This window comes from Oreochromis aureus, linkage group 13 (assembly GCF_013358895.1).
Source record: "Oreochromis aureus strain Israel breed Guangdong linkage group 13, ZZ_aureus, whole genome shotgun sequence".
Classification (NCBI taxonomy): Eukaryota; Metazoa; Chordata; class Actinopteri; order Cichliformes; family Cichlidae; genus Oreochromis; species Oreochromis aureus.
The window spans coordinates 20,206,958-20,279,046 of record NC_052954.1 but is presented as its reverse complement, the minus strand read 5'-3'; the positions used below and the strand labels follow the sequence as shown (position 1 = coordinate 20,279,046).

At 37.4% G+C, this 72,089-nt stretch overlaps 3 protein-coding genes across 4 annotated transcripts; all 3 read left to right on the top strand.

Annotated features, from left to right (window-relative positions):
• The first annotated feature begins 28,225 nt into the window (after positions 1–28,225).
• On the top strand, positions 28,226–30,795 carry LOC120443396. Its single transcript, XM_039622040.1, has 9 exons — positions 28,226–28,262; positions 28,432–28,731; positions 28,868–28,991; positions 29,117–29,211; positions 29,328–29,362; positions 29,512–29,568; positions 29,687–29,737; positions 30,264–30,332; positions 30,519–30,795. Exons 2-9 carry the CDS (start codon positions 28,524–28,526, stop codon positions 30,561–30,563), a joined length of 684 nt encoding a protein of 227 aa, XP_039477974.1. The 5' UTR covers positions 28,226–28,262; positions 28,432–28,523; the 3' UTR covers positions 30,564–30,795.
• An 11,688-nt stretch (positions 30,796–42,483) lies between these two features.
• LOC120443283 (polymeric immunoglobulin receptor-like) lies at positions 42,484–46,522 on the top strand. The gene is made up of 10 exons (XM_039621610.1): positions 42,484–42,532; positions 42,731–43,051; positions 43,224–43,520; positions 43,657–43,768; positions 43,894–43,988; positions 44,095–44,129; positions 44,263–44,319; positions 44,438–44,488; positions 46,074–46,142; positions 46,328–46,522. Exons 1-10 carry the CDS (start codon positions 42,487–42,489, stop codon positions 46,370–46,372), a joined length of 1,128 nt encoding a protein of 375 aa, XP_039477544.1. The 5' UTR covers positions 42,484–42,486; the 3' UTR covers positions 46,373–46,522.
• A 16,649-nt stretch (positions 46,523–63,171) lies between these two features.
• On the top strand, positions 63,172–66,755 carry LOC120443208 (polymeric immunoglobulin receptor-like). 2 transcript variants are annotated; one of them, XM_039621372.1, is made up of 11 exons: positions 63,172–63,226; positions 63,622–63,669; positions 63,872–64,189; positions 64,372–64,671; positions 64,804–64,915; positions 65,061–65,155; positions 65,281–65,315; positions 65,453–65,509; positions 65,664–65,720; positions 66,196–66,264; positions 66,391–66,755. In XM_039621372.1, the coding sequence occupies exons 2-11, from the start codon at positions 63,624–63,626 to the stop codon at positions 66,442–66,444; spliced, it is 1,143 nt and encodes a 380-aa protein (XP_039477306.1). In that variant the 5' UTR covers positions 63,172–63,226; positions 63,622–63,623; the 3' UTR covers positions 66,445–66,755. The 2 variants fall into 2 exon arrangements, with proteins under 2 accessions (XP_039477306.1, XP_039477307.1); XM_039621373.1 differs by having other exon boundaries at positions 63,216–63,235.
• Positions 66,756–72,089: the final 5,334 nt, after the last annotated feature.

Here is a 72,089-nt window from a genome sequence, read left to right as displayed (position 1 = left end):
ATGAGGTTTTCTGTTGCTTCTGATTTATATAATTACTTTGTAGCTAACATTTTTAAAAGTTTGGGTTTTTCACACTTTATTAGCACTGACCTGTTGTAGAAAATGTTGGAGCCACAAGGCTTCTGTGTAGGAAATATTTGGTATATCCTGCACTTGTGCCAATTGATGGCTATTCTTTGCATTTCTGTAGTAATGAATGCTTTTATTACACATGCCATGTGAGACGCTGCAGTTCATTTATCTCCTCTTTACACTACAGTAAGCTCATAAAGCCTTAAAGTAATTGAGGATTTTACTAGTTAATTTGTGTCACAGTAAATTGGATTGTGTGTGAAGAGGCTCCACAGTCTGAATCATCAAACAGTGATCTGATGAATTGTTTCCTTTCTCTAGACTGCTGATCTGATCGTCTCAAGTCTGGTAAGTAAAGGTTTGTCTGATGTGCAGTGCTGGGAAATGTTTCTCATTATATGAGATTCAGTTTAGTGCTGTGAGTCAGCACAGCTCTTGGCAATTATCAAATAATAGAAAAGTCTATGAAAATATTTCCAGACTTACAAATCTCTCTTATCATCATACTACATTTTTAATTAGGCCCTAATATCGGCCATGCTAAGTTTATTGTAGATTTAGCGGGTGTGTATTAAACATGCCCCATATTTGACTGAAATATGTAGAAACTGCTGTATAGGAGTCATCTGTCTCCAAATTTTCATTTTGCCAAAAGTCATACTGAGTAAATTATTTTTTACTTTTATGTTAACGGCTCCCCAGACATTATGATATAGTGTTGTACCAGGTAAGTACACACAGAATCGGGAATTTGAGACCTTTGGGCATTTAGGAACATGTGAGTTGAGTGCATGTGAAGTGTTTAAACCAGGTGGTCTGAAACTGTCTGCTCTGACTTCATTGTGTGGGTTTAGCTTGACCATATAATGTTTACAGTAAGTTACTGTAGCACCACATCTTGGTTTACAGACTCTGTTTGTTTTTATTGTGTTAATAGAATGCAAAATGTCCTTAGAAATGTTCCACCACCATATGTTAAACATTTTCATTCAGTTGAATCTAATAATGTACTGTACAACTCTTCAGGGTGTAATGATATATATGTTCTGTATTTTTCGGACTGTAAGGCGCACTAAATTCTAAGGCACATTAAGTCAAACAAAACAGATAAGTCAAACTTTATTCAACTCATTTACAATAACTCTCAAAATTGTTCAGTTGTAAGACATAAAATACAGAACAATTCACTCACTTTTCAGGATTTGTGTATTGATGAATGTGGATTGATCAGTTTGAAATCTGCTTCATAAGCATGGCTCTCAACAGGTGCCAGGCCCTTATATACACACACACACCATATTATGTTGAAGCACAGTACGAATTACTCTACGAGGGTGCTGACTATGGTAGCCATGCTCCAACAATACATCAAGTGGTGCTGCTTTGTAGCTTACCAAAGTCATACTAAAACATTTGACAGATGCCATGAGTGCCGTGTACCACATAGAATTGGTTTGAAATCAGTAAACACAACCATACATAAGGTGCACTGTCTATTTTTGAGAAAATTAAAGGCTTTTAAATGTGCCTTATAGTCTGAAAAATACAGTAAAGCCAGCTTTATTGGAAGTGTGTCTAATTCCACTTTCTTTCTGTCTTACAGGTGACCTGCTGCAGAAAACCCTCTCCCTCTATCATTAACAAGCAATTCAGTCTGTCCTATCACTCTCCTCTCCCTGCTCCATCTTTTTTGACAAGCCATTCTATCTTCTATCATTTCTCCGCCATGAGCTCTATCTAAGTTGACAAGCTTGAACCTGAGTTGAAACGCAATCCTGTGACTTGAAATCAAGTTTTACCAGAATCTAAGTTTTGGAATTGAAGTTACCAGAACTTCGTCAATCTGTTTTCAGAATTCTGAGAGATCTCCGCTCTCACTGCTCCATCTTTCCTGTCGTTAAACTCTCTCACATCCAGTCATTTTGCTGGAAATTACAAGTAAAAGTTGAATATACAGTAATAGAATTACAGTATAGTAGAACTCACTGTAGAAACTACTTACAGAGCCCTACATTTGTCATTTTAATTTTACATTACACTTTGGAATAAACACTGATAGTTTGGCTTACGGGTGCTGTTACTTTGATAAATTATATAAAATACACACCTTTTTCAAGGTTTATTTGTAATAAGATAATCTGGTTATTTTGTAATACATACATTCAGACTTATATTCACATAAACAATAAATTGGATCCAAATATATTTTTCAAGTCTGTTTCATTGGCTATAACATTTGACTACAAGTTTATACTATTATTATTTAAGGACAAACCCTTTTTGTCACTCAGTGTAAGTATTCGGTTACAGTTGTCATCTAGAGGCTGCCCTGAGAACCCAGACTTCCTGTTTCCTGACTGCTGCAGAACATCCAGCTGAAGAATCCCCATAGCCTGTCATCTGATCACCACACCATCACAGCTCCTTATATTTGCTTTAAATTTTAAATATCTGAAAGATTTACACAAAGTCTACTTAAAAGCTAAGAGTTTAATTATAGCCTGTTGATTGTTGAGATTTATTCTGCATATTACTTTACAGAAGTATAGACCAATTTGTTATCCAGTCTGGTTAAAAAAATAGAAGTAATAATATACAGTTTTTGAAAAAGGTACAATAAAACAGACCAAAGTGTTTTCAAAGAACTTTAAATAAGTTAAACTAAATATTGAGTTTGTATTTAAGTGAGCCTTTTACATCAATTCTGATAAAGCTCTGATTTAAGAGAAAGTTGAGGAATCAGTTTTTCAGTGTTTACAGGTTGAGTTTTGTTTACATTTGTGTATAAATACATATAAGGTCCAGTTTGTACTTGCACAAAATGCCAAGAAAAGGTCAAAGGTCGCAGTCCCAGAAGCTTAGATGGCAAAAGCAGAAAGAACAGGTAAATGTTTCTCAGAGCGGTGAGGAGGTAAAGGTGTCTGTTACAAGTATTCCCAGTCCAGAAGTGCAGAGCAGCGTTCAGACAGCCGCAGTGTCTTATGCAGATGTGGTAAAGAGAGGTGTTCCCTCAGCATGTGTGCCAGATGCTAAAGTACAGCAGGTAATCCAGACTGAACCCCAGGTAACTGTGCAAACGCAGCATGATGGAGAAGCTCCAGGACCGTCTCATGTACAGGTTACAAACAGTGAAAGTCGTCCACGAGTGAGTAGCATCTGTGCGTCCCGAAGCCAGGCTTCTGCTAAGTATGGAAAGTACAGGAATCAGCAATGCATGGCGAACAGTTTGGTTTTCCTGTCATTCTTACACGAGGATGAATTCATTACCAGAGCAGATCTAAACCGTGTGTTGGACAAAGGCCATGCCGTGTATTCAGATGCCAGAAAGAGGTTTGTGAACAGCGTGTTTCTAGCCTGTGATGAGCTTCCCACAGTGGTCACCAGCCGCAGACACGAGTATCAAGTGGACATGTCTCAGTTTGCTCATTATGGCACATTTGATGGTACAAATCATCTTCCGAGCCTTGAACAGGGACTACAGTGTTTGGCTTCAGCGGTTCGCTATGCTTTGCTAGTCATGGGAGGAACCGTCATTGCAGTTTGCAGGCTGACTTCAGGTGAATACGCATATTTTGACCCTCACCCACGTAAGTCTACAGGAATGCCATTGTCGCTAGCTGTAAGTGGTGGAACTGCAGTTATGTTAAAATTCACACGTCTTAACGACATGATTGACAGGATCAAACGCTTGTACCGAATGTTTAGCATCGCGCCATCCTGCACTTATGAGCTACAGCCTGTCGAGTTTCACAGTGAAAACCCTGCTGACCAAAGAGATGCTGATGAAAACAGACAAACAGCTACAACTGTTCCAGCACCAGCTTTAAATGAACCTGAATTTGAAACCCCAAAATCCACTGAGCAGACACAGAAAACTGTGACCGACACTTTAGCCACTGAAGTGATGTCATCCAGAGTGGATTATTCAAATGAGCCAGCTGCTGAGCTGAACAATCGTCCTTATGATTATTTAGAAATAGAAACCCCTGCATCTTCTGTAAGAGACACTCAGGTAACAAAAGAATCTGTTCCTCAGAATGATTTAAACACTGCCTCCTGTTTGACTGAGACAACAGAGGAACTCTCACATAAACTGTTGAAGCTTAATAAACAGCAAAGGAGAAAGATTAGGAGACGATTATTGGTCCAAGAAAATCTTCCACAGAGAAAGGAAAATCAGAAAAAGAAAGAAAGACAGACGTACACTTTTGATGAAAGCTTTAAGGCAAAGAAAAAAGATTCTAGTAGAAAGTCTCATGATTCTGATCACAGTAAGAAAAAAGAGTGTGTACAAAAATAATCTGTATAAACTCAATGCTACATATAGAGAGAAACAGAGAGAACATTTTAGAAAAATCTATAGAGATAGTGCTAAAATTAGAGAGAGAAAAAGAGAACGTGTCATAAGGATGTATAAAGAAGATTCGTTATTCGAGAGAAAAGCAGAAGGAGCGTATAACAAGAACATATAGAGAATCTCCCATTTTCCGAGAAAAGCAGAAGGAACGTATGAGAAAAACATATAAAGAATCTTATAGACAATCTCCTATGTTCAAAGAACAGCAGAAGGAACGTATAAGAAGAATATACAGAACTTGTGCTGGATTCAGAGAGAAACATAAAGCTTACATGAGGTCATATGTATATAATCTATATAAAGAAAGTGAAGAATTTAAACAGAAAAAACGATCTTACATGATTAAACGTTATGGAGAAGAGAGACAATTTCAGCAGAAACACAAGGACAATATGAGAGAACGAATGAGAGTAAAATATTGGAACGGTTTTTCTTTTAGACAGATGCATAATATCAGATGTGCAATGAACATAAAAAGAAAATATCGTCAGATGCATCGACCAGCTGAAAGTTTACAGTGTCAGTCAGATAACACTTTAATGAATGAGGCCATATCTCGTTTCAGATCAAACATTAAATCAGCACCATCTTATGTTTGTACTGTTTGTCTAAAAGCTTCTTTTCCTAATCAGGTGAAAATCTGCAAAAGAAACAATTACTCAAAACACGAAACTGTAGCTCAGCAGTGTCTAACTGGTAAATTTGTTCATATGTGTGATGAAGCATGTAATGATCACTGCAGCTTTCCTGATGAGAGAAAAAAGGAGTATATCTGTCACACGTGTCACAGTTCCTCAAAAGTGGACGCATGCCAAGGCTTGCTGCTGTCAATGGTTTAGAACTGCAGGATATTCCAGCTGAACTGTGTGATCTCAACATTCTGGAGAGACATCTGATTGCCAAATGCATACCATTTGCAAAGATTATTCCTCTTCCAAAGGGCAGACAAAGACTCATACGTGGTAATGTGGTGTGTGTACCATCTGAAGTCCAACAAACAGTTGATTCTTTACCTCGGCTCAGAAACCAATCACAGATAATGAGGATCAAGCTAAAAAGACGACTGTGCTACAAAGGCCATCAGCTGTTCCAGACTGTCACCTGGTCTAAACTGATCCAAGCCCTGCGTAAACTGAAACAAATTCATCCACAGTACACAGATATTGTTATCAGAGATGATGCATTGCTTTGTGATCCCACGTTGCCTGATGATGACAGCAGTGATGAAGCCAGCATGGGAAGTGATGATTATGATGAAGCAGATTTAATGGAAATTGACAACTATGAAAAAGATGCCCTTTTTGTGCGAAAGTGAGTCTGAAAGTGAACAAGCTATTAATATGCAATCCTGTGATGAACAACCAGAGGAACAAAATCTAGAGGAACCAGAAAGTGATTTGAACAATGGAGGTTTTGCTCTAGAAAGTTGTCTGCAGCCTGTAGACATTTCAGAAGAGATTCTCTGTTTCACTGATAACACATATTGTGTGGCTCCTGCAGAAAGAAACAATCCTGTTAGCTTCTTCAGAACTCCTCATTTGGAAGCCATGGCATTTCCTGTGCAGTTTCCTACTGGTCAGAATACACTGGATGAAAAGAGACGTCTTAAACTCACACCAAGTGCTTACTTCAAGTCAAGGCTTTTCAACATTGATGCAAGATTTGCTAAAGACACAAATTACCTGTTTTTCTCACAGTTTGTCACTGAAATACACTTGGCTAATTCCAGCATGACAATACAGTTAAGGAAAGGTAAAACTATGACGAAAGATGGACGCAAAATCACATCAGGAATGTTACAAAGTAAGACAGAAGTAGAAAAGCTGGTAAGAAATAAAGATGCAATCAGATTTATGCAGCCACTCAGAGGAACTCCAGCTTACTGGCAGAAAACTACCAGAGATTTATTCAGTATGGTCCGTCAAATAGGAACACCTCAGTTCTTTGTCACTTTCTCTGCTGCTGAGATGAGATGGCCTGAAGTGATTCAAGCAATAAAGAGACAGCAAGGTGAAGAGGTTGATTTTGAAGCCCTGGACTGGTCAGAAAAGTGTGAAATTCTAAGATCAAATCCAGTAACCACCATGCGAATGTTTGATAAACGTGTTGAGGCTTTGTTCAGAGATTTGCTTTTTTCTCCTGCACACCCCCTTGGTGAAATCATTGATTACTTTTACAGAGTTGAGTTCCAGCACAGAGGTAGTCCTCATATACACATGTTGCTGTGGATTAGAGAAAAGGTAGAAGTAGATGTGGATGATGACCAAACTGTCTGTGACTTTGTGGACAGATACATCTCAGCTCAACTCCTGATCCAGAAAAACAGCCTGAACTGCACAAAAAAGTCGCTGAACTACAAAAGCACAGCAAAAACCACACAAAGACATGCTTTAAGAGTGTGAACTCTGGTTGTAGATTTGGGTTTCCAAAACCACCATCCACAAGAACAATGATTGTGAGACAGGATGAGGATTCAGACACTGAAGCTGCAAAAGCAAAACTCAGACCTTTGATGAACCTGCTGAAGGAACCTGAAGCTGCTTCTCTCACCATAGAGCAGATTCTGTCACGATGCAACTTGACAATGAATGAGTATGAGCAATGCCTCCAAGACATAAACAAGAAAACAGCGCTGATTCTGAAACGTGACCCAAAGGACTGTTGGATCAACAATTACAACCCACACCTGCTTGAAGCCTGGAACTCTAATTTAGATGTCTCGTTAATATTGAATGCCTATTCATGTATAGAATATCTCTGTAAATATATAACGAAGAAAGAATCTGGCCTCTCTGAATACCTGAAGACAGTTATTGATAACTCTGATAAGAACACGGTCAATGAATGTGATGAAATGAGAGCTGTGATGCAGGCTTATTCAAAAAGAGAGAAATCAGTGCACAGGAGTGTGTGACTCGAGTCTGTGGCCTAAAAATGAAAAAATGTTCCCGCAGTGTTGTATTTGTACCAACAGATGATAACCCAGTAAAAATGAGTCGCCCGATGAGCTACCTGGAATCCACAACACATGACAGTTGTAATATTTGGATGACAAGTTTGAGTGATAAATACAAATGCAGACCTGAGACACCAGAATATGAGGAAATGTCACTGGCTGATTTTGCTGCCTTGTGCCGGTTGGTGAGTGGTCCAAATGAAGGAAAAGATGTGCTTCCTCTTCTAAATCAGCTTGGATTTGTACAAAGGCGAAAGAATGATAAACCAGCTATAATCAGGTATTACCACTGTTCACAGAAAAAGACCCTGAGCAATATTATGGACGACTGTTGAGACTTTACCTTCCACACAGATCAGAGCAGGAACTGAAACCACAAGGGTTCCAAACCTATCAGTCCTTCTACAACTCAGGTTTTGTACGACTTCCATGTTCAGACCACAGTGAGTCTGTGAAAAGGGTTGTGAAGAGAAATAAAGACAAGTATGAGAAGAACTCTGAGGATATTGAGAGTGCACTGGAAGAGTTTGAACAAAATAGGGATGTTGTGATTGATGAATGGTGTAATCTGGCTCCTGAATCTGAAGTTGTGAGGCTGCAATGTGATGAGAATCTTCCTGAGAGACATTCTGATGATGAGAACGAACAGGAGAATGTTCCCGACTACAGTCGTCAGTCTGATGCTGTAACAGAGATCAGAGCCGTCAGAGAACAACCTGCAGTAGATCCCGCTGTGGTACGTGTAATGTATCAGAATCTGAACCAGAAGCAGGCCTGCGTGTTCTATGCTATAAGAGACTGGTGTATTCAGCGAGTTTGTGGTTTGAACCCAGATCCATTTTTCTTCTATATCAACGGTGGTGCAGGAACTGGAAAGTCACATCTGATTAAATGTATTCACTCTGAAGCATCAAAGATCCTGAGCAGACTGCCTGCTAATGCAGAAGAAGCTGACATATCAAATCCAACTGTTTTACTGACGTCATTTACCGGGACAGCAGCTTTTTCTATCAATGGCTCTACGTTACATTCTCTACTGAAACTACCCAGGAGTCTGAAACCACCCATTCAAGGACTTGGTAACCAACTAGATGAAGTCAGATGTGAGCTTATAAATGCTGAAATTATTGTTGTTGATGAGATTTCAATGGTTTCAAAACCCTTTTGCTTATGTGGATGCAAGACTGAAACAAATCAAAGGCACTCAGAGACCTTTTGGTGGAATGTCAGTTTTAGCTGTTGGAGATTTTTACCAGCTGCCACCAGTGCGACAGTCTAAACCTCTCTGTGTTTATGATCCAGAACAGATTGACCTATGGCAGGAACATTTTCAGATGATCACTCTAACCGAGATCATGCGTCAGAAAGATGATGTGGCCTTTGCAGAGATGTTGAACAGGATTAGAATCAAAGAAAAGACAGATGAGCTTTCTCAGTGCGACAGAGATTTGTTGTCACAGGCTGTGACTGCACCAGAAGAATGTCCAATCGAGGTCTTACACATTTATGCCACCAACAAGAATGTGGAATCCCACAACACAGATACGCTCAAGAAGCTTCATTCAAACATTATAATCATCAATGCAGACGATTTCCAGAAGGATAAATGTACAGGCAGAATGGCACGAAGAGACAAACCATTTACAGGTGGGCGAAATGATTTACCCGACACCCTGAATGTTGCTGAAGGAGCTCGAGTGATGCTGACCAGAAACTTGGACACACTAAACGGTTTGGTCAATGGTGCTTTTGGTATACTGATAAAGGTGGTGAGATCTGAAAATGATGGACAAATAATTAAACTGGGGCTCAGAATGGACAACCAGCAGTCTGTAAGAAACAACCACAGTGCTAATGCAGCATCTGATGACCTGGTTTATATTGAGAGAGCAGAGGAGAGTCTGAAGTTTAAAGGAGCGGTACGCAGACAGTTTCCTGTAAAGCTCGCATTCGCCTGCACAATTCACAAAACTCAGGGTCTTACAACACAGACAGCTGTAGTTTCAATGAAGAACATTTTTGAACCAGGTATGGCTTATGTTGCTCTCAGCAGGGTGACGTCTCTCAGTGGACTCTATTTACAGGACTTGGATGAGAAAAAGATTTACGCCAATCCCGAGGTAACTGCAGCGCTCCAAACCATGAGACAAGCCAGCGTTGAGGAAATGATGCCTCTTCTTCAGGTCAGAGAAACAGCCAGCAGACCTGACACTCTTACACTGATCCATCACAATACGGAGGGTTTGCCATCTCACATCAGTGACATCAAGAGTCATCATGAAATGTGTTTAGCAGATGTTTTGTGTCTCACTGAGTCTCACCTCAAGGCTCCTTTGTTGCAGACAGTCTTCATTTGGACGGCTACACCATGTTCAAACGCAACAGACATGTGTCCTACACAAACTTTCCTCACATGGCCAGCAGAAGTGGTGGTGGAGTTGTTGTGTATTTGAGGAATCATTTTCAGGTTCAGGTAAAACAGTATCTGCATAATGTCACTGATCTTGAGTTCTTAGTGTTAAAGGTTCAGGCTCCATTCCCTGCGCTCATTGCTGTTGTGTACAGACCTCCAGACTACAGTTTGACACCATTCATGCAAAACCTGGTAAGTCTTTTAGATTCACTTGAAATAATGGACTGTCACCCAATAATTGTGTGTGGAGATTTTAATGAGAACCAGTTACAGAGTGGAAGAAAACAGATTCTGGAGCAGTTTCAGTCTAGAGGGTATTCACAGCTGATCACTTCTGCCACTACAGACAAGAACACCCTGCTTGACCTCATTTTTATTTCTCAGCCACAGCACAGTCTCCATTCAGGTGTCCTGAGGACATATTACAGTTACCACAACCCTGTGTTTTGTGTCCTGTCCTCCAGCCAATCATGAAGTCGTCTGGTGAGTTTTGAAACAATTACAGATCATGTTTGTTACAGAGTTTACTGATTGTAGAGTTTTAAAAGAGATTTTCATTGAAAAATCTTATTTCTTCATATTGTCTTCCTACTTTGTCTGTAAGAAGACCCTTTCTTATTGCAATGTTATTAATCATTTCACCAAATCATGGCTGTACTTCATGCAGAGCAGGGAGATCTGCTTTCTGTTATCATGCACCTCAGATCTGAAATATGCTGCAAAAAGTATTAAACAGACATAATTTATTTTTTATTCTCATGTTTTAAATGACTAAATCTACTAATGCATTTTTTCATGGATGTTAATTGTCATCTCCTTTGTTGATACTTTTTTTACTCTGATGTATGTATCTCAACAAACGAGAGCTTCCCCTCAAAGGGCTTTCAAATATGAAATAGTAAATAAATAAATCCCAGATAAATGCAGGTATTTATTATGGGTCACATGAATAATAACAGAAAATTATATTTTCTTGATTATAGTAGATTTTGTAGAATCAAACGTTTTGGGAATGAATGAGTTTTTGCTTATCATGTTTTACAGGTAAAAAAATGTTAAAAGTTTAAAACTATCTTTAGGCTACCAGAGATGTCTATAATGATTCATTATGTAGAGAAAAACATTTTTACAGCTTACAGAATATGTATAAAAACTGATTTAGAAGTACATGGAAAGTTTCTGCATCCATTTTCTGACTTGGCCTTTATCCGGGTGGGTTTGGGTTTGGGTGGATAAAGGCCAAGTCAGAATTCTCTGAGCAGCTGGAAAAAGCTGCTAATAAACAAAGACATCAGAAAGCGGGGGCTTTAGCTGTAGCCCCCGCTTTCTGACGCACTAATTAGATTTAGTAACTGACACCCCATACCAGCATTACATAGACACTTGGGGGCTGAGATGGGTGGGTGGGGAGGGTGGGTGGTGTTAAAAGCACTTTATGTTTTGTAGATGCATTTTTTTCAGACAGGGCACACACAGTTCTGTTTCCTTTGTGGGAAAACCTTCAAACTTCACCATCCTCAGCTGAAACAACAACATCTTAACACCATCTTCATGAACTGCTGAGCCAAACCTGATCCATCAGTGCTGGACTGCACAGATAACTACATGCCACAAGGAGACTGCTGTGTTATGAACTGCCATACCAGTGTGTCTTCAATGGAGAAGATGACACACCCATCACCTGACCTCCTGCCTGATCTGGAGACCATCACCATGCTGCCACACTACACACCTCTGAGACCATCAATGATGACTCATACTGAGGAAACTGTATTTCCTGTCAGAGATGCTCAGTGATCCTCAGAGCAGAGAGAGGTATGATTCTTTATCTTTGATTAAAAAAAAATGTCATTGCTTTTAATTCATTTAATTAATTTAAATCCTGTTTATTGCATAAAGAATTCCACACTCAAATGATTATACTTGTTGACACTTTTTGAGTTTTAATTCACATTATGGATTACAAATCTATGCTTTTTCTACTCTGTCTCTCTGTGCAGGTATTGCTGTCTTCTGAGTTCTTCAGTGTCCCAACTGAGACATTCAAACCTCATTGCAGAGCTCATGTCTTTCCTCACCATCATGTGAGTGTGAGATTGCTCTGGATTCTGGTTATGTGGCCTGCAGCACCTATAAGGTATTTCAACATTGTCCATTTTATAACTTATTTCTAGTTTTAGGCCTTAACACAAATAAAATGTTCCTTTTTCTGTATTTTTTTAGAACAAGCTCGTACAGTGTGCCTGCATTCCAGCTTCTTAGACTCTACGCAAGTGGACAGAGTATCAGTGTTTGGCCACTCTTACAGACACCGACTTCTGTCAACTGACTGCTACTGATCAGGCACCTCACTCCAGGAAGACAGAGGGCTGCAAGCCTGTCATCGTTTCCAGTGTGGCTTTGAATTCTTGGGGTAGTATCAGATTTTTCCCACAAATATTCAAAGGTAAAACTTATTTTAAGCTTAGTTATTAAATCAAAAGTCTTCCCTTGTGTTAATTTTTTTTTATTATTATTTTATTTTATTTATTTTATTTATTTATTTTAGATTTATATGCAGTGATCGGATGTGGTGGAGCTTTGTTAACTGTGTGTAAAACATCTGTTTGTGATGATATTTACAATGAGGCTTTAAGGTGACAGTTTCCATGTAATTTCAGTCCTTTTACTAAGCAAAAACATGTTTGCAATTAACATATTTTTTCAGTTTTGTCTTTTGGATTTAACATTCCTCTGTGACAGCAAATACTAAACTGGTCCAAGTAACCAGCATATCATTGGTTAAAGGCAAAAGGACCACATGTCACACTAGCAATGAATTTTTGACTGTGTTTGTGTCACCAGATTTAACAAACAATATCAGACATATGAAACTGAACTCTGGATTAATGTCTAGATGTTTTTTTGTTTTTTTTTATTGTTGAAAAATTATTTTGTAGGACAAACCCAATCTATTTACCCAAACAATGTAACTTGTTTGGGTAAATAGTGGATTAATATATCTAAGTCTATAAGTATAGCAAGCTGAATTCATACAAACACACAGCTCTAAATCTTGAATTGTAGGATGTACAAAAATGATCATGTCATTATTATGGACATTTAAATAACTATATCTATTGCACTATTAGACATATTCTTTATAGAAATTACACAATCTTAAAATGTGAAAAAGAAAATGTTTAAGAGAATAAATAATGTGTGTTTGTATGAATCCTGCCTTAGTATGGGGTGTCAGTAACTACATTAGTATAGACTAGGTCTAACAGTGGTTTTCGACATCTGCTCTAATATATATAGATAATGGGTCAGACATATAAAGTCATTTTGAAAAGTTCATAAAGGTCACATCAATTTATATATGTTCCTCTTTTATATTTTATATCAGGTCACACAGCTGACTTTTGTTTTGATCAGAGTAGAACCATAACATTCATGCTAATGGTTCTACTGTTTACAGTTACTTTATGATGGATTTCATCCTGGTCACAGCACTATGTGAAAAGCTGTTAGAGGTAAAGTTAACCCAATTAATACCTCATCATAAGTCACTCTTTAACGCAAAGCAGTGATTATTTTCACTGTAATTTATTCCACAATAATGTTCTTTATTTGATCCCTGTTTCTTTAAATATGCACATCGATTGTTCAGCTGTGTGACTCTCTACACCTCAAATATATCAAAATGTGGACTTCATTTCGACAGTATTTTGTAGATTGGTACCATATTTATCATAAAATCAGGAAACTGTAAACTAACTGAAAAAATGAAGCTTATGAAAATTTTAACGTGGCATTGGAACATGTTGTTTATCCTTGCCAAATGGTATTTACACAAAGCTCCAAATCAGAGCATATATTTTTCTCTCTCACTTGCTGTTTATATATGTGTATATTTTTGCAGTTAATAGCCTATCATGTGTCTGCGCATCTTAGGGCCATAAACATAAACATGGCAAACAAGGATATGTTCACAATTCCAACAGATGCTTCAGTTGTTTGTATAGATGTTAGATTCATTTGATTTGCATTTTCTATTAATATTTTTCTGTTTGTCCCAAATGGGATTTTTATTTCTGTATGCCATTATTGTAATCATTGGAAACAACTGAGTAAATATTTTGTATCATATGTTTCTAAATATATTTGAATGTTCTACTTTTCTACTACTGGTTTTCTACTTTCTAAACTTTCTGTCACTCTTTGGCATTTCAATAACATTATTTTTGGGTGTTTTTATCTCTGACCGCAGCATCTTGTGCATTTATTACCTAAATGTTGTTTGTGTGGGTTTTGTTTTGTGTTGGGTTTTTTTTTGTTTGTTTTGTTTGTTTTTTGTTTTTTTTTTTTGCCATTTTAGATTTCACCAGCTGTGTAAACTCTGTTATTTTCCCTTGGTTTTGTTCCACATCAGTTTATCTGCTGGCTGATTTTCTTCCTTTTCTAATGTTTCTGGTAATTTTAACAGATAAACAAGTAACTTTGAGGTTACTTTAGCCTTTTCAGCTGTTATCTGTTGACAGTTTTGCCTAATTATTACATTTCTGCAAAATTATAGCAGTTCTGGTAACTTGTAATATTTCTGCCAAGTTTTTAATTTTCTACTAAATTATATTATTTTTGCTAGGTTACACTACTTTTATTTATTATGTGATGTTATGTTAAGTTATGTTATTCTAAATTATTTCATTTCTGCTAAGTTGTAGCTTCTGGTAAACTACAACATTTCTGCTGAATTGTTATGTTTCTTCTAAGTTATTGCATTTCTGCTAAGTTATTACATTTTTGTTAACTTGATGTTGTTCTGCAACGTAATTAAAATTCAACAACTTGTTAATCACTGACTTTGATTTCTTCAGCTATTTTCAACTATTTTCACCAGACAGCTTCAGCTTTAAAGCATCCACACTGCATTTTCGCAGGAAATGCAAATTTTTCTAGTTATGTGTGCCTATGCCAAGAGGCACACATATTACTATTCGTCGGATTTATTATTCTTATTATTATTATTATTATTTTCCTTTTTCCGCCTGAAATTTTGCAGTGTATCTCGACCCGCAGTTTTGGACAAGCTTCATATATGTTACCTCATTTTGTGCGGCTGGATCTGGAATGGTGTGCTATGACTTTTGGTGTTTATGAATATTATAGTTTTTAAATATTAATATTTTAGTGAAATTTTTCCGCGCTCCTCTGCCAAACAGTTTTGACAATAGGGGTACATATGTTACATCATTTTGTGCGGCTGGAGCTGGGCTAGTATGGTGTGACTTTTGGTGTTTATAACTTTTATAGTTTTTGAAATATTTAGATTTTAGTGCAAATTTAGGCCAATTTCTAGGCTCCTGAGAAAGATTCTGCTTTTGGCACCATAGAAACAGACTTCATTTGTGGTGTCTTGGCTCTCTCTAGTGGTATACCGGGAGTAGTACAGCCGAAAAGATTTTATCCTTGTGTTGAAAACTCCATATCCCACAATTCATAGCACGCCTCTACAGAGTGAACAATGGCGGCCACCACTTCGTTTTATATGTCTTTTATTCGTGTTTCTAGGTCACAAAATAAACTTTTAAGATATTTTCAGGCGAGAATGTAGGTGTGTAAACTTCAAATATCTGCTTGTTTTATCAAGACATCCCATATTTAGCGACAGTGCTCTGACGACGTCGGTCCTGCCTGACAGCTAGCCCGGCTACCTAGCTAGCTGCCGCACTTGGCTGCAAATGGATAGCGAGGGACTCTCTCTGTCGTTTCACCTCCCGGTCTCTCGCAAATGCTCGCATAGAATCGGAGTTACAGCTGGATGTGGAAAAAATAACTGAGTTGTTTGGTGGTGCTATAACGCGGAGCTACAACAGTGGGCAGCTATCCACCGTGTATGACAGAAAGGACATGTTACGACCACCGATCGACCGGTGTTTGCTAACGCGGAGGTCAATCGTGGATCAGGGAAAGCGAAGGCAGGAGCGTGAGGTGAACTGAATTTCAGGTAAGAAGTTATGACCTGCACTCTATTTGGGTCAGATATAAACCGAGTTTAGGTGTAGTTTATTTAGCAGCAGTTCTCTTATGTGTTGCTGATAGTCGGCTAGCTAGCTAGCGCCGCTAGCATAGTTAGCTAGCACCGCTAGCGACCCTTCGTGAAAAAGCACCCAGGCTTGGCTTATATTGAGGCGGGTGAAACTCGTGTCAGCACCCGGTCGTCGCCGACAGTATGTGTTTTAGCTGGACTTATTTTTCGTTTATATGGACCGATGATTTATTTATTTATTCATTTTAGTAACGGTATAAACAGTGAAAGGTGGTGGATTGGCCAGATGTAAACTTCAAATATCTGCTCGTGTTACCAAGACATCCCATATTAGCTCTGATGTTTTCGGTGCCTGCAAAGAGCTAGACAGGTAGCTAGCTAACCCGAGCTGGCTGTCTTTTTGACTCAGGGTCATAGCTGGACTTATTTTTCGTTTTTATGAGCCGATGAGGGTTTTTTTTTAGTAACGGTACAAACAGTGAAAGGCGGTGGATTGTCCAGATGCTGGTCGATGTGGAAAAAATAACTGAGTTGTTTGGTGAGTCGCTGACGCGGAGCTACAACCGAGGGCAGCTATCCACCGTGTGTGTCAAAAGAACATGCGGGAACGAGGCGGCGAGGCGACCGCCGATCGACCGGTGGTAGATCGTGGATCAGGGAAACCGAAGGCAGGAGAAGCAGGCGGCTGCCGGTCGGAGCGTGAGGTGAACTGAATTTCAGGTAAGAAGTTATGACCTGCACTCTATTTGGGTCAGATATAAACCGAGTTTAGGTGTGTTTATTTTCGTTGTGCTGACTTTTTACAATCAGTTATAATAACTCGTTCTGCGTGGTAGCTAGCACGATGGAGTTTCTATACAGCTGTGTGCCCGCTAAGTTACTGATGTTGAACTTTATGACAGCCTCCCTGTCATTCTCTCGCCTGTTCAAACTTCAGTCATGAAACTGATCAATGATCGGCTTTTCTCTCTTGTTTGTTTATCGCGCTAAACAACAGCAGCACGTTTAAGCTTGATCAGCTGTTGTTAGAATTCATTTGATTTTAATTTCTAGTATCAGCTGATGTTTGCTGGAGCCACAGCTGTAGAAGCGGCTGGTCGAAACCAGGAGATGACCTTACTGAATCATCAGAGCTGAACTGGTGATGGAGAAACAGGTTTACCTTTTTTTAGGTGACATGAATGAGTTGAAGGGAAGTTATGAACTGTTTCTGAGAGAAATAAACACCAAGCTCCTTTTTTTATTTAGCTGACAGCTGGTAACTGTGCAGGGGCGGATCTAGCAAAGCTTTTGCCAGGGGCCAGGTAGGGCATTAACAGAGAAAGGTGGACACAAAGATATACTTTTCTTTCTTACTCTCATACAGGAGTGCAGAATTATTAGGCAAGTTGTATTTTTGAGGAATAATTTTATTATTGAACAACAACCATGTTCTCAATGAACCCAAAAACACATTAATATCAAAGCTGAATGTTTTCGGAAGTAGTTTTTAGTTTTAGCTATTTTAGGGGATATCTGTGTGTGCAGGTGACTATTACTGTGCATAATTATTAGGCAACTTAACAAAAACAAATATATACCCATTTCAATTATTTATTTTTACCAGTGAAACCAATATAACATCTCCACATTCACAAATATACATTTCTGACATTCAAAAACAAAACAAACCCGAAAAGGCCCCACAAGCTCATCTTTGATGATACCAGCCCAAACCAGTACTCCACCTCCACCTTGCTGGCGTCTGAGTGGGACTGGAGCTCTCTGCCCTTTACCAATCCAGCCACGGGCCCATCCATCTGGCCCATCAAGACTCACTCTCATTTCATCAGTCCATAAAACCTTAGAAAAATCAGTCTTGAGATATTTCTTGGCCCAGTCTTGACGTTTCAGCTTGTGTGTCTTGTTCAGTGGTGGTCGTCTTTCAGCCTTTCTTACCTTGGCCGTGTCTCTGAGTATTGCACACCTTGTGCTTTTGGGCACTCCAGTGATGTTGCAGCTCTGAAATATGGCCAAACTGGTGGCAAGTGGCATCTTGGCAGCTGCACGCTTGACTTTTCTCAGTTCATGGCCAGTTATTTTGCGCCTTGGTTTTTCCACACGCTTCTTGCGACCCTGTTGACTATTTTGAATGAAACGCTTGATTGTTCGATGATCACGCTTCAGAAGCTTTGCAATTTTAAGACTGCTGCATCCTCTGCAAGATATCTCACTATTTTTGACTTTTCTGAGCCTGTCAAGTCCTTCTTTTGACCCATTTTGCCAAAGGAAAGGAAGTTGCCTAATAATTATGCACACCTGATATAGGGTGTTGATGTCATTAGACCACACCCTTCTCATTACAGAGATGCACATCACCTAATATGCTTAATTGGTAGTAGGCTTTCGAGCCTATACAGCTTGGAGTAAGACAACATGCATGAAGAGGATGATGTGGACAAAATACTCATTTGCCTAATAATTCTGCACTCCCTGTAAACACCAAGCTCCTTTTTTTGTGTAGCTGACAGCTGGTAACTGTGCAGGGGCGGATCTAGCAAAGCTTTTGCCAGGGGCCAGGTAGGGCATTAACAGAGAAAGGTGGACATAAAGATATACTTTTCTTTCTTACTCTCATATAAAATATTTAGCTTTTATTAAATAGTTATCTGAATCTTACAACCAAAGTTTGTATAATAATACACAAGATTGGCTGTAGACCATTGTTCATCATTCAGAACACTGTGTAAAAATAACAAAAACAAAAAGTGAATGCGAAAGTGCATAAATATTTATTTTATGTGTTTGATGTGTGTGTCGGGCGTGGTCTGCAGTGCCACTGCAGGGGAGGTGGACCCACGGGTGTAAAGTCTGTGCTCTCTTGGCTGTTCTTTGGGTGTGTGTTGGGCTATGAGTTGAAAAGCTACGGCTGCCTGTGTGGGTACACCAACCATGTGTGAAAAGTTGTCCATAACGTAATGCTTCAAAGCATGTTCATGCAAACATTGTCGGGTCTGCCGTGGTACAATGGGACTTCTGCTCATGAACCTGTGTGCACAGCGTCTGCAAATCGGCGCTGTACGAAGTAACTTCATCTTTACACAAAACTGTAAGCTGTCATCTGTGAAGCGTGAGCGGTGTTTGTTTTTACCATAGTTCATGGTGGAGAATGGCTTCTCTTCTGAGTTTTGCTCTCTGTAGCCGTATGAATGGCAAACTACAGTGATTAGCAGCGGCATAGGCACACATAAAATTTCTTCTGAAATTTTCGCTTTCTAGTTATTATTATTATTCTTCAAGTTGCTTCCGTACGTTTTTTGCTGTTTAACTACTTCAACAATTTTTGTGCTATTTTCACCGTTCAAATTTTAAACTATTCTGCTATTTCTGCTAAAGTGTGCTATGACTTTTGGTATTTTTGCTGTTATACTTTTTAAAATATTAAGCTTTTATGCAATTTTTGTCCCATTGAAATGAATGGAAAACTTCCAAAATTCTGCTAAAACTTGCTGGTTTTTGAAACTTAACTACTTTTTTCATACTTTCACCTAGAACAGCCATTCAAACTTTAAAATGTTCACAAATTTTTCTGCTATTCTTGAATGATTCAGCTTTTTCATATCTGTTACCATTTTCATCTTATCCTCTTTAAGTTTTGAGTTTCATTTTTATGATTTTTCACAAAATCCATGCGTTGTTATGGTTGCTATGCAGTTGGTTCTAAGTGAGCCACTGTACCTTTTGCAATTTTCTCTTCATGTCCAAACAACTTCTTGCTACTTGCTCAATTTTCACTCAACTTCCACAAATTATACATCAAAACGTAGGTATTTTGCTGGCTTTCAGAAAATGTCACCATCATTGTTGTGAGATTTATAGAATTTTGGCAAATCTCCTCAGACCAACACAAAGTCTGAAAACTCTCCATAGAAAGTCAATGGAGAGTTTGTTCAAAATCACCGCTTGATTTCTGTAATGAGAGGCATATTCGAATCGTCATATCTCCTTAACGAAGCGAAGTTAAAACATGAGGCTTGTCCCGTGATATCTTCAGACACTCCTGACGCTCACAATTCAAGAATTATTTTCTCACCTATTACCGTTCTGAAATGAGTTAGACTTGTTTGAGGGTAGGAAATTCGGCCTTCGCTCAGACTTCTTCAGATTTCAAACTCTGAAATGAACAACTTTTTCTCTTGTCATATCTTTTTTTTGGATTTCCACAGAGACCTGAAAATTTCCATGACTGTTCACCAAAGCCTGCTGTCTCTTACGGTGAAAAAATGATATTGATACTCCAAATAGATTTAGAGTTAGAAAGCGTTGTTTGAGGGCAAGTCAAGGCAGTTTTTGCTTTGTTCTACTCAGTTATGGTGCATTAGAAGTCAAATATCTTTAATAATTCATATTTTAATGATAAATTGTCAACACTTTAAGATTCCCGATCTCTTCTGAACAAAACGGTGTAAGAATGACCGTTCTAGCCCCTACGGTTAGGAAATTATGGTCATTTGTTTGAGGGGAGTCATCATTATGAGAAATAGACTGCAAAAATCCTGTGTCTCTCTGTGCTGCGTGCACCTGTTTTGCGGGAAAAAGTGCACAGGCTCTCTGATTGGTGGATTCAAATTCAGCAGCTCCCAGGCTACTTGACTGAGCTAGACTTACTTCTTCTCTCCTGTGTGTGTGTGTGTGTGTGTGTGTGTGTGTGTGTGTGTGTGTGTGTGTGAGAGAGAGAGAGAGAGAGAGAGGCTTGTTATGGGATGATCTCATTGTAAAATTTAAATTCAATATATTTAGACTGGTTGACTGAATTGGATCTTGTGTGTGTGTGTGTGTGTGACAGAGAGAGAGAGAGAGAGAGAGAGAGAGAGAGAGAGAGAGACAGAAAGGCTTGTTATGGGATGATCTCATTGTAAGATTTAAATTCAATATATTTAGACTGGTTGACTGAATTGGATCTTGTGTGTGTGTGTGTGTGTGTGTGTGTGTGTGTGTGAGAGAGAGAGAGAGAGAGAGAGAGAGAGAAAGGCTTGTTATGGGATGATCTCATTGTAAGATTTAAATTCAATATATTTAGACTGGTTGACTGAATTGGATCTTGTGTGTGTGTGTGTGTGTGTGTGTGTGTGTGAGAGAGAGAGAGAGAGAGAGAGAGAGAGAGAGAGAAAGCCTTTTTATGGGATGATCTCATTGTAAGATTCAAAATCAATATATTTAGACTGGTTGACTGAATTGGATCTTGTGTGTGTGTGTGTGTGTGTGTGTGTGTGTGTGTGTGTGTGTGTGTGTGTGTGTGTGTGTGTGTGTGTGAGAGAGAGAGAGAGAGAGAGAGAGAGAGAAAGGCTTGTTATGGGATGATCTCATTGTAAGATTTAAATTCAATATATTTAGACTGGTTGACTGAATTGGATCTTGTGTGTGTGTGTGTGTGGCAGAGAGAGAGAGAGAGAGAGAGAGAAAGCCTTTTTATGGGATGATCTCATTGTAAGATTCACAATCAATATATTTAGACTGGTTGACTGAATTGGATCTGTGTGTGTGTGTGTGTGTGACAGAGAGAGAGAGAGAGAGAGAGAGAGAGAGAAAGCCTTTTATGGGATGATCTCATTGTAAGATTCAAACTCAATATATTTAGACTGGTTGACTGAATTGGATCTGTGTGTGTGTGTGTGAGAGAGAGAGAGAGAGAGAGAGAAAGACACACACAATGCCCTTTTAGGGCAGCATCTCATTGTTGGATAAAAATATAATATATTCAGACTGGTTGACTGGCATAGACCCTGTGTGTGTGTCTCTCTGTACATTTGTGTATCCATATTTGATTTTGTGTGTATTTGTTGATTTGTGTATCCATATTTAATTTTGTGTGTATCTGTTGGCTGTTCTTATTTGTATTTCTAAATGTATTTTTATTTTATTTTTCACAGGTGAACAAAATTAGTTTTGAGCAAACTTAACCATGTTCCTTTTATTCAGCTTGTCATTTTACCTTTCCAATATTTTCACTTAAGTTATTACTATTCTGCTCAATCATAGTATCTGTTCTAAATCATTGTTATTGAGCTATATTGTAGGATTTCTGCTAAATCATAGTATTTCTACTATATTATATTTTTCTTTCTAAATATATCATTTCTGCTATAGAGTAGTATTTCTGTAATGTTTAAGAATGTTTGGCTAAATATATTCTTTCTGTTATCTTATACTATTTCTCCGAAATTCTTGTATTTTTGGGAAGTTATCGTGTTTGTGGTAAGTTACAATATTTCTGCTAAGTTCTGCTATGCTATTGTATTTCTGCCAAGTATTATGTTTCCTCTAAGATATTGCAGTTCTGCTAAGTTACTACATTTTAGCAACGTTCCTTTGCTTCTGCAAAGTTTTTACAATTTCTGCAACTTTTCAGCTTTTTCAGCTAGTTTCAGCTGACAGCTTCAGCGTTCCAGCATCCACACTGCATTTTCGCAGGAAATGCAAATTTTTCTAGTTTTATTTGATTTCTGTGACTGAGAATTTACTGTTAGACAAGGAACTTTTTACATGTTGTTAGGGAACTAATTCAGTGCAGTCCTGAAAGTCCACATAAATATTATCAACAGTTCACTAATATAAGAATTATTTAATTGAAATGTTAATGGACACACACAAGGGGGCAGGCTTTAGCAACAGAAGTAACTGTTTTACTGTTTACACTGTTTTGTTTCAGCCAAAGCCATAGCAAAGCCTACTGCAATATGTTCAAAATGCAAATAAACATAGCATAACATAAACAATACACATGCAACACAGAATTTATCCATTCTAACCTTAAACACTGTCCTCACTGTCGTTTTTTTAAGTGTAGAAGATTATTTTTCTATAATTTGAAGCTGCTTTGTGGGCTATTATAACTTCTTAAACTAAACTAAATTGTATATTCTCAAAGTACATGTTGCAGAGCTTAATTTGACCCAAAGATTCTCATCATGAGTGTGTTGATCTTTATTGTAATTGTTGTGCTCAGCTGGTTTATACTGAGACATAAACTTCGATTTAAATCTATGCAAAATTGAATTGAAAATGTTTAAAATTTAAAAGTGTTTGTTTATTATGAGATATTTGGGTTGTGTAATGTTTACATTTTTTCTTGTTTTCATCTAGAGTTTAGGTCTCCCCCCGTGTCCCATCGTTTTGTGTTAAATCTTCTTTGTCAGTCAGTCTTGTTTTCGTGTCTGTCACTCTGTTGTTTGTAACAAGTTAGTGTGTTGTTGCTCTGGTTTCAGTGTTCCTGTTTTACTGTGACAGCCCTTCATCTCGTGTGTGTTATCTCAACTTTTTTTAAACTGTATTTTAGAAGACTATTCACTTTCCTTCCTGATCTGTCCCTACTATGTTCCCAGCTGTATCCTCTTCCCTAGTCACCCTTTTTTATTAGATGTTGTTGCTTTCACCTCGTGTTCATTGTCAAGACATTGAATCATCATATATCATCATACAGTGTCAGTGTAGCAGAAATGATGACGGATGATGATGGCAGCAGCAGCCGTTCTTCTCTGCGTGAGTAGCTTAAAGTTGTTCGTGTGTAATTCACGTTGAGTAGGCTAACAACATTATTACATTAATGCATGTAAGGTGAACTAGCAAACACCGTCGTAGTTACATGCGGCTGTCTTCTTGTTTGATGGCAGATACTCCCTTCACCCTGGCCAAAAAGGCTAAAATGTCTAAAGAAAAAGTGGAAAACAGCTAAACATGAGAGGTTTTTGGACAAAGTTTGTTTTGTCCATTGTTTAAGCACTGCTTCCAGCCAAGAGTGATACCATAAATCCCCTATAGCTGCAGAAAAGGCTAACATTGTTATCTTTTTACAAAAAAAACAGCTGAACATGAGAGGTGTTTGGACCAATTTTGTGTTTTCCAGTATTTAAGCACCGGTTTGAGCACCGTTTAAGCACCGGCACCGTTTCAAAAGTACCGGTTTGGTACTGGTATCGGATAAAACCTAAACGATACCCATCGCTATTCTTTTATTTATATTGCTTTTGATTTGATTTGTTTTATTTAACTATTTTATTACTTTTTATTACTTTTTATTACTGTACTTTATTAATGTATTCAAAGTTTTTATATTTGAGCTGCTGGATTAAAAACTGTACAAACAACTTGGTTCTGGAAGAAGTTTTCTATTGTGCTTGAATATTTTGTGCGTGTGTGTGTGTGTGTGTGTGTGTGTGTGTGTGTGTGTGTGTGTGTGTGTGTGTGTGTGTGTGTGTGTGTGTGTGTGTGTGTTGTGCACATTTTTATTTGTCTCATAAAGAGTTTATATTTAAAACACTCTCCATACTCTGGCACAGCATTTCACAGCTTTGAATTGGTGCATCACCTTAAAGGATGTTTTTTTTTTACTTAACTTTTCCATGAATCTTCCTGTTCTGATGTCCGAGTTTGTTTTTGAAATGTGGAAGTGAAGATAGATGACTCACTGTTCTTTAGTGTGTGCTTGTTAAAAAGTATGCAGACAATACGACAGTGTGAGTGATCATTTGTAAGAACGCAGCAAGTGTTTATTAAGATTAATCTGCCCTTATGTTCAGTACTTTATTCACATTGGCATCAGTTTGTTTATTTAACCAAAGCAACTTTAAAAACATAATTCTGGACTTTAATGCAAAATAAGGAAACTTTAAGTGCTCCTGACTCCTGCAAGAATGATTTCTGTAGCCCTAAATCATGCACAGTTTAAAAAAGAAGCTTTTTGCACCCCGTCCTTGCAGATTTGTGAACCTGCAGGAGACAAATGCTCACACAAACTTGCTTCCTGTGTGAAAGAAAAAAAAAACCTGTTAGCAGAGAGGTAGAAATGAAACTGACCCTTGTAAGATTTAAAGAAATTAGTTTACTGCTGAACTGTATATAACCATCATCCTTATCATTGCATTAATTATCATTCATCAGAGCATTGATTGAAGCTGCTGGCATTATGTTATAATTTGTATTACAGGGGTTATCATAATCAAATATTAACATGTTTATTATAGGTGCAGTTATAACCACTTTAAAATGATTGAGTTAAATATATATATCAAAACTCATATGCTGAGTATATTGTTACAGTAAAATAGTAGCTGAGCAAAGGCCTGAGATCATCACCATATTCGGAAGAGGATGCCAGAAAGAGGAACCTCTGTGTTTGCATTTAATTCTTAAAATACATGAATGTTCTGTACATGCAAATTATGTGCTTGTAAACGCAAGAAGGGGCGTTACAATACCCTGATGTTATAAAAGCAATCTGAAGTGTATTTTTGGGTGGGGATTTACAACTGATGTTTTGCAGTTTACATCTCCCCACGCTGCGTGCATTCATTAAAATCAATTGTTTGATCGACCTCTTTTGGACCATCATTGTTTTACTCTCGTCCTCAATTTCGGACCCTTAACACCCTATAAGAAAACCTGCTTTTGCACTGAAAATATATAAAGTATATACTGGATTTTGGCAATACTGAAAATTTGACAGTGCAGGACGATCGTTACTGGTGGGTTTTACGAATACGGATAGCTGTGGGAATTTGTTTTCACCTATCTGTCACACAAAGGTAAGATCCTATAAATACTGTGGTGATGATGGGAGAGCCTGTTTTGCACTGAGCTAACTGCTTTATCCTTGTCAGATTTGATGGTACTGTTAAAACCTGGGGGGCAGCAATAGAGAAGTACTCAATAAAAAGAAAAGGAAGAGTAGAAAAGGAGAGACACTACGTGGTACTGGTGGGTTGCAAATTTCAGATTGCTCATTAACAGCTGGGTTAAAATTTTAATAAGGATGTTGATAACAGTACGTATAACTTTACTATTAACGTTATTTTAAACTTTACCTTACACTTACACTAAACTTTACACACAAAAATTTTGTGTGTTAAATTATTTGGCTGTTGGTATTTCTTGGCCTCTGTACCGTACCAGACATTTTTAACAAAGGTGGTGGCAGTGTTGCTTGTTTAAGACAAATAGGAAATTCAAGTTTTATTATAGTACCTCTGAGGCCATTTTAATAGACATTTTAATCTGTCACAGTAGAAAAACCACACGACCACCATTAGATTTCACCACAGTAACTCTGGAGACATAATTTGAGCAGCTATACAGTAAATGTATGAATAGTTGTCATTCCTAATTGTCATCTCTGTTTCTGTTCTCCAACAGGGTGAAGGTATATAAGTCACTTACAACATATTAGGTAATCACCTCTAAAGTATCTAAATATTACAACAATTAATTACAAATTATTTTCATTTTATGTTTGTCAGTTAGTGCTGTAGTGTGTTGTCTGCTGTCATCAACCTGTTGTGTAATAACTTATATCTTCTTCTTTTTAATGGCAACAAACTTTATTCCTGTGATATTGAAGAAAAGTTTGTTGTGTACTTTGCTTTTGCTTTCACTGGTTTTAATGTAATAAAGACACCATGAGCATCAACATCAATGGATGATTCTGACCTCTATTTTCAGGATGTTCATTAAAACTGTTTATGTATATATATATATATATATATATATATATATATATATGTGTGTGTGTGTGTGTGTGTGTGTGTATATATACGCTTAGCGTAGCACCCTGAGGCTGTACGCTAAGCGGAAGGAAGGGGGCCGGGGACTGGTGAGTGTCAGCACCACAGTCCAGGATGAGACAAGAAACATCCACGAATACATCACGAAGATGGCCCCAACTGACACCGTGCTCAGTGAATACCTCAGGCAGCAGAAACCCAAGAAAGAGGAGGAAGGCGAGGAACCATCATGGAAGGACAGGCCCCTGCACGGTATGTACCACCGGCAGATAGAGGTGGCTGATATCCAGAAATCCTACCAGTGGCTGGACAAAGCTGGACTGAAAGACAGCACAGAGGCACTAATCATGGCAGCACAAGAACAAGCTCTATCACACCAGGCAAGACCCCAGGTGCAGGCTGTGTAAAGATGCCCCAGAGACAATCCAGCACATGACAGCAGGGTGCAAGATGCTAGCAGGCAAGGCATACATGGAACGCCATAACCAAGTGGCCGGCATAGTGTACAGGAACATCTGTGCCGAGTATAACCTGGAAGTCCCAAGGTCAAAATGGGAGATGCCCCCAAGGGTGATGGAGAATGACCGAGCTAAGATCCTGTGGGACTTCCAGATGCAGACGGACAAAATGGTGGTGGCTAACCAACCGGACATAGTGGTGGTAGACAAACAGAAGAAGACGGCCGTAGTGATCGATGTAGCGGTTCCGAATGACAGCAATATCAGGAAGAAGGAACACGAGAAGCTGGAGAAATACCAAGGGCTCAGAGAAGAGCTCGAGAGGATGTGGAGGGTGAAGGTAACGGTGGTCCCAGTGGTAATCGGAGCACAAGGTGCGGTGACTCCCAAGCTAGGCGAGTGGCTCCAGCAGATCCCGGGAACAACATCGGAGATCTCTGTCCAGAAGAGCGCAGTCCTGGGAACAGCTAAGATACTGCAAGAGGACCCTCAAGCTCCCAGGCCTCTGGTAGAGGACCCGAGCTTGAAGGATAAACCGCCCGCAGGGGCGTGCTGGGTGTTTTTTTATATATATATATATTAACTTTAATTTACTTTAGTGTCAGTACTATTATATGTAAAGGGAGTACATAGTTCTCATTCACTTGTTGTTACTGTTAAATGAATGAGCAATGTGGCTTTTAAGCATTGTAGATGATTCTTACACTTGTCTGAAGCAAAATACGCCAGTGATGAAATAAATTAAAAATATAACATCACACAGTAGGAGGAACTAACAGGGAGGCAGGGTTGAAGTGCTGTATTTGCATGTTGCATACACTCATAGAAAGAACCAGACTTGACAGTAGCTCATATGTTTGAAGTCTACTCACTCACAGGCATGGCTGCTCATCTCATCATTCTTCTTCTCTTCAGTGTGCTCAAAGGTTGGTCACAGGTCACCTCATGTTTCAAAGGCTAATGTCAGCAGATGATCAAATTAATGACTTAATAATTTTTGTAGTATGCAGTTTTTTTTATTATTTTACAATACTGTAATGTATCTACATGTACAAAAGAAAAGACTTGAATAATTTTTTAAGTAAATATAACCATTAAAATAGTTTGTTCTTGTTGCAGGAGTTCACAGCATAACTACAGTCAGTGAAGTATCAGTGAAAGCTGGAAAATCTATCTCCATCCCATGTCTCTATGAATCCCAATACAAAAACCATGTGAAGTACTTGTGTGAAGGATATGATTGGACGTTCTGCAAATATGCAGTGAAAACAAACGAAGCAGACCCTTCAGGAAAATATTTAATCTCTGATGACAAAAAACTGAAAATTTTCACTGTGACTATAAATCAGCTGACAAATGAAAACACTAATTACTGGTGTGTGGTGGAGATTAATAAGGGAGAGGATTATAAACAGTATTTTCAGCTGTCAGTTACCAGTGGTACGTGACCATCGTTGTAAACATTTAAAGTGTTTGTCATTAAAAGTTAATAAAACTAGACATTAAATCTGAATTGCCAGTGATTTAAAAGTTGGATTTTTTTAAATCCTTTTTTCGACTCATTACGTTTTTTATTTTTTTAATTGATTCATTTTTTTTGTCCTTGAAGGTACCCCCAGTCTCTATGTGGATCATCAGAGGATTACAGGATATATTGGAGAAAGCATAACCATCAGATGTCACCACAGTAACTCTGGAGAAATGAAGTGGTGCAGGCTGGGCAGGAACTGTGTGACAGGATCATCTGGATCCATAGATGGTGCAGCAGTGACCACTCATATGAGAGACCCAAATGTTTTCACAGTGACCATGAGTGGACTAAAGTCAGAGAACAGTGGCTGGTATTGGTGCGCTAAAGGGGACATTCAGATACCAGTATATTTAAATGTTACTGTGAAACCGATCACTAGTGAGTACTGCAAGATATCAAATAAAATCCAAGTATATGAATTCTTTCCCTTTCTACATTTTACTACTGTAAGAGATATTAGGATGATAATTGTTACAGTACTCTAGTGATGACTGTTCTTTATTTTAAATTATAGCCACTCTCCCTACTACTACTACTACTGCTAGTACTGCTATTTCTACTACTATTCATACTGTTGCTGAAAAGGGAACAATGGAACATGGGAAAAATTCTACACTAGGGGAAAATAAACAACACAGGTCAGATATTTTGTATATTTATTTGCAGTAATCAGAGGTAACATATTTCTTAAAATGAAGTATAAACATTTTTTACATTAAACATTAAACTAAACAAAATTATATTTTCAATCATCATGTTACAGAGCTTCATTTGACCCAAGGATCCTCATCATCCCTGTGAGTGTGTTGATCTGGATTGTAATTGTGGTGTTGTTCATCTGGTTTATACTGAGACACAGTGAGTATTACTAAACTTGAATTTATATCCATCGCAATTGTTTTCTCCAAAATCTTTCAAATTAAATTATTACACATTGTTACACAGTGTCAGTAACAGCAGTTTTATTTTTCTAGAGCAGAGGAAAGCAGACTCATCAGTCACGCCAACGGTAAGTTATGCTGATCTACTTCCTTGTGGGTATGGTACATAGTACTAAAAGAATAGGTGAAGAAAGTAGTACAGTACAAAATACTCAGTACAAAATTTCCTAATGACAGTTTGGCAGAGGGTTGAATTGTGTTTTGTTTTTCAATGCAGGCTGAAGAGGAAATAATATACTCTGATGTTAGACCCAAGAAAAGAAGTTTAGCCAAGGTACCTCTAACCTTTATAAACCTGGTATTTTCTCAACACTGACACCATGCACTTAAAAAATGATCCTATGGGGCACTCAGTGAGTGTAAATGCATTGTATAATTTTGATTCTACACAGGTGGACAAGGAAGTAACATACTCTGAAGTTAGACTCTACGAAAAAGGGAAGGTAAGTTGACCAAGGTAACAAACTACAGTGCTATCAACAAATTCGGTTTATAATTATCAGTAAACATACTGGTCACATGAAAGTATACTGTATGTGTGACTCACTTGAGTATTAGAAGGTGAGTTCTAATATGTCTGTCTGATAAAATGAATCTTCATACGGTAAACTGGTGTGTATTTTATATAACTTGTAAAATACAACCACAGTTATGAAGAAATTAGACCATCATTCACAAAGCTGTATTTTGCTTCACGTCTGATAAATCAAACATTTACTCCTTGTAGTTCATTTAAGTACTGGTATTTTCTTAACACTGACACCTTACACTTTGAAAAGTAGGAGTACTAGAGCAATAGAAAACTACCCTCCAGTGTTGGACATGTGGGTAAAAATCACCTGAGGTAATGCTAAAATACTACAACTATGCATATATATGTAAGAATATACGTAGACTTTCATCTAAGATATTTTCTTAAAGCACAGCAGAAGTGTAAAGTGCTCAGTCTCTATTTTTGCTCCTGCCCAGAGGTCATTTGCTGAAAGTGAAACGAAAATCTTGTACAGTTCTGTTGTTACGAAACAACGCATGAAAAGGGTAAATATTACAAGACCTGAACCCAACCACACACTGTATCTCACCTCCTTTATTTCCTTCATTTTAAATCATTCTGTTTGTTATCCCAGTGTCATGCTTTCCTTTTAATTCGACCACATTTTTCTTTGCTTTTTCTTCCTAATTTCCTGGCAAATGTTCATAAGATTTGTTTCTGTTCTCCAACAGGGTGACGGAAAAGACACAGGAGTTACATTAGAGCACATTAGCTAATCAGAATTTAAATGATTAAATATTAAAACATTTGCAATTTTATCTATTTTATCTGTACCTATGTTACTGGAGTCTTATGGTGCAATGTCTTATCTGTTGCCATCAGCTTGTTATTAGTAAATCTTTTCTTCTTCTTGCTAACTTTTTTCCTGCGTAGCTGTAAAGTGGCTCAAAGAAGCATTGACCCGTTTGTTTGCTCTTTTTCAGGATCATTAATATTATTCTTGGTTCTTGTATTGTAAGCTTCAACAATAATGTATAATCTTGACCTTTCAATCTATATTAAACATTTTTGTTTTGTGCTATAATTTGTTGTGTTATTTGTTCTATTATATATTATATAAATATATTTTTTGTGACTATAGTTGAAAGAAAAAGTGCCTGTCAATAGAAAAGCTCTATGAGCAACAGCAGGCATTTTAAGATGAGAGTGGGCTGATATATAGGCAAGTATTGGACCACACCTATTAATTTTTCAGTTTAAATGTTTACAGTCCATTGCAACAGGTGGATAAAATCATGAACCTAGCCATGCAGTCTGCCTTATTTATCTTTTTGAAAGAATTGGTCATTCAAAAGAGCTCGCCAAATTGGTACTGTAGTGGTAAGATGCCACAGTTGCTCCATGTCACTTTGTTAAATTTCCTCGATATTCCACAAAGTGTTGTATTGAAGCATTTAGGAACCACAGTGTCTCAGCCATGAAGTTTCTGACTATGTAATTTTAAAGAGCATATATTCAGTATCTGAATATATATGCATACAACATGGGTCAAAAAAAGTTATTACTGTCATGTTTTAAGTAATTCAATCCACAAAAAGGAAAGGCAGGAAATTACAGTGGAAACGCTGCAAAAATAAAGTGGTGCCAGCTAATGTGAAGCATCATGGGGCGACCGTGGCTCAGGGGATTGGGAAGCTCTCTTTGTCCTGGTCGTTGTGTCCTTGGGCAAGACACTTTACCCTACCACCTACTGGTGTTGGCCAGAGGGGCCGATGGCGCGATATGGCAGCCTCGCTTCTGTCAGTCTGCCCCAGGGCAGCTGTGGCTACAACTGTAGCTTGCCTCCACCACTGTGAGAGTGAGAGTGAATGAATAGTGGAATTGTAAAGTGCTTTAGGTGCCTAGAAAAGCACTATATAAATGCAATCCATCATTATTATTATTATTATTATTATTATTATTATTATTATTATTATTATTATTATCTGAATTCCGATGGAAAGCATGTAACTATTAATGATACTCTCACAAACAGTAAGTACACTAAATGTGAATGTGATATATGAGATCTGTGTGCATGAACATTTTTCTTGCAGTGTTGAACCATATCATCTGCCCCTGAAACTCTATACAACTGTGTTTTTTTAATGATTTTAACAGAGTCTTTTTCCATATTTTGAATTCTAATTTGATAACATGAAATTTGTAAATTACAAAGGGATTTTTTTTTATTGGACTCCTTTACTAGTCTTTCAAAACATCTGTCTTCTTGTTCTTATTTATTACTAATGACTCAGGCTTTTTTTCACCCCTTGTCTCATGTGACAACCTACATGATTGACATGATTGATTAACGGCCCTCAGGATCACCTCCAAAGGGAACAGTCCCCACTAGGGGTATATAACCTGTGACTCCTCACCAGTTGCTTTAGAACTGAAGAAGCCTCTTGGATGAGAGGCAAAACATCTTCAAAAAAAGTGGAAAAAGAAAACTAAAGAAGTGCAGCTTTTCTTCTTTTTAGACTCTCAAGATTAAAGAGGTTAAATAATTTCTTATTTTACCACATTTACATGTCTCTGATGTTTCTTCTGTTTTTTTTTTTTTCAAGGGTCAGAACAATCGGGATGTGACATACAGTTCTGTTGTTATCATTTCATCAGACTATACTTTGAGATATCTGTTTACCACACTGTGAGAAACTTTTCCTCATTTTTACACATTTTCTTAACGCAGCAGCAGGGCTTGACTGACAGCGGTGTCAGTGTGTCAGTGTAAAGAGTAGGAACACATTTAACTCTAAATCTTCAACGAGGATCAGGTGCGCCACTGTGGGAAGAATCAAAATACAAAAATGATGACAACACTGATAAATGGGGCCATCTTAGGGTTAACGTGCTTTGCCTGTTGTTCAATATCCCAATTCTTTGATCTTTGGGCTGAAGGAAAAACAACACTCGGTGTATAAATGCTCAGTCAACAATCTCTTTATTCCATACAACACTTTGAGCATAAATCCGGACGGGAGATGTGGACAGGAGGGTGTGCGCCAGATCTCGAAGTGTCTGACCTCAGTGAGCCTAAGTTATGACCTTGGCTTCCTGTGCAGTATGTTCTGTTCTTTCCAATCAGACAAATAAGGCCATGATTCTCAGAAAACAATATTTCTTATAACGCAGCAGTATGCTTCATAAAACAGTATAATGATTTCACAATCTTTAATCCAAGCCATAATGTGGCCTATAGCCGTATAATGATTCAACAATTCTTTGATTAGAAGTATAGGGTGGCATAAAATAGTATAATAATCTCACACTGTTCACTAATGAAATCTAGTAGACATTTGAAGATACTACACAGAATACCTGAAAATAAAAGTAGATACGTACACTGCAGTGACAAAAACAGTATTCTGAAGAATCGTTCATCTCCAGAACAAATGTCCTCTCTATATTATTGAAACTACTGAATTCTGTGTGTTGTATTAAGGCGCCATCTTGTGGTCTGTTTGACATGTGGTTGGATTTTTGATGTGGGAGAAACGGGGACTTGATCAATAATTATTGGGTAGATATTTGTCTGTGTAATGCTTCAAATGTTTTTATCATGTCTTTGGATTCCCAGATTCTACCAGTTAAGTTGATCAAGTGTTGCACTGAGGACAGAAATCAAGTTTCTAGTAAAATTTTTTGAGTCACATGAAAATGACAGTAAATGCAAGCATATCTTAAGAGAACACAAAAGTGCATGTTAGGTAAGGAGCTTTTTACATCTTGCTGGGCTTCTCATTTAATGCATTCCTAAATGTTGGCAGTTCACCAACATAAGCATGTAATTGAAATGTTAATACGTGCACACAAGGGGACAGATTTTTTTTATCTAAACTTAAGCTACCTTATCAGTAATGGTGTCTCCATATATTAAGAAATGTTGCAGCCAAACCATGCAGCAGGGTTATGTATGTGTGCATGCTCTACTTGTTGTCTCACTGAAAGTTCATCTTCTTTGTACTGCATTGTGGTTCTTATCAGTGAACATCATACAGTATAAGGAACTAATAGGAAGGCATCTTTTAAGTGTTGCATTTGCATAATGCATAAATTGAAAAGTAGAACCAAACTTGACATTGGTTTATGTGTTTTGTCTACTCATTCACTGCCATGGCTGTTCATTTCACCGTTCTTCTCCTCTTCAGTGTACTCAAAGGTCAGTAGTTTAAATAGCTCATGTTTCAAAGGTTAATGTCACCAAATGATAGAATTAAAAACTATTAAACATATACAATCTTGTAGATGAAAACACTCTGTGTGTACATGTAAAATAGACACGTCATGTAAAAGAAAAATGTTACAAGAAAACATAGCCATTAAAATACTTTGTTCTTGTTGCAGGAGTTCACAGCATAACTACAGTCAGTAAAGTATCAGTGAAAACTGGGAAATCTATCTCCATCCCATGTCTCTATGAGTCCCAATATGTTAATAATGTGAAGTACTTGTGTGAAGGATATTATTGGAGGTACTGCAGCGATGCAGTAAAAACAAACAAACTAGACCCTTCACGAAAATATTTCATCTCTGATGACAAAAGAAAGAAAATTTTTTACTGTGACTATAAACCAGCTGACCAATGAAAACACTGATTACTGGTGTATGGTGGGGATTGATCGATGGGTGGATGATAGAGTGCATTTTCAACTGTCAGTTACCAGTGGTGAGTCTCCGTTTTTCTACACATTTCAAATAGTAAAGTTTAGTTTTTTTCAGACTGAATATTCTCTTATTTGTCATGTTAGAGAATAGACGTGTAGACTGAATTTCCAACAAATTTTCCATTCATTAGTTTTATTAAGTTATTTATTTGTTTTTCTTAAAGGTACCCCCAGTCTCTACGTGGATCATCAGAAGATTACAGGATATATTGGAGAAAACATAACTGTTAGATGTCACCACAGCATTTCTGGAGAATTGAAGTGGTGCAGGCTGGGCAGGAACTGTGTGACAGGATCATCTGGATCCATAGATGGAACAACAGTGACCGCTCATATGAGAGACCCAAATGTTTTCACAGTGACCATGAGTGGACTAAAGTCAAATGATACTGGCTGGTATTGGTGTGCTGAAGGGGACATTCAGATACCAGTATATTTAAATGTTACTGAGAAACTAATGACTAGTAAGTACTGTAAGTAATCGTAAATTCTACATGTATATAAATTCCATCCTATCGAAATGTTAACACTCAAAGAGATATTAGGATAATAATCATTCTTATTAGTACTCTAGTACTCAGTACTCTGGTGATGATGATGTTCTTTTTTTTAATTATAGCCTCTACCCACACTGTTGCTGGAAATTGAACATTTACCACATTCGAAAATAACCAGCATAGGTCAGATATTTTGTATTTATATTTGCTATGTATGCAGTAGTATTATATATAAGTGGTAGAACTTTTCTTGTAAGGAGTCCGTATACATATATTTTTAGAGACCCTATTATGACATATTAAACTAAACTAAACTAAACTAAACTAAACTGTGTGTTCTCAAAATAGATTTTGTACAGCTTCATTTGACCCTAAGAGCCTCATCTTTTGTCTGAGTTTGTTGGTCTTGATTTTAATTGCGGTGCCGTTCAACTATTTTATATTAATATACAGTAAGTGTTGCTTAACTTTGATTACAATTAAATTCATGTTCACTTTATTGTGAATTGTTGCACAGCATCAGTAAAAGCAGTTTGGTTTTACTAGAGAAGCATAAAGCAGAATCACCAGTGACAGCAATGGTAAGTTGACCTGTTTATCTTTGACTGCTATCTGTGACTGCTATATGATACTAAAAGAATAGCAAAAGTAAGTCACAGGGCAAACCTTTCTAATTTTGTCAGATGTTCTAATTAGGTTATGTTCTTCAATGCAGGCTGAAGAGGAAGTAACATACTCCAAAGTTAGATACCTTAAAACACTTTCAGGCAAGGTAATAAACTGCAGTACTGTCTAGTTAAACCATTTCAGTGAACATATTCTCCATGTGTGAGTGTGCTGCAGATATAGACTACTTTAGATTAATTACTACTATGTGTGCTTTTATAAAAATAAATCCCTATGGTAAACATGGTGTGTGTTTTCATCAACTGTCAGAAGAAATTAGATCATGAGTCACAAAACTGTATTTTGCTTCTAATCATTCAAAGCTCTATCCCTTCATATGTACTTAAATAGACATATGTTGTCAACACTGTTGGGGGGCACCGTGAAAGTGTAAATCATTGTAAATGTTACACAAAAGAGTTTTGATTAAGGGTGTGCATTCAAATAGGTGCACTTTACACCAGCCTGGTACTTTCTTTTAATTACATTTTGCTCATTCTACACAGATGGATGGGGAAGTAACAGACTCCACTGTGAGAAATGTGGGAAGAAAAACACCAAAGGTAACCCTCACATATTACAGCTATACATTTATATTTATGAATACAAGTAGACTTTAATATTTTTTTTCTTAAAACAAAGCAAAATTGTGATCTGTTCAGTTTCTATATTGTTGCCTCTCAAAGACCATTTACTCAGTGTAAAATGAATATCAATGCACAATTATGTGGTTATTTTAAAACATCAAAATATGAAAAGGGAAAATTTCAAAAACCTCAGAACAGCTGCACACTGTTTCTCTCTTCCTTTATTTCTTTGTTTTTTCAAATCATCTTGCTTGTTGTCCTGATATGTGACATTTCATTTTTAATTTGTTCACCTTTTTCTCTTCTTTTCCTTCCTCAGTATCTTATTTGTTTCTGTTCTCCAACAAGATAAATGCACAGAAGTTACATACAGCATCCATCCATCCAGTCACCACTGAAATATTTAAAAATTACAACTTTCTGCCTTTTTATTTTTCTTATCCGTAGCTGTATTACTGAAGTCTTTGTCAGAGAAGTGATGCAATGTGTTGAATCTACTGCTCAGCTTGTCCTGTAACTCTTTTCTTTAAGATCTTTAAGCTGTCACAGTTTATTTTGTAATTCTTGAATGGAGTTCTGGCTGTAAAAGATGAATTAAGGCTCCATCATGTGGTGGGTTTGATATATGGTTGGATTTTTAATGAGAGAATATCCATCCATCCATCCACTTCTCACTCTATCTCTAAGGGAGGCCAGCTACCCTTCGGAGGAAGCCCATTTCTGCCGCTTGTATCTACGATCTCGTTCTTTCAGTCACTACCCACAGCTCGTGACCATAGGTGAGGGTAGGGACGTAGATTGACCGGTAAATTGAGAGCTTCACTTTTACGCTCTCTCTTCTCCACGATGGACCGGTACATCACTGCAGCCACAGCACCAACCCATCTGTCGATCTCCCGCTCCCTTCTCCCGTCCCTTGTGAACAAGACCCCAAGATATTTCAACTCCTCCACTTGGGCCAGGAACTTGTCCCTGACCCAGAGTGGGCAATCTACCCTTTTCCGTCTGAGGACCAAGGCCTTATATTTGGATGTGCTGATTTTCATTCCCATGGCTTCCCACTCAGCTGTCAAATGTTCCAGTGTGAGCTGGAGGCCATCACCGAATGAAGGCAACAGAAGCACATAATCCGTGAAAAGCAGAGATGAGATTCTGAGATGACCCAAGTGAAAGCCTTGCGCTACTTGGCTGTGCCTAGAAATCCTGTCCATAAAAATTACAAACAGAATCAACAACAAAGGGCAGCCCTGGCAGAGCCCATCACCCACTGGGAACGAGTCCGACTTATTGCCGGCTATGTGGACCAAGCTCTTGCAATGGTTGTATAAGGATTAAATGGCCCTTAGCAATGACCCAAACACCCCATACTCATTTTAATGAGTAAATCATTTTATTTGATTTCTGTGACTGAGAATTTACTGTTAGACAAGGAACTTTTTACATGTTGTTAGGGAACTAATTCAGTGCAGTCCTGAAAGTCCACATAAATATTATCAACAGTTCACTAATATAAGAATCATTTAATTGAAATGTTAATGGACACACACAAGGGGGCAGGCTTTAGCAACAGAAGTAACTGTTTTACTGTTTACACTGTTTTGTTTCAGCCAAAACCATAGCAAAGCCTACTGCAATATGTTCAAAATGCAAATAAACATAGCATAACATAAACAATACACATGCAACACAGAATTTATCCATTCTAACCTTAAACACTGTCCTCACTGTCGTTTTTTTTAAGTGTAGAAGACTATTTTTCTATAATTTGAAGCTGCTTTGTGGGCTATTATAACTTCTTAAACTAAATTAAATTGTATATTCTCAAAGTACATGTTGCAGAGCTTAATTTCACCCGAAGATTCTCATCATGAGTGTGTTGATCTTTATTGTAATTGTTGTGCTCAGCTGGTTTATACTGAGACATAAACTTCGATTTAAATCTATGCAAAATTGAATTGAAAATGTTTAAAATTTAAAAGTGTTTGTTTATTATGAGATATTTGGGTTGTATAATGTTTACATTTTTTCTTGTTTTCATCTAGAGTTTAGGTCTCCCCACGTGTCCCATCATTTTGTGTTAAGTCTTCTTTGTCAGTCAGTCTTGTTTTCGTGTCTGTCACTCTGTTGTATGTAACAAGTTAGTGTGTTGTTGCTCTGGTTTCAGTGTTCTGTCGCCTCCTGTTTTACTGTGACAGCCCTTCATCTCGTGTGTGTTATCTCAACTTTTACCTCACCGCTTTCATTCCTGATCTGTCCCTACTATGTTCCCAGCTGTATCCTCTTCCCTAGTCACCCTTTTTTATTAGATGTTGTTGCTTTCACCCCATGTTCATTGTCAGGATGTTGAGTCATCATCCCTTCATGTCTCCTAGATCCAGATTTCCTGCCCTAGCGTTATTCCCAGTTTAGGTTTCAGTAGTTAATAGTGCATAAGAAAGGAAATGGCAAAAACAATGTTTTTATTCATTTGTTATCACCTAATAAAAAGCTCGCTTTAAGTTCACTACGGTATCTCGAGTGTGTCTGTGTCAATAGAAAATTGTACTTAGTAGTCAGTATAATCTTTTAATGATATAAGTTTGCATATGATAGAATACTGCATGATGACCTCTTTATAACTCAGACTGTTTTCGTTCACTGTGACCTGTTATCATGCAGGGAAGGAGCAGTACCTGCAAGATAAGAGCTTAATAAGCAGTTTCACTTTGTACCAGGTAGAGGAACCTCTCCTGGCACACGCACACACGCACGCACACACACACACACATATTCGCACATGCTCACGCATCAACATTCCACTGAACAAACGTATTCACTGTTGTATTACTCTTCTTGTGTATAAATAAAGACCAGGGCAGTGGCAGAGTGTGAGTCTCGGAGCCCTCACTCCAAGTGCGAGTGCTCTGTGGCTGCCCTTGCATGCAAGTAAAACTGTGTGTTTCTCCTCTCTGATTCTCAGCTGAAGAAGTGTCTTAGAGTACATCTCTTGACAGTCTGCATTTGTTTCCTGTCTCTCCTTGCACACCATTATGCATGACATGTGCGGCCAGCTCAGTACTTTTGTCTATATTGTGTATTTTCATCTTTTTAATTTATATGTTATATATGCTTGGTCTTGCTCTTACCTAAGACCATACAGTATGAGGAACTAGAAGCAAGGAAGTGTTGCATATTGCATGAATTGAAGAAAATAACCAGACATGTGGTTTAATTGTTTAAGTCAACTCACTCACTCACTCACATTTCTCATCTCTTCATTCTTCTTCTTTTTAGTGGTAACAGACATCATTTAAATACCCATCAGATAATAAAGTGAAAGACTATTAATAGATTGTTTTTGCTTTTCTAAAGTTGTTTGTACAATTTTGTGTATACATGTACAATAGACAAGACATATAAAGGAAGACTGTTTAAGTAAGCATAACAATTCAATACTTTATTTGTTCTATCTTCACAGCATAATTATCAGTAAATAGCACATTTTCAATGATAGCTGGAAAATCTTTCTCCATCCCATGTTTACTGTATATCAATATGTAAACTATATGAAATACTCACTGTACTGTTATGGATTACTTAGAAATATTACAACACCAAATAAAGGCTTAAATATAACCCACAGAAAAGACTTGTTTGCATTACTACAATTACTTTGTCAGTCAAGATATAAGGAGAATAAATATGTTAACAAACTATTGAGAGAAATATGCATAAACCAAATGTAAATATCAATAAAAGCACTAAGTGATATAGTTAATACTTATTTTAAAATATTAATACTAGCAAGTCTAGTAACATATTTCTAATTATTTTTGTTTTCCAACAGGACACACCAGTTTCTATCATCTGGATCATTCAGAGATGAATCTTATTTTATTTTTTTTCGGCTTCTTCTTAATCACAAAGCAAAAAGCAAAACATAACTCAGAAGAATTACGTTACACTTACACTCACCATTTCATATCTTATAAATATGAAAACAAACCATTATATTTAAATTACTTTAACTTCTGTATCTACTCAGTGAAATAGTGACAACAAAACTTTAAAAAAATATATAAATCCATCATGTCTTGTTGTCTGTTATTTTGCATATTATTGAATACTATGTGGAGTTCGTCAGTGGTATTAGGTTCATCTGTAATGATTAATTGTTCTTTGAATATTGTAGATAATTCTAGTTTTATATTTCAGAGTGTGTTGGATTATAGTAAATTTAGTATAACTGACTACAAAAGTTTTAAATATGTTATTAATATCGTGTGGGTTTTGAACTATATTACTTAAGGGTTCAATTTTGACAGGATTTTCTTTTTTTATATATATATATTTTTTTTATTTGATTTGTTTTATTTAACTATTTTACTGGATTCAAAGATTTCATGTTTGAGCTACTGGATTAAAAACTGTTATTTGAATATATACCTTAATCATGTTCAAGTTTGAATTCAGTTTGTAATTGTTCGCTGAAGCTTTTGTTACAAACAACTTGCGTTGTGGTGCCTGCTGTTTTTGTTTGGTTTTTTTGTTTGTTTGTTTTTTTGTAGCATCGTGTCATGATGAGCATGAGATGACATTTACTCTGATCATAAAGAAAATAATGAAATTAATGAAATAATGATTCTCGAAGAACTTTTGTATTGTGCTTGAATGGTGTGTGTGTGTGTGTGTTATGCACATTTTTATTCATCTCATCAAGGTGATGCAGAAAATCCTTTAGTGCATCACCTTATAAGATGCTTTTTTACTTAACTTTTCCATGAATTGACAGCTTCCTGTTCTGATGTCTGAGTTTGTTTTTGAAATGTGGAAGTGAAGATAGATGACTCACTGTTCTTTAGTGTGTGCTTGTTAAAAAGTATGCAGACAATATGACAGTGTGAGCGATCATTTGCAAGAACGCAGCAAGTGTTTATTAAGATTAATCTGCCCTTATGGTCAGTACTTTATTCACATTGATTAAATAAACAAACTGATGCCAAAGCAACTTTAAAAACATAATTCTGGACTTTAATGCAAAATAAGGAAACTTTAAGTTGTCCTGACTCCTGCTAGAATGATTTCTGTAGCCCTAAATCATGCACAGTTTAAAAAAGAAGCTTTTTGCACCCCGTCCTTGCAGATTTGTGAACCTGCAGGAGACAAATACTCACACAAACTTGCTTCCTGTGTAAAAAAAACTGTTAGCAGAGATGTAGAAATGAAACTGACCCTATAAGAAAACCTGCATTTGCACTGAAAAAATATAAAGTATATACTGTATTTTGGCGCTACTGAAAATTCCAAGGTGAGGTAGAGAGTAGTGGGTAACAGGCTGACAATCGTTACTAATGGGTTATACAAATACGTTATATATGTGGGAATTTGTTTTCACCTATCTGTCACACAAAGGTAAGATCCTATAAATACTGTGGTGATGATGGGAGAGCCTGTCAGATTTGATGGTACTGTTAAAACCTGGGGGGCAGCAATAGAGAAGTACTCAATAAAAAGAAGAGTAAAAAAGGAGAGACACTACGTGGTACTGGTGGGGGGGAATGCATGAATGCATGAGCATGAACTTCAATGGATAATTCTGACCTCTATTTTCAGGAAGTTCATTAAAACTGTTTTTATAAATATTTTTGTTGTTGTTTTTTTTACTTTAATTTACTTAAGTGTCAGTACTATTTTATGTTAAGGGAGTACATATTTCTCATTCACTTGTTGTTACTGTTAAATGAATAAGCAATGTGGCTTTTAAACATTGTAGATGGTGATTATTACACCTAGTCTAAATCAGAATCAGAATACTTTATTGATCCCTAGGGGAAATTACTTTGGTTACAGTGCTCCAGTACAAACAGTAACAAAGACAGACAGTACACTAAGTAAGAAATAGCACAATATGTATATGTATATATATACATAGACAATATACACAATATATATTGTGTATAATGTGTATGTATGTATGTATATATATATATATATATATATATATATATATATATATATATATATATACAATATTATATATATATATATATATAAGTCACTTATTGATAAATTACTGAATACGAAAGAAAGAAGAGCATGTGCAAAAAGGGTGTAGCTAAAGCAAAATACACCAGTGACTTAATAAATTTTAAAAATACAGGGAGGCAGGGTTGAAGTGCTGTATTTGCATGTTGCATACACTCATAGAAAGAACCAGACTTGACAGTAGCTCATATGGTTGAAGTCTATTCACTCACAGGCATGGCTGCTCATCTCATCATTCTTCTTCTCTTCAGTGTGCTCAAAGGTTGGTCACAGGTCACCTCATGTTTCAAAGGCTAATGTCAGCAGATGATCAAATTGATGACTGTTAATAATTTTTGTAGTATGCAGTTTTATACTTATTTTAAACTACAATACTGTAATGTGTCTACATGTACAAAAGAAAAAATTTAAATAATTTTTATGTAAATATAACCATTAAAATACTTTGTTCTTCTTGTAGGAGTTCACAGCATAACTACAGTCAGTAAAGTATCAGTTAAAGCTGGAAAATCTATCTCCATCCCATGTCTCTATGAGTCCCAATACAAAAACCATGTGAAGTACTTGTGTGAAGGTTATTATTGGACGTACTGCAGATATGCAGTAAAAACAAACGAAGCAGACCCTTCAGGAAAATATTTAATCTCTGATGACAAAAAACAGAACATTTTTAATGTGACTATAAACCAGCTGGCACATAAAAACACTGATTACTGGTGTGCTGTGGAGATTAATGACGGACAGGATTATCGACAGTATTTTCAGCTGTCAGTTACCAGTGGTACGTGACCATTGTTGTAAACATTTAAAGTGTTTGTCATTAAAAATGAATAAAAATACACATTAAATCTGAATTGCCAGTGATTTAAAAATTGGATTGTTTTTAATTCTTTTTTCCACTCATTACGTTATTTATTCTTTTAATTGATTAATATTTTTTTTTGTCCTTGAAGGTACCCCCAGTCTCTATGTCGATCAGATGATTACAGGATATTTTAGAGAAAACATAACTATTATATGTCACCACAGTAACTCTGGAGAAATGAAGTGGTGCAGGCTGGGCAGGAACTGTGTGGCAGGATCATCTGGATCCATAGATGGAACAACAGTGACCACTCATATGAGAGACCCAAATGTTTTCACAGTGAAAATGAGTGGACTAAAGTCAGATGACAGTGGCTGGTATTGGTGTGCTGAAGGCGACATTCAGATACCAGTATATTTAAATGTTACTGTGAAACCGATCACTAGTGAGTACTGCAAGATATCAAATAAAATCCATGTATATGAATTCTTTCTCTTTCTACATTTTACTACTGTAAGAGATATTAGGATGATAATTGTTACAGTGTTCTCGTGATGACCTTTCTTTATTTTAAATTATAGCCACTACCCCTACTACTACTACTGCTAGTATTACTATCTCTACTACTGTTCATACTGTTGCAACAATGGAACAAGGGAAAAATTCTACAGTAGGAGAAAATAAACAACACAGGTCAGATATTTTGTATATTTATTTGCAGTAATCAGAGGTAACATATTTCTTAAAATGAAGTAGAAACATTTTTTACATTAAACATTAAACTAAACGAAATTATATTTTCAATCTTCATGTTGCAGAGCTTCATTTGACCCAAGGATCCTCATCATCCCTCTGAGTGTGTTGATCTGGATTGTAATTGTTGTGTTGTTCATCTGGTTTATACTGAGACACAGTAAGTAATACTGAACTTGAATTCACATCCATCACAATTGTTTTCTCCAAAATCTTTCAAATTAAACTGTTACACAGTGTCAGTAACAGCAGTTTCATTTTTCTAGAGCAGAGGAAAGCAGACTCATCAGTCACACTAATGGTAAATTATGCTGATCTACTTCCTTGTGGGTATGGTACATAGTAGTAAAAGAATAGGAGATAAAAATCACAGTACAAAATTTTCCAATGACAGTTTGGCAGATGTTCTAATTGTGTTTTGTTCGTCAATGCAGGCTGAAGAGGAAATAATATACTCTGATGTTAGACCCCAAAAAAAAGGTTTAGCCAAGGTACCTCTAACCTTTATAAACCTGGTATTTTCTCAACACTGACACCATGCACTTAAAAAATGATCCTATGGGGCACTCAGTGAGTGTAAATTCCATGTATTATTTTGATTCTACACAGGTGGACAAGGAAGTAACATACTCTGAAGTTAGACTCAACGAAAAAGGGAAGGTAAGTTAACCAAGGTAACAAACTACAGTGCTATCAAGAAATTCAGTTTATAATTATCAGTAAACGTACTGGTCACTAGGGATGGGTATCGAAACCCGGTTCTTGTTGAGAACCGGTTCCCACTGTTTCAATTCCTTGGAATTGTTTGTCATTTTTGCAAACGATTCCCTTATTGATTCCAGTCGCCTCGAATGACGTCACCGCGTAGCGTAGCGTCATTTACCTGGCAGGAATCATGGCACCTAAGCGGCTCAAACGCTCAAAAGTTTGGTTATACTTTACGAGAACAGATGACAACGGGGGACCCTTGCAATACTTGCAAAGTAGATATTTCATTTAAGGGAGGAAACACTATGAATATGCAAAAGCATTTGCTCACAAAACAGGCGATAACCTTAAATGAATGTCGTGTTTTTAATTCCCCTCCGGACTCGTGAATCTCAACCCAGCGGCAGCGGTAACGTTTGCACGTCCTCTCCCATTAATGCATCAGGTAAATAATCAACTAACAGTGCATATTATGTTAGCGCGATCTGCCTTATTACAAAACCTGCCATTACTGTGCGCTGCATTTAGGTGACCATGATGAGAGAGACAGACAGAGTCTGGCTGGCTCAGATGCTGGCAGTTTTCACTGCAGTCTACCGGTAGCGTCTCCTTTCAGGCCAGGATAGACGAATGTCACCGAACAGCGACTAAGTTTGTGGTCAAAGGCTTGCACCCATTTGCCACAGCAGATGCCCCCGATTTTTGGTAAGTGAGTGTGTTTAATTGTAGGCAGGGACATTACTGGATATTCTTGTGTAATTGCTACAGAATAATTTATGTTATACTTTGTTATTGCTACAGAAGAATATTTATTTTATTATTTTACATTTACAATTTTTTTTCCTGGGGACCCTGTGACACCCCATCGAAGAGCCGTAGGCTGTGGATCTCTTAAGAGCTCACTGTTGGGTTCGTAAGGCCATGTTACTCCTAAATTTCTATCTTGTTCAAAGACAAGATATAAAACAAAGTTCTAAGCTAATCGACCTTAGTGTTCTCCTTTTTTAAAAAGAATCGATAAGAGAATCGAAAAAGAATCGAATCGTTAAAGAGAATCAAAAATAGAATCGGAATCGTGAAAATCGTATCAATACCCATCCCTACTGGTCACATGAGCGTATGCTGATTGTGATTGATTTGAGTATTAGAAGGTGAGTTTAATATGTCTGTCTGATAAAATGAATCTTCATACAGTAAACCAGTGTGTATTTTATATAACTTGTAAAATGCAACCACAGCTGCGAAGACATTAAACCATCATTCACAAAGCTGTATTTTGCTTCACGTCTGATAAATCAAACATTTACTCATTGTAGTTCATTTAAGTACTGCTATTTTGATACCCTACACTTTAAATAGGAGGAGTACTAGAGCAATAGAAAACTACCCTCCAGTGTTGGGCATGTGGGTAAAAATCACCACTAACATACAACTATGCATATAAATGTAAGAATATACGTAGACTTTCATCTAAGATTTTTTCTTAAAGCACAGCAGAAGTGTAAAGTGCTCAGTCTGTATTTTTGCTCCTGCCCAGAGGTCATTTGCTGAAAGTGAAATGGAAATCTTGTACAGTTCTGTTGTTACGAAACAACGCATGAAAAGGGTAAATATTACAAGACCTGAACCCAACCACACACTGTATCTCACCTCTTTTATTTCCTTCATTTTAAATCATTCTGTTTGTTATCCCAGTGTCATGCTTTCCTTTTAATTCTGTCACATTTTCTTTGCTTTTTCTTCCTAATTTCCCAACAAATGTTCATAAGATTTGTTTCTGTTCTCCAACAGGGTGACGGAAAAGACACAGGAGTTGCATTAGAGCACATTAGCTAGAATTTAAATGATTAAATATTCAAACATTTGCAATTTTATCTTTTTTATCTGTACCTATGTTACTGGAGTCTTATGGTGCAATGTCTTATCTGCTGCCATCAGCTTGTTATTAGTAAACCTTTTCTTCTTCTTGCTAACTTTATTCCTGCATAGCTGTAAAATGGCTCAAAGAAGCATTGACCTGTTTGTTTGCTCTTTTTCAGGATCATTAATATGATTCTTGGTTCTTGTATTGTAAGCATCAACAATAATGTTTAATCTTGACCTTTCAATCTATATTAAACATTTTTGTTTTGTGCTATCATTTGTTGTATTATTTGTTCTATTATATAGTATAGAAATGTATTTTTTGTGACTATAGTTTAAAGAAAAAGTGCCTATCAACAGAAAACAGAGGAGATTTTAAGATGAGAGTGGGCTAATATAATAATTAAGCAATTCAATCCACAAAAAGGAAAGGCGGGAAATTACAGTGGAAACCCTGCAAAAAAAAAGTGGTGCCAGCTAATGTGTAGCATCTGAATTCCGATGGAAAGCACGTAACTGTTAATGATAATTTCACACTAAGTACACTAAATGTGAATGTGGTATATGAGATCTGTGTGCATGAATATTTTTCCTGCACAGTGTTGAACCATATCATCTGCCCCTGAAACTCTATACAACTATGTTTTTAATTATTTTAACAGTCTTTTTACATGCTTTGAATTCTAATATTTGATAACATGAGATTTGTAAATTACAAAGGGAGTTTTTTTTAATTGAACTCCTGTGCTAGTCTTTCAAAACATCTGTCTTCTTGTTCTTATATGACAGCCTACATGAATGGCATGACTGATTAACGGCCCTCAGGATCACCTCCAAAGGGAACAGTCCCCACTAGGGGTATATAACCTGTGACTCCTCACCAGTTGCTTTAGAACTGAAGAAGCCTCCTGGATGAGAGGCAAAACATCTTTTAAAAAAAGTGGAAAAAAAAGAAAACTAAAGAAGTGCAGCTTTTCTTCTTTTTAAGCTCTCAAGATTAAAGACTTTCTTATTTTACCACATTTACATGTCTCTGATGTTTCTTCTTTTTTTCAAGGGTCAGAACAATGGGGATGTGACATACAGTTCTGTGGTTATCATTTCATCAGACTATACTTTAAGACATCCGTTTTCACACTGTGAGAAACTTTTCCTCATTTTTACACATTTTCTTAACGCAGCAGCAGGGCTTGACTGACAGCGGTGTCAGTGTGTCAGTGTAAAGAGTAGGAACACATTTAACTCTAAATCTTCAACGTAGGATCAGGTGCACAACTGTGGGAAGAATCAAAATACAAAAAAATGACAACAATGATAAATGGGGCCATCTTAGGGTTAACGTGCTTTGCCTGTTGTTCAATATCCCAATTCTTTGATCTTTGGGCTGAAGGAAGAACAACACTCGGTGTATAAATGCTCAATCAACAATCTCTTTATTCCATACAACACTTTGAGCATAAACGTCTGGATGGGAGATGTGGACAGGAGGGTGTGCGCCAGATCTCAAAGTGTCTGACCGTTTCTCACATTCTTATAGCTTCAGCCCCCCTCCAAAGTCATAAAACCTAAACATCCACATTCTTTCTCTCTCAGTGAGCCTAAGTTATGACCTTGGCTTCCTGTACAGTATGTTCTGTTCTTTCTAATCAGACAAATAAGGCCATGATTCTCAGAAAACAATATTTCTTATAACGCAGCAGTATGCAGTGGCGGTCCTAGCCTGTTTGGCGCCCTGGACGAACACTCCATCTGCCCCCCCCCCACACACACACACACACACACACATACATACATACACACACATATGAAGAGAGAGAGAGTATGCATAGTATGCAAAAGGCTACTAAACAGACAACATAATTCGTCATACAATGAGAACAGGACAAATCAACAATTGACACTGATTAATTAATATTATATTATTGTATATATTGTTTGGAGTTTAGTCTGCTACTGTTACTATTTTTACCATTTCTTCTTGGAGGAACTGTAACCCAGATAATTCCCTTAGGGATTAAGAAAGTATTCTGATTCTTAATGTTTTAGGATACATGACCTGCCATTATCCAATGACACATCTGCTTACCTGCATCTTTTGCTTGTTCCTCCTTGTAGGAGCCATAATTAAATGTGTTGAATTTTAATGATCACTGGGTTTTCATTTGTTTGGTTGCTATGGTGATGTGTAACGGGAGTCACGTGGGTGCTAGCGATGACATTAAGAGGGCGTTGTCAGTCTGTTATTCACTGGTTTGATTTTGACAGAGAGCAGGGCTGGGTAACCGTAGTTTTTGTTGACCGCTGCACAACGAGTTTCCCCTTGTTGCATTAGAGCCTGTGATGTTTTAAGAGTTTGAATCGCGAGCCGATCACATTGCTCTGTAAACTTTTCAAGCACTTTAATAAACAAGCAAGCAATTCCACCTCTCGCATTATTGCGTAAAGTTGACAGCGCGTCAGGCAAATAGGCTCAGTCCCCGGCCTCTAGCGACTGTGGAAGTCGCTACACTCCTCCTCTTCTTTTCTCTTTTTTTTAAACTTTAAAAACGGGTTGTGTGTGAGACTTTAAATCAACAAAATATAAAATATACATTTTAAATTGTTATTGATCCCTTTACCCAGAGTCCTAAAGTATATTTATTTTTTTACTTTTAAATATTTATTGTTCGTTTACTTGCACTGCTGTAACTGGAGCCTCGTCGTCTCGTCTCTCTATATACTGGACTGTATGTAGCGGAGATGACAATAAAGTTTACTTTGACTTCAGCAGCGCAGCAGGCATCTGAGGGCTCTCGCGCTCACTTTTCGTGTATATAATTTTGAAAAACATCGGTGCAAATTATAAGTCTGTATCATGATGTCTGGTGTTTTCGTGTTTGTTGGTTTGTTTTATTTTGTTTTATTTTGCGAGTTGGTTATTAGATGCTGCTCCAGCCAGCCAGAGAATCCCCGCTGCCCGCCCTCTCCTCCCTGCGCCGCAAAGCAGCAGGCGCACTCACAAATGGAGGGCGCCTTACTCCCAGCAAATGGGCGATAGAAAACCGATCGGTGCCTATGCCATTCCCAATATGCGCTGGCTGATGTCGGGGCAGCATGAGTACGAGCAATTTTTTTTTTTGCCGATGCCCGTGATGCCGCCCCCCACCACGATGCCGCCCCAGGCAACCGCCCGTGTCGCCCGTATCTAAAACCGCTACTGGCAGTATGCTTCATAAAACAGTGTAATGATTTCACAATCTTTAATCCAAGGCATAATGTGGCCTATAGCCGTATAATGATTCAACAATTTCTTTGATTAGAAGTATAGGGTGGCATAAAATAGTATAATAATCAAACACTGTTCACTAATGAAATCTAGTAGACATTTGAAGATACTACACAGAATACCTGAAAATAAAAGTAGACACGTACACTGCAGTGACAAAAACAGTATTCTGAAGAATCGTTCATCTCCAGAATAAATGCCCTCTCCATATTATTGAAACTACTGAATTCTGGGTGTGAAGGAATGATGTCTTAAGGCGCCATCTTGTGGTCTGTTTGACATGTGGTTTGATTTTTGATGTGGGAGAAACAGGGGCCGTTTCTCAATTCTCAAGTACGCGAGTACGTACTCGCGTTCTTGGTGAGTATGTACTCGCCGAGAACGTACGGGAGTACGTACCCGCCGAGAACGCGAGCATGGACTCGCGATTTGTACAATTGGAACACCTGCGTACGTGAGGATGTCACAGGTCCGGAGTTTTTACTGCCGTCCCCTCTTAATTTAACTGTGAGTAACATGTTATGAAGCTTAACTTTAATCACAGCCAAACCGGTTTACTCAGGAACAAATAAAACACTGAAATAAACCAAACATTAACATTTAGAAGTGATCTAAGTGACTTATATATCATTTTTAACCTCAGTAGTGAAACCTCTTTTAATAAAAATAGTGTACATGTACATACGTGTACATACCTTAATAAAAACAAGCAGGTGAGATGTTAGAACGCTTTTATTTCTATTTTAGTGGACACTCAATACTATAGACAGCTGCTGGGGTTTCTTTAACCTGAGTAGTGAGAAGACCGCGAGGGGGGGGGTTGAAAACGATGTGCCGGGAGTCCGCTGTTGAGTTTTGGACGAAATGCATTCTGGGATATTTAGCTGTACCAAGTCTACATCGATGCATGCTCGATAAAACGGGCGGAGCGAGAACACATCCGGAACTTTTTCGCGTTCTCGGCTTGATGCGTACTTCGAATTGGAACAGTACTTGGTCTCCGACTGATGACGTATCACGAGTACACGAGAACGCAAGTACGCACAAGTACGCATATTGAGAAACGCCCTGGGACTTGATCAGTAATTACTGGGTAGATATTTGTCTGTGTAATGCTTCAAATATTTTTATCATGGCTTTGGATTCCCAGATTCTACCAGTTTAGTTGATCACTGAGGACAGAAATCAAGTTTCTAGTAAAATGTTTTGAGTCACATAAAAATGACAGTAAATGCAAGCACATCTTAAGAGAACACAAAAGTGCATGTTAGGTAAGGAGCTTTTTACATCTTGCTGGGCTTCTCATTTAATGCATTCCTAAATGTTGACAGTTCACCAACATAAGCATGTAATTGAAATGTTAATACGTGCACACAAGGGGACAGATTTTTGTTTATTTTTTTTATCTGAACTTAAGCTACCTTATCAGTAATGGTGTCTCCATATATTAAGAAATGTTGCAGCAAAACCAGGCAGCAAGGTTATGTATGTGTGCATGCTCTACTTGTTGTCTCACTGAAAGTTCATCTTCTTTGTACTGCATTGTGATTCTTATCAGTGAACATCATACAGTATAAGGAACTAATAGGAAGGCATCTTTTAAGTGTTGCATTTGCATAATGCATAAATTGAAAAATTGAACCAAACTTGACATTGGTTTATGTGTTTTGTCTACTCATTCACTGCCATGGCTGTTCATTTCACCGTTCTTCTCCTCTTCAGTGTACTCAAAGGTCAGTAGTTTAAATATCTCATGTTTCAAAGGTTAATGTCACCAAATTATAGAATTAAAAACTATTAAACATATACAATCTTGTAGATGAAAACACTCTGTGTGTACATGTAAAATAGACACGTCATGTAAAAGAAAAATGTTACAAGAAAACATAACCATTAAAATACTTTGTTCTTGTTGCAGGAGTTCACAGCATAACTACAGTCAGTAAAGTATCAGTGAAAACTGGAAAATCTATCTCCATCCCGTGTCTCTATGAGTCCCAATATGTTAATAATGTGAAGTACTTGTGTGAAGGATATTATTGGAGGTACTGCAGCGATGCAGTAAAAACAAACAAACCAGACCCTTCAGGAAAATATTTCATCTCTGATGACAAAAGAAAGAAAATTTTTACTGTGACTATAAACCAGCTGGCCAATGAAAACACTGATTACTGGTGTATGGTGGGGATTGATGGATGGGTGGATGATGGAGTGCATTTTCAACTGTCAGTTACCAGTGGTGAGTCTCCGTTTTTCTACACATTTCAAATAGTAAAGTTTAGTTTTTTTCAGACTGAATATTCTCTTATTTGTCATGTTAGAGAATAGACGTGTAGACTGAATTTCCAACAAATTTTCCATTCATTAGTTTTATTAAGTTATTTATTTGTTTTTCTTAAAGGTACCCCCAGTCTCTACGTGGATCATCAGAAGATTACAGGATATATTGGAGAAAACATAACTGTTAGACATCACCACAGTAACTCTGGAGAAATGAAGTGGTGCAGGCTGGGGAGGAACTGTGTGACAGGATCATCTGGATCCATAGATGAAACAACAGTGACCGCTCATATGAGAGACCCAAATGTTTTCACAGTGACCATGAGTGGACTAAGGTCAGAGAACACTGGCTGGTATTGGTGTGCTGAAGCGGACATTCAGATACCAGTATATTTAACTGTTACTGAGAAACCGATCACCAGTAACAAGTACAAGTACTGTAAGTTATCAACTAAACTCTACAAGTATGTGAATTTGATTCATTTATAAATGTTAGTACTCTAAGAGATATTAGGATGATAATTGTTACAGTAATGTAGTGATGACTGTTTTTTTTTAACTACAGCCACTACTTCGACTACTACTACCACTACTACTACTACTGTTACTACTACTACTTCGACTACTTCGATTACTACTGTTGCTGGAAATGGAACATTTACCACAATAGAACAACAGAGCAAATCTACAGTAGCAGAAAATAAACACAGGTCAGATATCTTTTGTATTCGTATGCTGGATTTAGTGGTACAACTGTTCATAAAAAAGACTGTGTAGTTATTTATTTCTTTTTACAAACACTGTTTATTACTCATTAAAGTAAACTAAATGATGTGTTCTCAAACTGCATGTTGCAGAGCTTCATTTGACCTAAAGATCCTCATCGTTCCTCTTGGTGTGCTGATCTTGTTAATTTTGATGTTCTTCTGGTTTATTTTAAAACAGAGTAAGTTTTATGGAACTGTGATTTAAATCTATGCCAAATTCACATTTGAATTATTGTGTATTGTTACAGAGTCAGTAACAGCTGTTTTGTTTTACTAGAGCAGAGCAAAGCAGAATCATTGGCCACAGCAATGGTAAGTTATGCTGAATTATTACCCTCTGGACATCCTACATGATACTAAATGAACGGTGAAGGTGAAACACAGGGTAAAATATTATAATGAAGAAGTACAGTCTTCAAATAAGTGGCCGAACATGGAAAACATACCATACCATAAAAAACAAACATACCATATAAACATGAAAAATTATCATATTGACACTATTACTTTTTTCTTTTTTTGAACTTGATTTGAACTCATTAGTTCAGAGTAACACAGTGCTCACTGATAGATTGTTGGATGTCCTATTTATGTGTTCAGAAGATTAATTGGTACTAAAAGGGTTTCCTCTTTAAACAGTGGTTCATTTATACATTTAACATTTTACCATTTAATTAGAGGAGTAATAGTATTTTTCATATACAGTGCCTTTGAAAGAGTATTTGCCCTCTTGTCTGTGTAGGTTCTCAGTCATCCTAGTCATGGTGTTTCACTAACATTTAGCTTGTTGGCTAAACTACATAGTGTATTAGAGGTGGGGCGATCAATCCAGATATCAATAGTACAAATACCAACACTAGCATTGGTATCGGATCAATAATATGGTGGTAGGATCAATATTTTGTTTCTATCTTCTAAGTTTAGCATGTAGCCCTGTGAATTCTGTTAAATAGATTATTTTTTAGGAAATAAACAAAATATAACTCAAACCTTCAATTATAAAAAAAAAAAAATTCTGAAACCTTTTGTTTTGACTATTATGTCTGTTTTATTTATATCCTATAGCACATTCAAACAACAGAAGTTGTTTAGAAACAGGCATATTTACATTCCAGGTCTAAAAAAACCCAGTTTCAAAATACATGAAAAGCTGAAAGGTGTGTTTTGTTGTGTTAACTAATTATTGTGGAAATTAAAAATCACAGTGATTTAGAGGTATTTCAAATCAGAATTTGCAAATTCATGATGATTGATCCTATAAATATTACTCACTGCTCTTTGATACATAAGCTGCCTTTATAAGTTTAAAGTCTCAGTATCTTTCAAGGATGCCAATGTTCTTATTTTGGACAGAGAAGACAGATGGTTTGAAAGCAGAGTGAAAAAGGCCATCTGTGTCCACTATGAATGATCATCTCTGATCAGAGGGCGTGGCTTACCACACCAACTGTCTGCCATCTACAATGCAGTTTTGAAATCCCTTCCCTGGCGTCTTAAACCCCACTCACATCATGCGTCAAGTGAGCTCAGTGGGTCTGATAATAGGATGGGGGCAAGGTCTCACAATCATTTCATCTGAAACTGTGCTGACAATGATGATACTTTTTTCACACTTTGGCGCATGTGGTGAGCCACATGATAGTGGAACAACTCCCACTAGTGTTTAAATACTTGGGACTGTCCACAGTTTGGTTTTAGAACTGAAGAAGCTTCTTGGATGACAGATGAAACATGTTCAAGAAACTTAATGCTGCCTGTTTTTCATTGGGGAAGGGAGGGTAGACATTCGCAGGCTAGAGGAAGTTAGAACTGGGCGAGTCTCCTCATTCGTTGGCTCCATCCTAGCACGGCACTGCCTACTGGCAAGTGCTCATAGGATAAGAGACTGGACTTTCTAAACAGAGAGCCAATCCAAACTTCCTGTATTAGGATGTTGGTTCCACAGATCAAGAGAAACAACACACAGTGGTGCCCATATTGCTGTATTTGATCATTTATAGAAAAAGGGGAACAGGAACATTTTAGCCTATGATGATGTATTTTATCAAACACTTTGAATTTGAGCAGTTCTTCAAAGTGTGGGCCAAAATTTCTCCACAGAGAAGATCATCACATCATAAATTGACGATCTAAAACATGTAAGTATGAAAACTATGCAAAAACTAAGAAATCAGGAAGAAGGCAATTATAGGACCTTGAAAAGAAGGCGACTGGGCTTTTTTGAGTAGCCTTGCAAGCCCCAAGGGTCTGTTCCTTAAAAAGGCTGGAGTAACCTCTAAGAGTTATTTATACTAATGTTAATTAATACTCAGGTTTTTACCTTTACTGTTTCCCGAAGAGTTAAAAAGAGAATCTGCAAAGTTTATACTTTTTGGATGCAGGATGTTTTATTAAAGCAATTTAGCAGGAGCGAAGCAAAGCAGAATCAAATAATAATAAAAACTAAACAATAATCAAATCACCTGCTAATGTTGAAAAGTGCAATCTGAGAATGCACTTATCCCGCTTCCCGTGTCTATAATAGTCCAACAGGAAGCCAAATCTTCTCAGAGTCATATTCCAAATGTGAACTCTTAGATCCAATCTTCTGAGGTGCTCATCTCACAGAAGACAAAGGGAAGACAACGTATTTCTCCTCCACAAAACTTTCATCCAACCCGACATTCAATCACAGATGTTGCCATTTAATCACCCAATGTCCAGTCACACTTTATCATCCTCTTAAAATAAAATTTTAATGTTAAAATCTCTTCATTACATTTTCTTCTTTTCAGTGTTGTACTTTAACATGATCTATGATTAACTCAATTACATTAATACTTTTCCTCAGTTTTTCTCTTAAAAACTCTTTATGCTAATCACAACACACAGCCTCCAAGGCCATCTCTACACAAACTGTCAGTGCAAGGTCTACTCATCGGAAAATTATATTTTCTTATCCACAATTCAGCAGTTAGGCATGAGATGTCCTTACTGAATCATCAGAGCTGAACAGGTGATGGAGAAACAGGTTTACCTTTTAGGTGACATGGATGAGTTGAAGGGAAGTTATGAACTGTTTCTGAGAGACAAATAACACCAGGATCCTTTTCTGTGTAGCTGACAGCTGGTAACTGTGCAGGGGCGGATCTAGCAAAGTTTTGCCAGGGGGCCAGGTAGGACATTAACAGGGAAAGGGGGGCACAAAGAAATACTTTTCTTTCTTATTCTCATTTAAAATGTCTCGCTTTTAATAAATAATTATCTGAATCTTACAACCAAAGTTTTCATCTGATGTAAAATGTATAGAAATCATACATATACCAACAAGACAGTGTACATCACTGTCACAACGACGTTTGTTTTCATTCAAAGGCTTTATGGCTTTTCCTTTAATACCTGGTGGGCTGGTCTCTAGTCAAAATGCCCGGGTCAATTTTTTGTCCCAGTCCAGCCCTCATACCGACCCAGTACTGGTAATTTTTCTTATGCAGATGAAGCATTATTTCTGTACCATTATTTAATTCCAGAGGTTTTTAAGTTGGTTTTTTTTTGCACTTGTTGACTTGTAAAAGCCTATATGACATATTTTATTTCATAATTCATTAACCGCACAGAGAAGGCATCGTTTAAATATGTTAAATATGCTTCTTTAAGCAAGTTCTTCATGACTGAGCTAAGTGTCCTCTTTTTTGGAAATCAAAATATGGTCACCGTACTATAGAGTCCTAGTTTAAGGAGCCTGGAAATTTGAAAAGCTACTTCAGTTCTAAAACCAAAAGGTGGAGAGTCCCATTTATTTATTTTCATTTATTTTTCATTTCCATTCATTTATTATTATGGTTAATTACACTCTTATGTGCCACCTTGCCTCACCCTATCATGTGACCCATTAAAGGTACCTGATGCAAGATATGAGTCGGGGTTGATATGATGTTGTAACCCTCTAAAGCCTCACCTGTCACTGGCGTCAGACAGGTGTTTGCAAAGTTTTTTTCAACATCGGTAACTCCCGCATCTTCTGAACCTTTTGCTCAGTTGAAAGAATTCCAATGGTTCCTGAAAGCAGCAACTCGTTTAAGTGATATTAAGGTAATTACGGTAATCCCAGGCATGGTGTCATTAGCTCAAACATCAAACAAATGTACGCTTTAAAAGCACTAATATCAGCTCCTCTCTGGAAGCATGGCGGGGGCTCCAGGGCTCCAGGGAGGGGGTAATCCACACACACGCTTCCCCCTCCGCACACACTCACTCCTCTTCAGCTGCACTCGTCCCAAAACTCCACTCACGCCGCCACAGACAGGAAGGTGCAGGAGGAGGTTATCTACACACAGAATACAATGGTTAGTACCACAGGCGAACATACAGAGGGAGCTCTCTGATAAAGCTGAGAGCATGAACTCAGGAGATTCAACGTTCCAGCGGTGAACTGCTCTGTGCCACTGCCTTAAATAGCAGCTGGGGGAATCAGATCAGCAGCAGGTGGTGATAATCACACAGGTGTGTGTGCGAAGAGCGAGAGCCCGTAATGAGCTCTGCCCAGGCAGAGAGGGAGAGAAAAACAAAAACAAAACCTGTAGCCAGCGTGAGCCAGCCAGAGAGACACGGTGACCATGACAGACAGCCTGTGCTGCCACATCAGATGAATCTCTCTGGGAACCTTTGATCGCCTCCATCACCTATTGTGGTTTGGTTAAGCGGTCATGGTTTTGTCCAGTTGGCCATATTGTTAGTGTTGTGGGTCGCATGGGATTGGGGTGTCTGGTGGTTCCCTGGGGGGGGGGGGAGCATTCAATAATATAAAAATCGTATCGACTTTTTTTGTGTAAAAATTGTGTACTTCGATTTTTGTTTCCTTGTTCCAGAGGTCAGTTGCTGAAAGTCACGTGGACAGCATGTACTTTTGTCTTTATTACCATAAAGAAACAAAGTTTTAAAAGGGTAAATATTAAAAGACCCTAAACCAACTACACATTGTTTTTGTTTCCTATGTTTTCTTAATTCAAAAAATTTCACGTTTTTTCTTTTCAACAAATTTTAATCCAGCATAGCTGCAGAAATGTTGGCTATCTTTTTTAAGTTCACTGATATGTTCTTTGACTTTAATGTAATACAGAAAACATTCTAAGCATTAACATCAATAGGTTATTCTGACCTCTACTATCCGTGCTGTACTATTACATATCATCAAATTACATCATTTGTGTGTAAATGTGTGTGAATGTAAAGCAGAACAGTTCTGAGCAACATCATAAGAGCTGTATTTATGTATTTTGTCTTTATGGTTGCTCTCCATGTTTTAGGTAAATGAGTCCATATAGCTTTTAGAAAAGCTGTAGATTCTGGGTCTTACACCAGTTATATACAGCACAGTATATCAGCCATCTAATCTAACCTCTAACATGATACAATTTAAGGAACTAGCAGAAGTGTTGCATCTTTACTTAAATTAGGAAATAGAATCTTACGTTACTCTGTTCACTCACAAACATGCCTGCCCACCTCACTGTTCTTCTCATCTTTAGTGTACTCAAAGGTCATCGCAGGAATCATTTAAATACTTCATGTTTCACACGCTACTGCCAGCAGATGACAAAACTAATGATTTTCAATACGTTTTGTATTATCTAGTTTTGTACTTGACAGTACTCCTATATGTATAATAGGCCAATCATGTGAAGGAAGAATGTTTTAAGTGAAAGAAAAACTTAAAATACTGTATTTGTTCTTGTTCACAATCAGTCAAAAGGCTGTAACAGTTGGAAAATCTATTGACATGTTGCTATTAACTCCCCAAGAAGTGAAAAGTTTCTGTTAAAAAAGTAGCTGAATGCTATAAAGCCCTTAATATGTGAGACAAAGCATTGTTAATTAAAGGTCTGTGACAAGTTGGACGTGAGATCAGGTTTTCTGTAAATTACATTTTCACAGTCTAGACAGGAAGAGGAAGTAATATAGCATGAGCTGGTTTAAAGTCATCTCAGTTATCCCCAATATAATACAACTATGTAATACAACAAACCAAACTGTTTCTTCCTTCCTGTGTTTCCTTCATTTGCTTGTTGTCCTAGTATCCATGTTTCCATTGTGATTTAATCACCTTTTTGTTGCTTTTCCTTCCCAATTGTCATATTTGTTCTGTTCTACAACAGGGTGAAAAAAGGTCACAGAAACACACTTTAGCTAATCACCACACAAATCTTTCAATACTAAACCTATATTTGCCTTTTTATCTGTATCTATGTTATTGGACTTTTTGTCACTTACTGCTGCAGCATGTTGTTTGCTCACATCATCCTGAAGCCTATTTCAATCTCCTTTATAACAACAACTTTATAAAACTCTTATGCTTTATTCTTAAAAGCATACAGCTTTATTGCACAGTTCTTTGTTACGTCTGGCTTTCTTTAAGATCATTGACACGATGCCTGGTTTAAATGAAATAAAGAAGCATATGGAACGCCAGGACTGCCATAATGAATTACTTAAATACACCATTAAATAATTAATTAAATGTGGCAATAATTAATTAAAATGGGAATTAATTAATTAAATAAATAGTTATGACACATGTAATTAATTAATTATTGACACATTTAATTAATTATTTATGTATTTCATATTTTAATTAATTATTGACACATTTAATTAATTAATTATTGACACATTTAATTAATTATTTATGTATTTCACATTTTAATTAATTATTGACACATTTAATGAATTATTTAATGATATATTTATTTATTTCATTTTGGCAGTCCTGGCGCCTGGCTCTCATCATGAATTAATTTTATCTGTCAGCCTCACCCATCAAACTCACGGGCGGGGTTAACGCTGCCCATGCAGCTTCTCTAACATTTGATTGGTTGCCGTGCAATGTAAGTCAAAACAGGTCGATCCTAGATAATCGATTGCTTCTGTAGACTTGAGGCAGCCAGGTATCCCAGAATGCGTTTCAAATCACAGGCAGCAATGGTGGTGGTGTAGTTTTAAAATACCCCGTTTTTCTGTCACCAACTACACTTTTAACAGTGTTTTAGCCGCGAATGTCGCGCCGTAATCTTCACATGTCTGGTCAGGTTGTCAACATAGAACATGTTTGCAAAAGTGCTCAGATGTTTTCAGAGATTTCAGTAGCTCTGCTAACAGTCAGCATGCAGAGTGCACCGAGGGGTTACGTCAACCGGTTTGTTTACATATTCCACTCTCCGTGTTCCACATGTTGCATTCGCAGATTCGCATTTTCACCGAACGATCGTCTCTTTCCGCCTGGTCTTGTGTCTCTGTGCTTCTGTAACATAAAGAACGAGCTGACATGTTTCTCAGGACACCAGCGATCAGCTCAGCAGGCCCTCAGTTTACCTGCATGCGTCCTCCTCACCTGTCAGCTGTTTAACACCTGCTGCTAATTCAAGAAACACGCCCACGTTACCTGGTGATAGTCACAGTTTAACTGGGCAGCCGGTGCTTGATATAACGCAATGTCAGCGCATTTTTCTGCACAACATAAGTAAATATAGTATTTTTCCCGAGCGCAGAGCTGCTGGAGCTTGTTTCCTTACAGAGGACTTTATAGGCGAACCCACTTTATCGGCAGCTGATGTCCAGTCACCTGCACACAGCTTTGAAACCTCACCTGAGTTTTAGCTCTCAGTGGTTAAACGCTGGACTTAATTCACTCAGGTTTTGTCTGTCGGGTCACGTTTACTTCGCTGTTTTATTTACAACTGAGCAAATCGGTTTGGCTGAGGTTAAAGTTACGTTTCATAACTGCAGAGTTTTACAGACGTTTAATGGTTCACTGGCACATGTGTTAGACTGAACTATTCGCTTTCTTTATTTGGTGTGTTTCGGATTTAACAGTGAATTTTGAGATTAAACTGACTTTTAAAATGTTTTTATACAAAGAGGAAAGAGAAGGCGCATTTCCACCGAGAGGAGCAGAGTTTGCAACAGCATGTTCATCATGAAGACTGCAACCTGGACAGAAATATTATATCATCTGTTTTTAATAGTTATTTAACTGTATTCTAAGCACCAGCTATGTTAGAATTTTTAGAGTTTACTTAACTAAAAATAAATGAGCTTAACATATAATTTGTGTGATTTTCTCTCTCTCTCTCTCTCTCTCTCTCTCTCTTTCTTTTTTTTTTTTTTTTTTTTTTGCTTTTTCGGTCATGTTATGTTTAACTGTAAAAGGTTTGTTACAAACTGTGAAACACATCGTGCAGACTTCTGCATGTTAGAAGAAAACTAATACTGCTCATGAATGAGACTAAAGGCAGGAAGGTGTCCTTTAAAACTAAACATGTTAATAGGACCTCCCTATTTATATCGTAGTTTATGATATAGCACGTGTATTTCAGTAATAGCCTACTGATTTCAGCAGCTCACATGGGCGTTATCTGTGATACTCCTTAACTATAATTTATCCAAGGTAACGTCAGTTAACCATTCAGACAGTTCTTTTGCAATGAAAACATAAACACCCATGCTGCGTAATGTTTACATTATAGCTGCTTATGCAGTAACCATGGTAACCACGGACTCTGAGCGGCTGGATCGACGGAGGTCAGACAACAATTTTACATGTATGATCTTAAAACAGGACACAGCCATTATCCGTCCTGGCCTCATATCAAATGTAAACGCAGACTGAGTCTATGTTTGACGTTTGCTTTATATCTAATCTTCCTCTCAAACATTTAAACAGCAGCGAGTCTGCAGCTGAGGGAATACAAACTCAAATTGTCGGAACAGGTTCGATCGTGGATTCATTTGGTAATTCATTAAATGTATAAGTGTTATTCTAATCTGCTGCTGAGTCTGTTACGCTGATGAAAATGCAGATAACACAGATCACGAACACCTGTTCAACCAATCACTTTCATTCCACTTTGATCTGCGACAAACTGACGGTTCGTCTCTGTTACAGTGTTGCGTTAGACTGCTATGTTTTTGTGTTCTTTATGCTGTAGATTTTCACGTCTCTGGAATAGTTGGCAGTATTAAGGATGCTTTTCTGTAAAATCATATTGATATGACCCGTGACATATTCGTAGATGACAGTTAGATAGTCAGCTGGGAAACTCTGTGTTAACTCAGAGATCTGAAGATATCGTGGAGAGATGCTGATCTTGCTCCGTGGTGTACAGGTCACCCTCATGATTAATATTCACAATAAAAATATTAGCCGAACATCATGAAGTCTGTATGTGTTTCATAGTGTCGAACAACCTTTGTACAGTTAAAGCCAGCAGTTACCACATGACGGAAACACCAACGTTTTCTCTTTTATGCGTTTATACGCAGGTCACGCTGATTACTGAACAGAAACCCAAAGATCAGCTGTTAATCGAATTTATTTGCTCTCTCTCCTCCTTAAACATGTTTTTAATGTTAGTTATAATTCAGAATTGGCGACTGAAACACGTAGGACACATAAGAACATCAGGAAATAAAACCCCGATAAATATAACCTCAGTAAAAGAAGTCAGTGTCAGCGGGGGTTATTACAGCTGTGTACCGGGGCCTGCGCTTTGTCGGCGGTAACAACAGCTCGATTGCTTGCGAGGCGAGCGGGTCTATCCCACGCTTTGCCGTGAGACTGGGCAGACATCTCCGAAATCATCGAAGCACTTTTGCAAAGAGGCTGTATCTTGACAAACCGATCAGACATATGAAGATTAAACCACTACATTCTAAAAAAAATATTAAAACGGTATTTGGTGACACACAAACAGGGTTTTTCAAAGTTCAGTTCTGCCGGTTGTTGTGGGCTAAAAACAGTGGCCACCAGGCCAAAGCAATGGTTTTGAGTCGATCAGCGTTAACCCCGCCCCCTGAGTTTGATGGGTGAGGCTGACAGATAAAATTAATTCATGATGAGAGCCAGGTGCCAGGACTGCCAAAATGAAATAAATAAATATATCATGAAATAATTAATTAAATGTGTCAATAATTAATTAAAATGTGAAATACACAAATAATTAATTAAATGTGTCAATAATTAATTAATTAAATGTGTCAATAATTAATTAAAATGTGAAATACATAAATAATTAATTAAATGTGTCAATAATTAATTAATTACATGTGTCATAACTATTTATTTAATTAATTAATTCCAATTTTAATTAATTATTGCCACATTTAATTAATTATTTAATGGTGTATTTAATTAATTCATTATGGCAGTCCTGGCGTTCCATAGAAGCATCAAAAGCATCAACATCAATGGATAATCCTGACCTCTAGTTTCAGGATTTGTGAGAACTAACAGCACATATTAAACATTTTTATTTTATGCTTTCACTTCATGTACCGTCAGTGTTATTCAATATTATGGGAATGCATATTAATGTTTACTTGTAGCAATAAGTAAATGAGTCCATAAAGTTGTCAAGTAGTGGTCGGGTGACCGCGGAGATTGGCTTTAAAAGTAAGATCCACCCACCTGTTCTTCGCTCAGACGTCGTTACTTTCGTGTCAGGAACTCGGATAGCTTCTGATCGTCAACCTTCCTTCACCGTAGGTTCCGTCTCTTTGCACTCTGCCATCCCGGTCGTGTTCCCGCGCCTTTTATAACATCGATTTCTTTCCGAATCCGCGGTTTGCGCTCTTGGTGTTACTAAATTAAACTGCGTGCGTCTTCCAACCATTGCCTGGTCTTTGCCGCGCTTGGGTCTAGTCAGCACGCAACACGGGCGCATCTATTTAGTAATCCGTGCGTCCCCGTACTGACAAAAGCTTTTGAATGTTGTCGATGGCAATTTCTATACCTACTCTACAGCAAAAGATAAAAATAAAAAATAACACCTGATAGTAGAGGAATTAGGAGGAAGGAAGGAGTTGTTGCTATTGCATGTTGCATAAATTCAAAAATAGATCCAGACTTGACCGTGTCTAATTCCACTCACTCACAGGCATGGCTGCTCATCTCATCGTTCTTTTCCTCTTCAGTGTGCTAAAAGGTTGGTGACATGAATCATTTAAATACCTCATTTTTCAAAGGTTAATGTCAGCAGATGAAAAAATAAATGACTGTTATTTTTTTCGTATTATTCAGTTTTATACTTCACAATAGGTACTGTAATGTCTCTACATGTGCAAGATAAGTGAACGAAGAATGTATTAAGTAAACATAACCATCAAAACACTTTGTTCTTGTTGCAGGAGTTCACAGCATAACTACAGTCAGTAAAGTATCAGTGAAAGCTGGAAAATCTATCACCATCCCATGTCTCTATCACTACCAATACAGAGACCATGTGAAGTACTTGTGTGAAGGTTATTATTGGATGTCCTGCAGCTATGCAGTGAAAACAAATGAAGCAGACCCTTCAGGAAAGTATTTAATCTCTGATGACAAAAAACATCAAATTTTCACTGTGACTATAAACAATCTGACAAATCAAAACAGTGATTACTGGTGTGGACTGGAGAATACAGCACTAGATAATAGAGCGTATTTTCAGCTGTTAGTTACCAATGGTAAGTGCCTATTTTTATACGCCAGATTTTTTTTCTGAAAAAAAGAGGGATTATTTTTTAACAGTGACTGAATGTGCTTTTATTTGTCATTTAAACCTAATGAGAATTGATATGAAGTCAGAATTACCAGTTATTTTTCCATTAATCTATTGTTTCCATTTTTGTATTCATTTTACCTGAAGGTACTCCAAGTCTCTATGTTGATCATCAGAGGATTACAGGATATATTGGAGAAAGCATAACCATCAGATGTCACCACAGTAACTCTGGAGAAATGAAGTGGTGCAGGCTGGACAGGAACTGTGTGACAGGATCATCTGGATCTATAGATGGAACAACAGTGAGCACTGATATGAGAGACCCAAATGTTTTCACAGTGACCATGAGTGGACTAAAGTCAAATGACAGTGGCTGGTATTGGTGTGCTGAAGGGGACATTCAGATACCAGTATATTTAACTGTTACTGAGAAATTTAACACTAGTAAGTACTGCAAGTGATTATAAATTCTACATGTATGTGAATCCCATCCATTGTAAATGTTAGTACTCTAAGAGATATTAAGATAGTCATTGTTACAGTACTCTAGTGATGATGTTCTTTTTTGAATTATAGCCACTACCCCTACTACTATCAGTATTACTTCTCATGCTGTTGCTGGAAATGGAAAATTGACTACAATGGAGCAATGGAATAATTTTACAATTGTAGAAAATAAACAACACAGGTCAGATTATTATTATTTTTTATATGCAGCATTTAGTAATACTGTACTTTTTAATGGAGTCTGTATAATGATTTTTTATTTTGTTTTTTTCTTTTTTTACTGACTAAATAAAGCTAATTATCTGTTTTCAAACTGCATGTTGCAGAGCTTCATTTCCCCCAAAGATCCTCATCATCCCTCTGAGTGTTTTGATCATGATTGTAATTGTGGTGCTGTTCATCTGGTTTATACTCAGACACAGTAAGTCTCACTGAACTTTGATTTAGATCTATGGAAAATTTAATTGGAAATCTTTAAAATGAAATTAATATTTAGGTTATTCTGCATCGTACACACAGTTAATAACAGAAGATTTATTTTACTAGAACAGAGCAAAGCAGAATCATCAGCCACAGCAATGGTAAGTTATACTGACTGTTTCCCCCCCCTGTGGGCATGGTACATGATACTAAAAAAAATAGGAAAAGTACATCACAGGGCAAACTTTCATAATGACAGTTTACGGATGTTTTACTTGTGTTGTGTTCTTCAATCCAGGTTGGAGAGGAAGTAACATACTCTGAAGTTAGAACCAAGAAAAAATGTTCACCCAAGGTAACCAACTGCAGTACTATGAAGACATTAAGTGTACAATTTTCAGTGAACATATTGGTTAATTTTTAATATGTTTGATAAAATGAATCCTCATACAATAAACTATTCTTGTGTGTTTTTTATGACTTGAACTGTGTTTTGTACTTCAATCCAGGCTGGAGACAAAGTAACATACTCTGAAGTCAGACCCATGAAAAAACGTTCACCCAAGGTAACCAACTACAGCAGTATCAATCAAATAAATTTAAGAATTTTCAGTGAACATATCGGTCATCTGACAGTGCATTGGAGGTCTAATCTATTACAGATTCATTTCTAATATGTTTGATAAAATGAATCATACGGTAAACTATTTTTGTGTGTTTTTTATAACTTGAAAAATACAACAACAACTATCAGAAGAAATTAGATCATGAGTCACAAAGCTGTATTTTGCTTCTGATAAGTCAAACCTTTACCTCTTTTAATTTTTTTAAATACTGGTATTTTGTCAACAACACTTATAAAAGTGAGAGTGCTATAGCAAAAAAGTCTCCAGTCATGGAAATATGGGGAAAAATCACCTGAGGTAATCCTAACATAGTACAAATACATGTTTATATTTAGGAATACAAGCAGGCTTCATATTTTTTTCTTAAAGCACAGCAGAAGTGTAAAGTGCTCAGTTTCTGCTTTTCATTTTTCAGAGTTCATTTGCTGAAAGTGACATGGAACTCGTGCACAGTTCTGTTGTTGAGAAACAGCGTAATAAAAGGGTAAATATTAAAAGACCTGAAACCAACCACACACCGTTTCTCACTTCCTTTGTTTCCTTTTAATTTGGTCACATTTTTCTTTGATTTTTCTTCCTAATTGTCACATTTGTTTCTGTTCCCCAACAGGCTGAAGGAAAAGAAACAGAAGTTACATACAGCACATTAGCTAATCTCTACTGAAATGCTTTGACATTCAAACTCTTTTGTGTGTATTTTAGTCTGTGTGTGTTCTTTCAGTCTTCGTCAGATCGTCTGTGTTACCACCCATCTCGGCTTGTCAAGGTTTTTTCATGACTTTTTGTTCTGGGCATGTTCACGTTTCTAGTTCATGTTTTTTGATGTCATAGTTCCTCTCATGCTCCAGTGCAAAATCATGTTCATAGTTGTTCATAGTCTGTCCTAGTGTTCCCAGTTTAGGATTTAGTTTAGTTTTCGCTACGGCCCATGCTGCCTTGTTTTGTTTCATGTAATCAACCGTAATAAAGGCTTGTTTTTTCTTTAACACTCAAGTCAAGTTCTTTGTCCCTTTGTGTCTGCTCTTGAGTCTGTTAAACTAACACAAGAAGCATAGACCTGTCCTTTTGCTCTAAGCATCAACATCAACATTTGTATTTGTTGTACTTTGTTTATATAGCTTCTAAATGATGTACATGCTTGGTTTTAACCTACAACAAATTTTAAAATTGAAGTAACTAAAAATAAGACCACAAGTACTGTATGAGGAACTAGTAGCAAGGCACGTTTGAAGTGTTGGATATTGCATACATTTCAAAATAGAGCCAGACTTGACAGTGGTTCATGTGGTTGGAGTCCACTCACAGGCATGGCTACTTATTGTTTTTCTTTTTCTCTTCAGTGTACTTGAAGGTCTGTCACATGAGTTGTAAAATACCTCATGTTTCAAAGGCTAACATCAGGAGATTATAATAAAGTTGTCAATAAAATCCAGTAATGTAATGGAGAATTTTTGAAGTAAACATATTAAAATACATTAAATACATTAAAAAAGTTATTTGTTCTTGTTACAAGGGATTACAGCATAACTACAGTCAGCAAAGTTTCAGTAACAGCATAAAAATCGATCTCTATGTCTCCATGATTCCCAGTATATAAACTTGTACTTGTGTGACAGATGTCACTGGTACATATGCTAATATACAGTAAAACAAACAAGCCATAAATTTCAGGAAAATATTTGAATTTTAATTTAAAAAAAATACAGCACATTATGCTATGCAGTTGACATTTATGAAGGGGTTATGTTTAAAATAAACAAATGTATCTTTATGACTCAGCCTATTTGTACCAATATTGTCATCAATCCAGTCCGTTTTAGTCACTTCAAGTAAGTTTACAGATCTGTGATGTTAAATTTCTTACAATTTCTGCTGTCCTCTTGGCTAGATCTCTCTTGAAAAACACATTTTTAATGTCAATGACACTTTTACCCAGATATAAAAGCCGCTTTGACAAAAACTGATTGCAGCAGCTGATAGGAGCTTCAAAGCTGCCTGTGAAAGCAGCGCCGTGCAGAGAAAAAGGAAGGGCGGTGTTTGTGGTGAAAGACTCCTGGGCGTGAGAGGAAGATCATGAAGGATTGGCTAAAAGCTGACGGGCCAGGGGAGGTGTCCACTTCCCAGAAGTCCTTACTTTATTTAATTTATTATACTAAAGGTTTATCAGCTCCTTGGTATCTGTGTAGTTTAAACAGCAGCCCAAATTCTATGATAAAATTAATGCAATTTAAACAATTTGTGATCATTAAAATAACAAGAAGGCTAATTTAGATAGACACACACAGCTAAAGCCAGACTCTCATTTTTGTGTGGTGTGACAGTATATTTTTCAGTGATTTTATGCACAGCTGAAGGGTCTACAATGTACACCATCCTCATAATTCTCCAAAAGATGGCAGCATTTCTACCCCCTGAAAGCTGAGTGCTTATGTTGCTTTAACAGCTTTCAAGGGGAGTCACAGTCGGTCATATTTAACAAGTTTTCTTACCTTTTCATTAGTCTGTTTACCCACTGGTTTTTGGTCTATAGGGAAACGGGTTGTATAATTGTGCTTTCTCATAAAAACAAATGCTTATTTAGTTCTGGTTATGTTCAACTTTATTTATTTTTTATTATGATACAGAGAAAACAGATCTTCATGTAGAAAGACCTGTCGATGGAGATGGCAAATGGAGGTTGTTGGGGTAGGAGGAGGAGAGAAGAAGGGGGTAGACGAAGGGTAGAAGGAGGTGCAGGGAGGATACGGGTGAAGATGTGAATAGTAATGAAATGAAGAACCTCCTACAGTTGTCCAGACTCAGCACTCACGTTCCCTGTTCCTGGAAAACCAGCTCCAGCAGCCTGTCTTCTTCTTCTTCTTCCCTTTCCCTTTCTCTTTTTCTTCTACTTTGTCATTTATCTTTTCTACCTTTTCTTCTTTCTCTACACTTTCCTGGTCTTGTTTTGGTTTTTCCTCTTTCTTGCTTGACTTCCTCTTGAAAAACCGGAATCCTTCTGTCTTTTGCTTTTCTTGCACCTGCAACTTATCGTTTTTCATCTCCAGTGTGTTTTTTTCTTTGAGGTTTTCATTGTCTGCTTGGATCTTCTCAAAATTTCCCTGCAGTTTATTAAGCTTTTCATCCTCTTCTTTGCCCTTTTGTTCAAGCTCCTCTTGTTTCTGCTTTTTCTGATCCTCCTGGATTTCACTGTTTCTACTCTGCAGTTCTTTGAATCCTCTCAAGTTCTTCATATTTCTGCAGGTGTTGGATTTTCTCCTGAAGCATTTCTGTGCTCCTGTCCTGGACTTCTTTATACTTCTGCTCAAGCGCTGTATATTTGCCTGCTACTTTTTTCTTCTCTTGCTCCATGTCTTTATTTTTGTCCTCCAACAGTGCCTGCTTCTGTTCCAGGTCTTGACATTTCTCTTTCAAATTTTGGACTTCTTCCAAATGTTTCTCCCTTAGAATTTGCTGGTACTCATTTTCTGCTTCAATTCTTGTGTATGCCTCTGAAAGCTTTTCCTTCAAGTCATCCGCATCTAGCTACTTCCCTTGTTTTAGGATTTTGTTTTCTTGTTCCAGGTTTTCATTTTTTTTCTCCAGTTGCTTGTATTTGGACTCCATTTCTTCTCTAAGAGCTACAAGCCCATCCTTATGGCATAAATTCCTCCTCTCTGCCAGAAGACCATTTAGGCGACTTTTCAGTTGGTACGCGCTCTCCCGTAGATGAAGGTTTTCCCTCCTGCAGTTCTCAAAAGCTTTTCTGAGACCATTGTATTCACCGGGGGGACCGTACTGCCCAGCGCAGTGAGGAGGAGGTCCTCTGAATCTTGGTTGATAGTTGTTTTGAGACACGGCAAAACACACCAACGCAGTAGACTGATGTTCTTCTTCTTCTTTTTGAAGACGAGAGGAAAATCTTTGTAAAGAGGAATTCAAAACTTGTTTAAATGCTTTCAGAAATGTGGCGATGTGAACGTCTAACCAGCGAAAACATACTAAAGAAAAATACTGAAGACTGTGCTGCGCGCTTGGCTAATGTCTATCATTTGACATCAAATCTGATTTACACGAAAACATTTTTTCATGAATTTATTTATTTTGCCATTTTCAATAAAGTTTTAATCTCTCATTCTCCTACATATTTAGGATCCTTCTTACCGAGTGTTTACATAAGGTGTCCAAGGCCGATAATTCAGAGAAAACGTGAATGAATGTTTTTATTGGCAGTAATAGTACAACAATGAAAAATTGCCCCTTGTGTGTTTGTTTCTTCTTCTGTTGTGGCAAAAATGGCAGTACAGGGTGTTTTTTGTTTGTCTCCTTGTTTATGAAGAAAGAGTCCTTTTATGATCTACAACATACTTTTATTATTCGTTCTTAGCCAGCCAGAAGAACATGTATCTCACCACTTCTTAGCTCTCATGCCCATGTTAACAGAGATAGTGCCACCTTGTGGTATGGCATGAAACTACGTTAACTTACAGCAACAGTTGCTGATCATTACAAGGCACAGTAAATATATTAAATGGTAAATGGCCTGTATTTGTATAGCGCTTTACACTACATTCAGTCATTCACCCATTCACACACAGGTGATGGCAAGCCACATTGTAGCCACAGCTGCCCTGGAGTACACTGACAGAGGCGAGGCTGCCGGACACTGGCGCCACCGGGCCCTCTGACCACCACCAGTAACCAACGGGTGAAGTGTCTTGCCCAAGGACACAACGACCGAGATTGTCTGAGCCGGGGCTCGAACCGGCAACCTTCCGATTACAAGACAAACTGCCAACTCTTGAGCCACGATTAAATGCCAGCATTTAATATTACATTAAATGCTGGCATTCACTTAAAACCTAGACATGAATGAAAAAGATACACAAAGATAAAATGCAGGAAATAATATATTTATGGCAAATATGCAATATAATTGGACTCCGAGAGCAGAAACAGTTTGCAGCTCTGATTTCAAAGTTTTAAAATGATTTTTACATTTTTCAGTTTTTGAAGCAGAACATCATAAACAGCATCCACAGAAACATGTTTTTGATTTTGACATGAAACCTGGGAACATATCAAACGTTACTAAGTCTTCTGTATCATTTCTGGCATTTCCAATGAACCAAACTGTATCCAAATAAAAAGGAACGGAAAGTCAACGACTTATGATGACATTTAATTGAATATAGATATCTGCCTCCATATGGCGCCTTGGTGACGCGTTGTTACAGCGTATCTTTGTTGTGTAGACATAATAATGTCAGATTAATAATGACAAACAAGAAAGAAAATGTATCGCTGCAAACCCTTCAACTGAAGTTTGTGTGCTTTATTCATTCAGTATTTCGCTGTATTTATTTATATTTTAGAGCATTTGTCTCTTTTTTATATACAGCCTGTTGTGTTTGGTTTAACTGTATTTATAATATCTTTAAACCGGCTTTGTGAAAAGTGTGGAAAATTCGTGAGAAATGGCATGATGTAAAAGATAAATGACAACTTCTGTTTTCTGGAAGCCATGTTAACGATACTTACAACAGTCTCCCAAAGCTGCTTTTCACGATCACTGCTCCTGCGCGTTAAGCTGGAAACCCACATTGATGTGACTAAACTAGCCACCGGGTGGGGTTGTTTACCCATCTTAACGGCTTGATGCATGCTCAATCATCCAGGTAAGTAAATCTCCAAAAGTTGATTCTGTTCATCTGGGCGTAGCGTTTTGTGGGAGAAACGTTTCGTCACTCATCCAAGTGACTTCTTCAGTCTCAGCTGACTGCAGGTTTCCCCAATCTTATAAACAGTACATTTGCATAATGACTGAAACCAGCCCACTGAAGGAACAATGGGCTGAGAATTTGCATAATTAAGATTAAGGAACTGACCTCCCAGACCTCCCAAAATAAAAATGCCTGTTTTGTTAAGAATCAAGAACTGTGTTTCTGAGTTGGGCTATTTAAAGACCAATGGTGCAAAGCATTTTTTTGCTGCTTCATGCGGAGCCCCTCACAAAGACTATTTTGTATTTCAGCCTTCATGTTTCAAGACTGTGGCTTCACAAGAAACTATTATTCCACCTGAGATCCTACTCCTTCACCCATCCCTGTTCCCACGCTGAGACCCTGCAAACACTTGCACCCATACATGCTCCTTGGGTGGGGGCGGCAGGTGTCCGTACTGTCCCTGCACCCATGCCTGTCTCTAGAGGGAGGGTAGGGGTACTGTAATCATTCCTAGGTTGATTATTTTGAATTCTGTGGTTTCTGAAGTGATTTCCATTCAAGTTCTATATTGTTTTTTTCCTTTGAGTATTGTATTGTGTCCCAGCTC

Bases quoted from the DNA above. Each gene is read 5' to 3' on its own strand.
- LOC120443208 (XM_039621372.1), top strand. From the start codon at position 63,624: ATGGCTGCTCATCTCATCGTTCTTTTCCTCTTCAGTGTGCTAAAAG. The intron at 63,670-63,871 runs GTTGGTGACATG...TTCTTGTTGCAG, and splicing joins CCTCTTCAGTGTGCTAAAAG to GAGTTCACAGCATAACTACA. The intron at 64,916-65,060 runs GTCAGATTATTA...TGCATGTTGCAG, and splicing joins GTAGAAAATAAACAACACAG to AGCTTCATTTCCCCCAAAGA.
- LOC120443396 (XM_039622040.1), top strand. From the start codon at position 28,524: ATGAAGTGGTGCAGGCTGGGCAGGAACTGTGTGACAGGATCATCTGGA. The intron at 28,732-28,867 runs GTGAGTACTGCA...TTTAAATTATAG, and splicing joins TACTGTGAAACCGATCACTA to CCACTCTCCCTACTACTACT. The intron at 29,738-30,263 runs GTAAGTTGACCA...GCTCCTGCCCAG, and splicing joins GACTCTACGAAAAAGGGAAG to AGGTCATTTGCTGAAAGTGA.
- LOC120443283 (XM_039621610.1), top strand. From the start codon at position 42,487: ATGGCTGCTCATCTCATCATTCTTCTTCTCTTCAGTGTGCTCAAAG. The intron at 44,130-44,262 runs GTAAATTATGCT...TCGTCAATGCAG, and splicing joins ACTCATCAGTCACACTAATG to GCTGAAGAGGAAATAATATA. The intron at 46,143-46,327 runs GTAAATATTACA...GTTCTCCAACAG, and splicing joins CGAAACAACGCATGAAAAGG to GGTGACGGAAAAGACACAGG.